The 60088-nt window shown below is 42.8% G+C and overlaps 2 protein-coding genes and 3 non-coding genes across 6 annotated transcripts; 4 read left to right on the top strand and 1 right to left on the bottom strand.

The window, feature by feature from the left end:
• Positions 1-3190: 3190 nt before the first annotated feature.
• On the bottom strand, positions 3191-32522 carry Slc18b1 (solute carrier family 18 member B1). Of its 2 annotated transcripts, none has more exons than XM_057761761.1 (14): positions 32340-32522; positions 31094-31233; positions 23499-23594; positions 23016-23089; positions 21182-21329; positions 17347-17503; positions 12320-12456; positions 10761-10862; positions 8923-9014; positions 7467-7562; positions 5930-6004; positions 4934-5027; positions 4778-4830; positions 3191-4315 (listed from the first exon to the last, which is right to left on the bottom strand). In XM_057761761.1, the coding sequence occupies exons 1-14, from the start codon at positions 32377-32379 to the stop codon at positions 4249-4251; spliced, it is 1371 nt and encodes a 456-aa protein (XP_057617744.1). In that variant the 5' UTR covers positions 32380-32522; the 3' UTR covers positions 3191-4248. The 2 variants fall into 2 exon arrangements, with proteins under 2 accessions (XP_057617744.1, XP_057617745.1); XM_057761762.1 differs by having other exon boundaries at positions 32274-32354.
• Positions 32523-45951: 13429 nt separating this feature from the next.
• Positions 45952-48179, top strand: Rps12 (ribosomal protein S12). The gene is made up of 6 exons (XM_057762810.1): positions 45952-46036; positions 46154-46204; positions 46322-46438; positions 47282-47384; positions 47652-47753; positions 48073-48179. The coding sequence occupies exons 2-6, from the start codon at positions 46191-46193 to the stop codon at positions 48133-48135; spliced, it is 399 nt and encodes a 132-aa protein (XP_057618793.1). The 5' UTR covers positions 45952-46036; positions 46154-46190; the 3' UTR covers positions 48136-48179.
• On the top strand, positions 46632-46705 carry LOC130870587 (small nucleolar RNA SNORD101). Its single transcript, XR_009056731.1, has one exon. It is a non-coding gene; the product is annotated as a small nucleolar RNA SNORD101 (small nucleolar RNA).
• On the top strand, positions 47510-47582 carry LOC130870612 (small nucleolar RNA SNORD100). The gene has a single exon (XR_009056756.1). It is a non-coding gene; the product is annotated as a small nucleolar RNA SNORD100 (small nucleolar RNA).
• On the top strand, positions 47853-47983 carry LOC130870600 (small nucleolar RNA SNORA33). Its single transcript, XR_009056744.1, has one exon. It is a non-coding gene; the product is annotated as a small nucleolar RNA SNORA33 (small nucleolar RNA).
• Positions 48180-60088: the final 11909 nt, after the last annotated feature.

Below are 60088 nucleotides of genomic sequence, written 5' to 3'. Positions count from 1 at the left end.
TATTAGAGAGGGTTAAAGCTAGAAGTTCAAACTCTGGTCAGTGGAATAGCCATTTCTTCAAGATAAATCCATCAGTTGTCATGAAGATGATAAGGAAGGAATGAAATAGAATAAAGCTAAAAAGACCAACTCTTAGATACTGATTTATTGAGTCACTTATTGGCTTACTTAAAGCACTGCTTGCACTACCTATATTCGCCAAGCATGGCTTCACTTGCCACCTGAAATAGAAGGACCTGGAGACATAGTTGGTCTTTACAACCTGCTGCCTCCATCTTAATTTCTGTAAAAACTCTCTGCCTTGCTCTTCCTTCCTTGTGGCTTTTTAGGGATGAAATGAGAGTGCAGAGTGGATCTGAGACTAAGGCCTTTCAGGAGATGCCCCAGCTCTAGTCCATCAGTGACATCTCTCTTGTGTACTCATTGTAGCTGCAGTGCTCTCTTGCACACTTATTGGTGTTAGAGTGCTCTCTTGCACACTTATTGGTGTTAGAGTGCTCCCTTGCACACTCATTAGAATTGGGGTGCTCTCTGACACACTCATTGGTGTTGAGATGCCTATTCCAGCCTCGAGTGGTGTTTGTCTTCTAGGAAGACGGAGCAGCAAAGCCACACTTACTACAGATGACTTCTCGTGAGGGCGGTGTTTTTTTCATGTGGAAAAAAGCCCCAGGGTGTCACTGAGACACACATTTGGGGTATGCCTGTAAAGCTCTTTCCAGAGAGAATGTTCAAGGCCAGATGACCCACCTGAATGTGGGCAGCACCCTCCCATGGCCTAGGGTACTGTGCTGAATAGAAAAGAAGGAAATAAATGAGGGGATGATAGCAATCTCTACCCACCGCTTCTTTATCCATAGAGATGTTGAGAGTTCCGGCTGCATAACCCCACCTGGAAGAACTCTGTGTTCTTGTCAGCTTGACACAAGCGAGAGTCATCTGAGGAGGGAACTTAATTGAGAGAACACATCTGTAAGATCAGGCTGTAGGAAAACCTGTAGGGCTTTTCTTAATTAGTGGTTGATGGGGGAGAGAGTCTAGCCCATTGTGGGTGACGGCTGGGCTGGTGGTCCCGCATTCTATAAGAAAGTAGGGTGAGCAAGCCACAGAGAGCAAGCCAGTAAGCTGCACTCCTCCAAGGCCTCCACACCAGCTCCTGACTCCAGGTTCCCGTATTGTTGGAGTTCCTACCCTTATTGCCATTGATGGTGAACTGTGATATAGAATAGTAAGCAGAATAAGCCCTTTCTCCGCAAGTTGTTTTTGGTCATGGTGCTTCATCGTAGCAGCAAAATCCCTGACTAAGACACTCTGCTATGCTTCCCCTCCAGTGACAGACTGGCGTGTTAAACAGTAGGCCAGAAAGACTCCTTCCCTCTGAACGTACAAAGAGAAAGGTGACCAGAGCCTGGACTGCTTTATAATGTGAGCCCTGGTCCACCAGAGGGCGACCTTGCTCACCCACCAGCCAGTGGCTGAGCTCTTTCGCAGACAAGCAGATGAGGAGGCAGAAGCCAACAAGTGATAATGGTGGCAGAACAGAAACAACAGAGATGAGCACAGCGTAGTCCGAAAGTTTAGGAAGAAGAAAAGACATTGTGTTCGTGCTTTTACTTTTCTTAAAATAAGATAAAAGACCTACCCATATTTTTTCATCAAAATATGTAACGGGGTTAGCTGGCTTGGGATTCCATTTTGCCACAATTTGTCCGAATCTGGTGTTTGTCGGCTATTGCTAGAAACTGTGATTGCAGGGGAGGAGAAGCTAATGGTTGCTGGGGGAGGAGGAGTCTTATTCTTCACTGCTGTAGCCTCTGTTGATTTGCCTTTGTCAATAACTCCACCCCATCATCATGCAAGCAACGAATAAAATATACGGGACACAGTACCACAAAAGGACATGGAAGCTGGAATGGAGGACTTGTGGGGAAAGAAGCACAGGAGGAAGGAGAAGTGACAAAGGGAACTACGGGCAGCTAAGGAATGCTGCGAGCAGGAGAAAGTCTCCTCCAGGGATGCCTTGATTATCCAGTACAAAATGGTCAGCCCCAAAGTCATATACATACAAGTGACACTAAATAGACTCTCCAGAATGTATTTATATATTTAGGCATTTAATACACACACATACACACACAACTAAGAGAGAGAGAGAGACATAAGTAAAAATAAATGTTTTTTTGAAGTTGCAAGTGGTTTCTAGCAAGCTCATCTCAAGCGCCCAAAAGCTGGGACTTCAGCGTTCTTGGTTAATATGCAGACATTTTATTTTCTCTTAAAATATACTGTTTTTGAGCTATGATTTTATTTCATAAATTGGGACACATGGTAGCACTCTCAGTTAAGATGATTTTTATGGGAGTCCTCTTTGGATTATTCCCTTTGTATGCAAATGAAGGTACCTCCCTCTTCTTAGATGATTGTATTTAGGAAACCTTGATTGATTGGACCCCTTAAGATGCTTAGCTCCATTCCTTCCCCATCTCACTAAGAGATGAAGTCATACATCACACTAAAACACCAACCCTAGGAGTCATCTTTGAATCTGCTCCCCTCCCTCACAGCAGCAATCCTGCCAACTCTACTTCTCAATATCTTCTTTCCTCTTGATCGCCAAGGCAACCTCTGTGGCCCAAACCATTATTTCCTTTCAAAGTTTTCCTTTCATCTCCACCCTTGTTTGCCAGCATCCTTACCCACTGTACCCACAATCTCAAAGAACCTGACTACGGGGCAACCATCCTAGTGGCCCTCACCGCCAAGCTGGCTATCTCATCCAGCCCAGCGCCCTGCATACCAGACTCCAGTGAACCCATGTCCTCATCTCTGATGCTGCCAGTGGACTGTTGCCATGAGTGTCTCATTCTCACTTCAGATCTCCACTCAGAGGTAGCAATCACTTCCGTGGAGAAGGCAAGTTAATTGCCATGCATAACCAATACCAGGCAGTTGTTCTGCTATACCATGATTTGCTTTTTATTGAGCATTACTACAAGATATTAATCCTGGTACTCAAGTATTGTTTTCCCTATCCACTTGATGCTTGTTGCTTAAAGGCATAGATTATGTCCCGGTACCTGTCTATGCAGGGTTGATCCTGGGAAAAAAATTCACAAAGTACTTCAAGAATACAGTTCAGCACATTCAGGGCCCTGGGTTCAATATTCAGTACCCTATGTGATGATGGATGCATATTAATCCTAGTACTCAGGTTGTTAGACGCAGGCAGATTAAGAGGTCAAAGTTGCCCTCAGCTACACAGTGACTCCTGATACAAGAATCAACCTGGGATACTTGAGAGCTTGTTTAAAAAGAGTGTTTTGAATGAATACAGTGAATAGACAAACAAAAAAACATTTATTCTCTTAGAAAAGAACTGTAACTGCTACAATAAGAAAATGAATCAGGAGGTACAATGTTAACATTCTCACTTCAAGTAGCAGCTAGGATTGTGTGTGAGGTCAAAGGGAGTATTCCTCCAGCTGCAGCACACACTCATCGTTGGGTGGGGGCAGCTGCCCCGCCTTGTGATGGGACACACCTTCCAAGAATATGAAAAGTAATAACAACAAACAAACATAAACAGTGGGACTAAAGCAACGAGATACTGAGATTGGAAATGAATAATGTTATGCCAAGTAATGTTTATAAATACAGATCATAACCGAAATGCCACAAAATGGAAACTACATGTATCATCGCTTTTTTTCTTTTTTGTACCTTCCACAGATACATTTTTAGAAAACTCAAAAGTCAAGAACACTTTAGAGTTTTTACGTGGAAGGCAGGAATTTTTGCCTTTTTAGTAGGTATAAAAATCTCAGTGCAGAGAAAGCACATCTTTCAATAGTGACTTCATAAAAATTATTCACATAATTTTTATTCACATAAAAATTATATGTATTAAGTAGCTTCATTTCTTCACGTGATAATTTTAAGAGGCGCACGGACATAGAATGAAAAGTGAACACAAAAATAAGAAAGCCGAAGAGAGCCAGTAACTGCACCTTCAGGGGCAAGGTAGGTCATTTAGAAACATCAAGTTTGTCCGTTTTCTCTTTCTCGTAGATGTTCCAAACTACACGAAGCGCAGCCGGCGCAGCGTCATGTAAAAGCAGTTTGACACTTCCAGGGTGTGAGTGCAGGAAGCATGGACCTCTGCACAACACAGAAAACTCCTCCACCCGCCGCTGCCGCTGCCACTACTCGAGGCACCTGTCTCCCATTCTGTATCCAGAGTTTGCAAGGCTAGGTTTCATTGGGCAAGAGAGCAGCTTGTTCCTCCTCTGTGCCAATGCGATTCTGAGCTTTAGACCTATAGTGAGGAGAAACAAACAAACAAACAAATAAACAAACAAATAAAACAAACAAACAAACAAATAAATAAACAAAATAAACAAACAAACAAATAAAATAAAACAAAAACAAAAAAAATAGTACTGATCGTCTTAAGAAAACTATACAAAGCCAGGCCCAGCACTGAGGGGGTGGGGCAAATGGATCTCTGAGTTCGCCCAGCCTGGTCCACAGAGCAAGTTCTAGGACAGCCAGGGCTACACAAAGTAAACTTTCTCAAACCCCATCCCCCTGCCCCAAGAAGACGAAACACTGAATATCTACATCTCCACCCAAGCACCTCCTTGGCCCCACCTGTCAAGCAATGAGTCTTGGGATCCCCAGAAATCTAGCAGCAAGAAGGACTGGAAGATAAAATTTCATTTCTGCTCTCATGAGCTAGCTTCTTCCAAGAGGCAAAAAAACTGGAAGTTGACCATACCTTCTTCTTGTCTTTGAGTGCTCCCAGAGATAAAATAAGCCCATCGCAATTCCCTTTAACACAAGGAAATACACTGTTAAAGTAGATCCTCCAAGGCAAGCATCTCCAAAGTGTGAGAAAATGGAAGAAAACTCCCACAAACCCATGGCTACTCACACTTATCAGAGCCCAAAGACCTTGTACAGCTGCTGCCCACTCGAAACCAATCTTCTCATACAGAAATCCGCCCAGCATTGGTCCCATGAAAGCACTAATGGTGGAAAGAAGAATGGATGAATATCTCACCGTGCAAAAACAACTTTATAAAGATGTATGGCACCCTCAAACTAAAACAGTAAAGGCTAAACAGAGAGGGAGATTCCTGGGCATAAGTAAGAGTTCTAGGCGTGGGTGTGGCTCGGTAGTAGAGCACTTGCTCCCAAGTGTGTAAGGTCAGCCTTGATCCCCAGATTTAGTGCAGAGATGGGGGAGAGAAGAAGAGAAAGAAAGAACAGTGATTATTAGACAATGTTAAAGCGGAATTGCTGTTGGGAAGTTGGTGAGCTACATAACAATAAAAACATGTTTAAAAGACTGTTTCTACTTTGTGGGTAGAGATACATGCAACAGTACTGGCAGAAAGTCAGGGAATAACCCTACAGAATAGGTTCTCTTTTTTTTTCCATCATTACGTGGCTCCCCTGGATTGAACCCAGGTCTCTGGGTTTTGTGGCAAGTGCTTACCTGCTCAGCCGTCTCACTGGCCCACTACTCTTTCTGTTCCCAGTATTTAAGTCAGTGGAGTGCATAGCTATTGACTCTGTATGTGTGCTATTGCCTCGACTAGCAGAAAGTAAATACATAAGCAAACAGGCAAGCAATTGAATCAATAAAGGAATGCATTTTAAAAGAGTGAGATCTGCTTCTGTTAAATGATTTTTTTAAAACTTATTGCTCAAAGCAAGGTTCATAAAGGTATCTTAGTTTGGTATGAAGTCTGCTGACACACTAGATTTTGATTTTGGAGCCACGGGTTGTAAACTGGAATTCTTGCTCTGCCCTAAATGAGCATTTGCCTTGCATAACCTCACGCACCTTCTTGGTGTTTCAGTTTTCCGTCTGTAACGTGGAGAGAGCACTTTCCATGTCTCGGATGCAAATGAATTCACTTACCCAACTGACCACATGGCGCCAACAAGACCAGATACGAGTCCCAGAGTACTTATTCCCTCTTCAAACCCGTTCTCACTGCAGAGAGATGAGGACATATCATCATGAGAAGCAAAACTTGCACGGAAAAAGTGTTTGACACATGAAGATAAACCGCATATAATCTGAAGAGAGTAAAAACATGAGCACTTCGTTCCTAACACAAAAACTAACATGGGAACTAGAGAAGAAGCTCATTGATAGAGTATGAGCCTAGCATGCCCAAGGCCTTGGGATCAGTCGCCAGCACAAATTAAACGTCAACCCTACACAAAGATTATAGGTAACTGAAGAAAGCTGGGTGCAGGAGCAGTGACCTTCTCTATGGAAGAGCACACCAACTGTTTGTCCAGTGTCAAATGGTCAACCCCGGAAACATATATGCTAATAATATTATACTGACTGAGCTGGTTATATTTAAGAATATATATATTTATGCAAATGCATATATGCATGCAGCAATAATGAAAAAGAGGGAATGAATTTAGAGAGTGTAGAGGGGGATATGGGAGGGTATGGAGAGAGTAAAGAGAAGGGCAAAATGTAATTATATCATAATCTCAAAAATTAAAAAAACAAAATATGTACATCAAATTTGAAGGCATTTTCATAAAGTAACCTAATTTTACTACATCTGTATAATAGCAAGATTCATAATTCATTTGTGCTAATGCTCATGAAATACATAATGAACTAGGAAATTCTTAAAATAGGATGAAGAGAACAAAGGTTGCTCTAAGAAAAAGCTGCTCTTTTTCCTCTAAGCATTGTTGAAAAGCCCCAGCATAGCTATAGAAACATGAAGATAAACCACACATGATCTGGAGAAACTAGGACTAACATGGGACCTGGAGAAGTTCATGAACATGCCCACATGCAAAGGAACAATGGCCAAGTGACGATGAATAGTCACCCTGTGCTCTTGTATGATTCTCCTCCCTGCCACAGGAATGAAACTTCTCCATTTGGTTCTGGACTTTTAAAACCATTCACATGGGGGCTGGAGAGATGGCTCAGAGGGTAAGAGCACTGGTTGCTCTTCCAGAGGTCCCGAGTTCAATTCCCAGCAACCACATGGTGGCTCACAACCATCTGTAATGAGATCTGGTGCCTTCCTTGCCAGCAGTACATTGTATGCTTAATAAATAAATCTTTAAAAAAAATAAATTAAAAAAACCATTCACATGCACGCACGCACACACACACACACACACACACAACCCTCACCTGAGATATACAAGAAGCCAAGCATTTCTTTAACCTATTCTTCCTTTTAGCATATTAATGTCACTATGTTATTTTCAGTATGATTTCATTACTACTTATATGATTCATGTCACAATGTTTATATGCTATGAAATCACGAAGATTTACTGCTGGGCAAATATCTACCATTCCATAGGACTGAACAAGTGAGGTGAGACTGATTGCTACCTACCCCACCCCACTGCAGCCACCATGCCCATCACGATGGAGCTTGTCAAACAGCCCGGAAACTTACTATGCACAACTGAGCATCTCCGGGAAAGTCGGGATGATACTCATTCCAGCAGAGAAGCCGTTTACAACCAACACCAGCACCAGAAGCCAGAGCTGACTGCAGAGGCATTGTGGAGGGAATGAAAATGTTAGTATTTTAAGAGACACAAACTAAAAACCAAGGAGAGCAGGATCGCAGAGAAGTTAGCTTGGCAGAAGGTAGACTTGATTGGCTCGTGTTCCCATCTTGTCCCATTCCATTCAGTGAGAGCTCATGTTAGCACCTTCCACCTCGGCAGCAAAAGCAACTGCTGCATCATTTGAAGTCACTTTTGGTCCCACGTTTCCTGTACACGTGTTTAATCACACATATTACACATCTGTAACCAGCCAGCCCTCCCGCCATAACAAAATCCTTCCAACATCAATGCTGTTGTTCATCTGATCATTCCACCTTGCAATTCCAGTAAACAATGACAAAGAAGGGAGAGAACTAAGGAAGAAACTAGAAACTGACAGTGGCTCTGTGTTTGACTCCAGCTAAGGGCCTGACAGACATGTAATGCATGTAATTCTTGTCATGCATGTATTCACTTTAGTTCCTTTTAAAAAATACATTTATTTTGAAGGGGAGGTATGCCACAGTGTGTGTGTGGACATGAGTGGACAACACACATAAATCAGTTCTCTCCTGGAGTTAAAGCCTGGAGCTTTTGCTCAGGTTTCCAGGCTCGACAGCAAGTATCTTAGTGTGTTGACCACGTTGTTGGTCCTGGTTCCTTTTTATAGACAAGAAAGCTTGGGCTCTTGGAAGATAAGTAATTTGTCCAAGTTCCACTACCAATGTCATTACCAGTGACAAAGCCAAAATTCAAACCCAGATGCAAAAGACTCCTCAATCACTCTCTTCCAGTAGTGCCATGCTTTATCCCAGAAGCATGTGCAAATGCCGAGAGGCTCGCTTTGTTTCAATAAATAAATTATAGCAAATAGGCTTTAATGAGCAGTACTACATGCTGAGGATGACGCAAGAAGAATAAAAGACCTGGTTGCCCTCTCAATGAATGAGAAGGAAGAATCACAAAAACAAAACTATTCTTTTCAAGTATCAGGCGAAGGCCGTTAGCAATGAATGCCTTGTAAAAATGATTCCAAACAACTGTGCAGTTCAAACACAGGAGAAGAACCAGCAATGTGGTGCAAGCCTATCTCTTAGCACCAGAGAGGCGGAGTCAGGAGGAACATGAGTTCAAAGCTAGCCTAGTAGAACAAAACAAACTAGTTATAAAGATTTCATGTGTTAAGATTTGTTAAGCCACAGCCGCCTTCTAGTAAATAAAGCGTTATCAGTCAGACAGTTCAATACTATCCTAAGTCAAAGTCATTGTTTCAATAGCAATGCTTGCAGTTCTAAGCCACTTTAAAAATTAAGAATTACTAGAAGTACTTCTCCAAAAACATGGAATAAGAAAAGTTACCTTTTAATGTGCAAAATGGGGACAGGTCCTAAGAGCATGTAGCACACAGCTGTGATTAAGTTTCCAAAAACCAGAAACCATTTCCTTAGATTCTAATAAAGAGAAAGAGTTCAAGGTTTAATCCAAAGGACCCTCTGTAATGAAACAATATTTTTAAAAAAATCATTAGAGAGGTGACATCCAAAAATCCAAATACATTGAGGCAAATGAAACTTTACATTTAAGATAAAATAGGCAGATGATAAACTTAAGGCAAGGAGAATATTTTGCAAGATGATGGGATGAGCAAAGATGTTTCCCAGGAAGGGGGTATATTACAAAACCTTTGCACATGACAATCTAGTCCAAACATGCAAGAAATCAAAAAGCAGTCACCTCTAGGAACTTGTTAATGTGTTTCAATACCGAGGCAAAAGACATTATTTTAAAGTATTTACTATAGAGTCAATGAGCATATATCCTCACCCCCACCCCACCCCGAGATTCACACACTAGTCTACTGCCTGATCTGATGGTACGTGGAGGTCAGCTTTGGAGAGGAGATCTGGCAGGGAAGGAAGAACCCTCATGACTGGAGATCACCCTTACAAAAGAAGCCTCTGAGAGCATTTCCCACTCCTCCAAGTGGGGTTGCTGTGAATCGGAAGTGGCCCTAAACACCAAACAGGAGCCTGGATCTTGCAGAAGTGTGGGATGATTTCTTAACACTCAGCTCCAAATGTTGTTTAAGACGTTAGCTTTCAGGGGGCTAGAGAGATAGCTCAGTGGTTAAGAGTTCTCTCAATATAGTATCAAGACAAGATTACTATTTAAATATTAACACTTACAAATACTAAAGCCACACTAACCCTCTTGAGTCCAAAGACCCAAGTTAGGTTCCCAACACCTGCATCAGGTGGCTCACAACTGCTACAAGTCCAGGTCCAGGAAATCAATGCCCTCTTCTGGTCTCTGAGGTCACCCATATACATGTGGCATACATGCACACAGATGCATAAGCATACACGCAAACAAAAAATGAAGATGAATCTTTCAAAAAGAGAAAACATTAACTTTCTGTGACTTGTGTAACTGACTCCCCATAGTATGTAGGTCTTATGTAAGCAAAGCTAATAAGAAAAAAATGTAAAATCTAAGCACTAAAGCTGCAGAAGCGCCATGGAAGTGGGAGGTCTGGGAATGGCGCTAGTTCTGATATCAGTCATGCAGACTGACTGGGTTAGGCCAAACTGAAAGGAAGCAGAAAGGATTCACTTCAGGACGGGTGTGGAACGGCTGATGGATGCTCGCAAGGGTCATTCTTTCGCGCCCAGTTCCTAAGACAGTTTCCCACTATCAGTGCTACCACCTGATCAAGTCCAATAACTCTTAGGAGCCTAAGACTCTGTCCTTGTTATTAGGACTTTTGTTTTATTTTGTTTTGTCTGGGTCATTAAGGAAGCTTCTAGAATATATAATTCAAGCCAGGTTTGTCATATCAAGAACAAACAGCAATCCTGGCTCTGGGAAGACTGAAGCAAGGGAAATGAGTTCCAGACCAGTCTGGGCTGTATATGAGGCTCTGTCTCAATCATCATCATATCATCATCATATCATCATCATCATCATCATCATCCCATGATCCAATAGTTTCCAGCAGTTTTAGCACCAGACTTTTCTTCATATGAAATTCTATATTTGAGTATGCTCAGAGAAAGGACTGAGGCTGGGAGACACCAGAGTCTCTCTACCAGGCCAACTGAAGGTGTCAGCTTTAAGCAAGGGACCTTTAGAATTCTGGGAGTAGTGACTACAGATCTAAACGTGTGAGAGCAACTCAAATATATCAGTATACTTACAGGCATCCTGTCACTGAAGAGACCAAACAGTGGGGACGAAATGGTGTAGGATAGAGCTAGACCCAGGAAGACCAGCCCCACATATCCAGCTGGCAGATTGAACTGGAAAGGAAACACCACGTTAAGGCAGTGTGTTAAGTCTCTCTTTAAAATAGACACACCCTTTCACCCCCTCCTCTTCCTCAGCTCTATTAACAAAAGTCCATGAGTAACACCCAGTATCTGTGCTGTTTCGCTGTCCATAGCTGTCACTAGGACACCTGAGAGAACAATGTAAAGGGGAGGCGGGGGATTATTTACTTTGACTCATGGTTTCAGAGCATTGCAGTGGGGAGGGTGTGGGAGAGCAGGGAGCTTACACAAAAACGGCCAGGAAGCAGAGAGGGGATGCCTGTGTTAACTGGCTTTTTCTGTTCATCCATTTTTTCATCCCTGCTCCAGTCTCTGGGATGGTACTGCCCATAGTCAGGGCATTAGCTGCTTGGGCAGTGCTGTCTGGAAATACCCAGAGACCCGCTTTACTAATTTCCTAGGCGCTTTTCCATCCTATCAAGTTAACAATCGAGATTAGCTTTCGCCAGGCAGTGTGACGCATGCCTTTAATCCCAGCACTCAGGAGGCAGAAGCAAATGGATCTCTGTTAGTACAAGGCCAGCCTGGTCTACAAAGGGAGTTCTAGGACAGCCAGGGCTACACAGAGAAAATCTAGCTTGAAAAACAAAACAAAACAAAAAGATCAGCTTTTATCTCATTCCTCTTGACTTTTTCTTACTTTGTACCAGAAATGGGTATATACTTTTTTCCAAGAGGGAAAAAAATTCCAATCACTTATTAGACATCCTAGAAGTTTGATTTAATAGCATTTGATATTAAACATACAATTTGATTTCTACAATTTGCATTTTCATATATAGTGTTTCACAGATTTTATGTATGCAAAGATTCATATACAAAGCTTCTTAAATGATGTTCTTGAATTCTAACCTAGTCTAGGTTTGATTTCTCGGAGGGAGGGGGTCAGGAGGGGATGGGTCACAGTGAAAAGCAAATTAACTAGTATGAATTCAACACTCATGTTTCAGCAATGGAGACTTCTGGTTCCTTTCTCCTATTCTGTAGTATAGAACATGGCCACCTGCTTATAACAAATAGCTAAAAAGTAAGTGGACCCAGCGGGCATTTGGTGGGAAGGATATATCACATCGAAAGACCTAACGAGCACTCCTAATGCCTCATTACAACTCACACAAGAAGAGAAAATGTGTGGTAGCAAACACGAGGGATGCCCTCGCAGAGCTGGAGTGGTGTGAGCAAGGTCTTCGATAGGAGGAGACAACGCACTGGACCCTCTAGGATGATTCTTCCTTTCTTCCTAGTGGATCAGACCCCAGACCACAGAGTCACACCCCTACCTCAAAGGAACAGGGAAGACACAGTCCCTGAGCGCACAGCTCCCTGTCTACCCCCTTCTCACAGCTAAAAGTCTTTCCCTAAAGAAAGGGCCCAAGGGCACGCAGTCAGGGCCACTGTGCGAAGCAGAGATCCAGCCGGCTGCTCACCTTCTCCAAGACGAAGAGAGAGAGGATCGGATCGAGGAAACCGAAGCAAGAGCTGAGGGCGATGATGACACAGGCTATGAGACCGACCTTGGGTAAGGTCACAAGCTTCCAGAAGGAGTGTTCCCCTCTATCAGACTCTTGGGGTTAAAAACAAAATCAGAAATACATCATAGCAATCAACGTCTCTTAGCTTCATCTTTTAACTTATTTTGAGAGGCAAAGCTGATAAGACTATCTGGAAGTAAAAGTAGCAGCACCTCTGAATTACCTGAAATTAAATATTATCATCGACATTGGCTTCTAAGCTCTTTGGAAGCCACAGTGAATTTTCTGTAAAAGACTGACTTTTCTCCTCGCAGGGTGGCAGTTCACCGATCCTCACAGCACTTGGGAGGTAGTAGGAGGAGGATCAGGAAGTCAAGGTCACCCTTAGCCACACAGTGAGTGTGAGGCCAGCCTGGGTTACCTACAACTAGTCAGCAAATTCCCAAATTAAAACAGCAATCCTTAAGTTTTCAAATGCAAAGAGAATCAGCTGGAATCAGGGAGTATTATGGGGAGGATTTGAAGGTGCAATCTGGAAGGAAGGCCACCTGGATGGGACGGTGCAGTTTGCAGCTACAGAAAAAGTATCATTGGAGCTTCCCCGAGGATGAATGTGCCCTTAAGGGGGGACTCACTGGGAGGTAGTGGGGCAAGCCTTTAATTCTAGCACTTGGGAGGCTGAGGCAGGAGGACATCTGTGAGTTTGAGAGCAGCCTGGTCTACAGAGCTAGGGATGCCCCAAAACAAAGACAGACAGACAGACATACAGACAGACGGAAAGAAAGAAAGAAAGAAAGAAAGAAAGAAAGAAAGAAAGAAAGAAAGAAAGAAAGAGGGATTCAACTTTATTTTGTAAGACAAAACCCAGTTAATTTTCTGAGGGCAAAATAAACACTACATTGGGAGACAGAGAGGAGGTATTACTTGTGTGAACTACTTTTGTCCTTTAAGACCAGTTCTCTAATCCTCCTAACAGTCAGCCCTATGTTCATGCCCTTCTGAAGAGCAGGCGTGGCTACCTGCAAGCCTCCGGTCCCAGTGACTGCTTTATTCTCTCTAGGAAATTTTCAACACTAATCCCCGGTCCTGGGAAGACCAGCAAGCGCTCGAAACCATGCAGCCATCTCTCTGCCCTCGGCGCGCTCCCCAAGGCAGATTATTTAAGAAAAGATCGCTCTGAAAACTGATGCGGCTTCTGTGTGACCCTTAAAACACTCGAGAAATCACTACGGAGTTCACAAAAAGTACATCTCAGACCCTTGGCGCAGAGTCCTGTCGCCCGCCTTTCGGGTGCGTGGTTAGATTGGTTACTGCGATGCGAGACAGAAACAACAACACAGGATGTGAACTGGAACTTCCCGAAGGTCGGATCAGCCCTCCCTGACCCCCGCTGAGCCCACAGCTTTCATCATCATTCACAACGGCCATGCGTACGCAAAGTCCAAAAATTCAAAAGAGTGTACGAACTTCTGGTATTTTCAGTAATATTCTCAGGAGGATTTTCAGAATACAGAGATTAAGTCAAGACTATCAGTCTGTTTTTCAAAAGCGCAGACCTAAATTCAATCCCCAAACTGCCTTGCGTACCTGTTTCAATTCAGAGAGGGAACAACTGCCACCTTGTGGTACGATGAGATATTGCCAGCAGGGAGTCAACCAGGTGTGGACTTTGAATTGTATTGAATTTGAATTGAAAATTACAAAAGATGGGCTGGAGAGATGGCTCAACCATTGAGAGCACGTCTCTGCAAGAGAACCAGAGTTCAGTTTCCAGTACCCACATATAGTAGCTCACAATTACCCGTAGCTCCAGCTCCTAGAGATCCAATGCCTCTGGCCTCTGTGGGCATCCACACTTAAACACTCATACTAACACCCAGACACATAATTTAAAATGATAGTAATAACAGGGCAGTGGTGGTGCATGCCTTTAATCCCAGCACGATCAAGGTAGAGGCAGTCAGATCTCTGAATTCGAGGCAAGCTTGGTGTACAGAGAGTTCCAGGATAGCCAGGAATACTCAGGAAAGATGACAGACGGCACAGGCTGAGTGGGCAGAGGGAGGGAAGAGTTCAGAGTCCACACCACGTGACAGCTCTCCTTCCACCCGGCAATTGCTCAAAAGGCTTTCAGGAGACAGCACTTGTTTCCTGGATATAATGATTAGATTTTGAGTTTGCCCGCAATCCCATCATGCTGCAGGCCGAGACGGGAGGGCCACCCTGGCCTACAAAGTGACTTCCAGGGGCTCCGTAGCAAGACCCTGTCTCAGAAAAAAAAATTTTTTAATTTAAAAGTTATGTCACTCAGCGGTGAATGACACTGATGTTTGTACACATGTGTGAATGGGTGTGTAACAGAACGAGTAATTCCAAGTATTTATCAAATGCATTATGCTTTACCCCACATGCTTGTCATTTTTTGTCGTGAGAACCTTTATAATCTACTCCCTTAGCAATGTTCAAATGCAATGGTTTTGCTTTCTGAGGCTGTATTTCCATACTGTCAACAGTGCTATATAAAATAATAAACAGAGCTGGGAGGTGGTGGCACACACCTTTAATGCCAGCAGAGGCAGATGAATCACTGAGTTCAAGGCCAGCCTGTTCTAGGATGACCAGGCTATGTAGAGAAACCCTGTCTCAAAAAACCAAAATAATGATAATAATTAAGTAAATAAGTACATAACAAGTAGAAAATTCCAGAAACAAAGAGTTCCTAAGTTTTAAATAACTTTAATTATAGTAGTTCTACTTGTTTTATACCTTTATTATTATTGCTGATCTCTTTTTACATATTACCTATTTATTTTATATGTATGTGGTTCTTTGCCTGTGTGTATATCTGTGTCATGTGGCTGCCATGTGTTGTTGGTGGTGTGGAAGATAGAAGAAGATGCTCTATCTTGGGACTGGAGCTACAGGTGATTGTGAGCCACCATTTGGGTTTTGGGACTTGAACCCTGGTCCTCTGCAAAAGCAGCCAGGGCTCTTAACCACTGAGCCATCTCCAGGATTCTTTTTGACTACTTCTTAATTCTCAGTCCAATATCCATCAAACCAGGACACAGACTGGATGCTAAATCAAGGAAAAGAAATGGTTCCTTACAAGTGCAGAGAAGATAACTGCCCCTTGTGGTGCACTGTGGTATTGCCTCTCTCCTGCTCTGTTGTGCCTGGTTTCCCAGCTCTCTGCTAACTCTCCAGCTCTGTTAAATACTAACCTGGTAAGTGTACGCTATTGATCAACCCTATTAAAAACAATGCTTACAGTGAATATAACCCTGGTCGGTAAATCTCATCTGGACAAAGAGAACTACAAATGAGCCACAAGTATTACCTAATGGAGCAAGGTGTTCTGTGTTCCCTGTACTGGTTAACTCTTACCAGCATGCTGCTCCCTCATGACAATACATGGAAGGTTGATTTATATGGGGATAAAAGCTTTGAAGCCAGATTGACTCCCATCACTGCTGCCAGAGACCTGTATCCTTGTCACTGCTAAACGGACAGGTGAAGGCCCACTGGGAAGGAAGAATTGGCTGTGCCCTCCTATGTTGAATGTTTTATGATGGAATGACATATTGTCCCATGCTATGCCCCAGATGGCCTGGAATTCCCTGTGTACACAAAGTTGGCCGAGAATTAGAAGTGGTAGAGGCAGAGGATCTCTGCGAGCTCAAGGCCAGCCTGTTCTAGCTAGTGAGTTCCAGGATACCCAGGGCTGTTGAGGAGTATTCCTGCGTGCTGAATACTAGTATTGCTGAACAATCAATAGCTAGGCAGGGTTTCCAGGCCCAGAGGATGCTGGGAAAAAGAAGGGCGGAGACACAGAGGAAACAGTACGGGCAATACTGAGATGATGTAATAAAGCCATAAGCCAAAAAGTAAATTAATAGAAATGGGTTAATTTAAGTTATAAGAGTTAGTGAGAAACAAGCCTAAGCTATTGGTTGAGCTTTCATAATTAATAATAAGTCTCCGCATCGTTATTTGTGTGCTGGAGGCACAAAGGAAAGTCTGCCTACGCAGGGCTATGGAGAGAGACCTCACTAAAAATAAAGAAATAAAGAAAGAGAGGGGCGGTGGCGGCGCACGCCTTTAATCCCAGCACTCGGGAGGCAGAGGCAGGTGGATCTCTGTGAGTTCAAGGCCAGACTGGTCTAAAGTTCCAGGACAGGCTCCAAAGCTACAGAGAAACCCTGTCTCAAAAAGCCAAAAATGAAAAGAGAAAAGAAAAAAAAAAAGAAAGGAAAGAAACAAAGCTGACCTAGGACTTGTGGGAATCTTCCCTCGTCTTTACAGCCTTGTAGACAAACTGTGTTGCCCACAGAAATTTCCGGTGAAAGTTTAGTTCAGTCCAATGATAATGGCTTGTGAGCAGAAATTAATTGTTTCTCCTAGAATCTGAAAATTTTTGTGATAAGCCTTTTTGTTTTGTTTATTTAAGAGAGGGCCTCATGCAGCCCAGGCTGGCCTCAAACTCACGATGTAGCTAAGGATGCTTTGAAGGCCTGCACCACTGTGTTCTGCCTATGTGGAGGTAGGAATCAAACCTAGGGCTTCATGAATGCTAGAAAAGTGCTCCACTAAGCTGGACTGTGGTGGCGCAGGCCTTTAATCTCAGCACTTGGAAGGCAGAGACAGGCGGATCTCTGTGAGTTCGAGACCAGCCTGGTCTACAAGAGCTAGTTCCAGGACAGGCTCCAAAGCCACAGAGAAACCCTGTCTCGAAAAACCAAAAAAAAGAAAGAAAGAAAAGAAAAAGAAAAAGAAAGAAAGTGCTCTACTAACTGAGCAGCATTCCTAGGCCTTTATAAGCAAAAATTATCATAAACTAATTATCCATATTTTAGGAAACAGAACCAGTTCTTGAGGATCCTACAAAGAGGTGTTACACAAAATATATGGTAAAGGTATTGTTTACAAAGATGCAAAAGTAAAGTTAAATTTCTAAAATGAGTATTAAAATTTGAACTTACCGTAACTAGGCAAAATACACAGGTTGAGTGGTATCATGAGCAGAACTAGGCACCCCAGAAGAATAAAAGGCATCTCGTAGCCAAAGGATTGATACAAAAAGCCACCTAAAGGGGGACCTACGATCAACCCCAGTCCAGAAAAAACCTCAAGGCTCCCCTAAAAGTGAAAGAACAAAAGAAAATTTAATAGTATTATAGCTGAAGAATTATGACTGACAGGTATGATGGCACACGTCTTCAATTTCAGCACTTGGGAAGCAGAGGCAGATGGATCTCTGTGAGTTCCAGGCCAGCCAGGGTGACATAGTAAGAGCCTGTCTCAAAGTGCCTGGTACTGTAAACCTAGCCTACCTGTAGCTGGTGAGGTCATGGACTCTAGAGGAAACCCTACTAACTGCCATTTTCCCAAACAAGTGGACTTTGTAACCACATTCAAAATATTTATCCTCACATTCCTAGGTAAGAGTTGTTTCTACCCTTTACCAAAGAAGCTTCTTTTTGGAGCTGATAGAAACCACTACAGGGACCTACAAGTGGTCAGAATGCAAAGCCAACTGACCACAGGATGCTCAGCTGAGACACCTGCATCACAACACCTACCACCAAGTCTCAGGGAACATCAAGGAATAAGAGGCAAAAAGATTGTAGGAACCAGAGGCCCAGGACAGCTGCTGCAAGCAGTGTGTAGACACGACAGGAAAGCTGCATCTGTAAAGTCTCAACAATACTGTTACCTAAACAAGGTAAGCAATGACTACCCAGTCTGACATGTCATATGGATGGGGATAGTTAGCAAAGCTTTATGCCCCAATGAAGAGCTACAGGTAATCAATCACTCTTAGAAAGTGAGACTCAGTTTCCCTCAGGGGAGAGCCCCCTGATAGGTAGGTTATCCAACCCAGCAACAGTAAATGGGCTCAGTTGGTTGAGACTGTATTTACAAAGACACACACACACATATACACATAAACACACATACACAGAGCTACATACACATACACACATGCACACACACACACAAACAGAAATTAAAGAGGAGAGCAGGGTGGAACTTATGTATGAAATTTTAAAAAATTTAATAAAGAAACTATGAGAGTACTACTTGAAAAAAGGGTTTTAACACACACACATATATACACACACGCGCGCACACGTTTGTTTATACATTGATGTGGTCACACTGTTTGCAACGTCAAGCTAGGTGTGGTGACAGGCACCTGGCGCAATCCTCGCACCTAGGAGAAAGAGAGGCAGGCAGCAAGACCAGGAGTTCAGGGTCAACTTTTGAGTGTTCTAGTCAGCTTGAGTTGTGTGAGACACTGTTCTAAACAAACAAACAAAAAGATGCAAATGATTTAAATACTCACTAACAATTTAAAAAAAGATTATATCAGTAGAGTGGAATTGTACACAGCCAGGAAAAAAAGAATAAGGATGGTTTTTATACATAGACACCGGACACCTTGCCTGTGAACTTGTCAGTTGAATCAGAAGTTGTTAACTGGTGTGAGTAGCCATGACATTTGTAATGAAAAGAAGTGGGGGAATCATGCTGCACTCCATATGCATATATACGTGCGTGTACGCACAGATACGCAATCTTGGGAACCAGCCTGCGATACTGAGCTGCTTGGAGCAGTTCAGGCACTGGGTGCCTGGATAGCAGATGTATACATGAAGTCAGAACAGCAAAGATATGTCAAACATTTACTATATCATATATTCCATTTTATAGCTTTTTACTTTTACTCTACATAAGATTAACTAAAGGTAAATAAGACAGTCCTATGGAAAAGATATTACTGTTAAGAACATTGTACCGTTTTAAACCTTTAAATACATTCAATCTTAAGATCCACAAGATACACAGAGCCCTCGAGATTAGCTAACGTGTGGAATGCGTTGGCTTTGGCTGCAAGACCAGAAGGGCAAGTCTACTTTCTCCTGCCAATCTCAAACGTCAGTAAATGATGGCCACCACTGTAGGGATTTCCTGGACAGCAATGTCCAGGGTGTTTTACAGAACATCAGCTCTTTGAAAGGTCCACAAGTTTTATGTGGAAAAAGCTGGCCCACAATCAAGCTGACACATGCAGAAGCCAGTGAAGTCAAATTAGACGGCATGCCTCAGAGGAGGCGTAAGTGCTCTGACCATTTTCAAGATGACCTCTGAGACCTCTTGCATGCATGTGGGGACAGTAGAGGGAAGATGCTCACGAGAGGAGCCCCTGTCGTGAGGGAAAACTTCCAGATGAGAGGAAAGCTGTAGGCAGGACCTACTCACGGGATCACAGGGAGGCAGCAAAATGCTACTCAGAAGAACAAAAAGTGATTCTTTAAAAAAAATTTATTTATTTGTTTGTTTATTTATTTATTTGTTTGTTTGTTTATTATGTATACAGTGTTAGTTTCCATGTCTGCCTACAGGCCAAAAGAGGGCACCAGATCTCATTATAGATGGCTGTGAGCCACCATGTGGTTGCTGGGAATTGAACTCAGGACCTCTGGAAGAACAGTCAGTGTTCTTAACCTCTGAGCCATCTCTCCAGCCCCAAAAAGTGATTCTTTAAAAAAAAAATTTGAGGGTGGGGATGGTGCTAGAGAGATGGCCCAGGAGTTAAGAGCCCTTGCCGAGGACCTGAGCTCTGTTTCCAGCACCCACAGTGTGGCTTACAGCCATCGTAACTCCAGTTCCTGGGGGCTTGATTCCCTCTTCTGATTTCTGCAGCCCTGGAACACCTGTGGTATGTATACATACATGCAGGCAAAACGTTCAAACACTTAAAAAAGAAAACAAATCTTTAAAAATTATTTTAAGGGTGATTTTAAAAACTGGTTAGGACCAATATTTCCTCATCAAGGTGTCTATACAAAGACCAGGAAGAGCACCTAAGACACTCAAGATCACTGCCTTTTTAAATCTCTCTTTGGATACGGGGTCTCACTGTATAGCCCTGGCTGGCCTGGCACTTGCTTTGAGGACCAATCTGACCTCTGTCACAGAGATCCACCTGGCCTTGGCCTGGGATTCACGACATGAGCCAGCATTCAAGGCTTCACCATCTTTTTAAACCCTCTCCTCCGATGCTAGAGTTGTCACAGATGATTGCCGTATGATATTTTGATTGCATTTTGACAATAAAGTTTGCTTTGAATCAGAGGGTGGAGCTAGCTACTAGGAGACCAAAATTAACCATAGAGGTGTTGGAGGACTGAGGACAGATAGACAGGAAGTAGTAGGGTGGGAATTATAGGGGGGGTCTCAGCCCTTTTGGAAGGAGGAACGAAAGAAATAGGTCACCTGTCCCTCCTCAACCGATCTCTGATCATTCAGGTTCTTACCCTGATATCTGACTTTATTGATAAAGAATAACTAGGCCGGGCAGTGGTGGCACACACCTTTAATCCCAGCACTCGGGAGGCAGAGGTAGGAGGATCTCTGTGAGTTTGAGGCCAGCCTGGTCTACAAGAGCTAGTTCCAGGACAGGCTCCAAAGCTACAGGGAAACCCTGTCTGGAAAAAACAAAAACCAAACAAACAAAAAAAGAATTAGGTAATCATTTCAGAGGGTCGTCATTTATTTGTTTTTGTTTTCCAGAAAGTGACTCACTGTGTCGCCCACACTGGCTTCAAACTTTTGATGCTCCAGCCTTCACCTCCCAAGTAGTGGGTTACAGGTATATGTCACCACACCCAGATATGCTGTGCTTTTTATTTTCGTACTTTACTTTAGGAAATAGAAATCATGATAAAAGGAGGAAAATACACAAGAGAGTGGGGAAAAGCATGTAGAAACAGATGAAAAGGAAAGTAAGAAAAAGTTCAAATTACATACCAAGACAGTAGCCACATTATTTGGGAAAGCCTTTGCCAGGATAGAAGACGACGCTGTTATCGCTGCACCAAAGCCTATGGCATCTACGATTCTCACCAGAAAACACATGACAATAAATATGGGTCCTTCTGGAAGTTGGTCCAAGACACTGAAAAAGAACACAATTGTCAAGTGTCAAACTGGTTCTAATTTTTTAATGCACTCTGCTTCTTGAAGATGGCCGTACTACTGTCCACATTAATCTGTTTTCTGTTTTCTTCTTAAAAAATAAACCACATTTATTATTTACTAAAAAAAAAAGATGGCCATACTAGCCAAAGTTATTAGATAAAGTCTCTTTGGATATCTTCCAAAGAGTTGGTTTGTCACACTTTCTACAGGGAATTGCTGTTTTTTTATGTTTGCTATAATTTGAGTCATAATGACAGCTTAGCTGTCCCCCTTCTGATGATAATACTAAGTAGACCTCTTTGGAAATCAGAAGTCCCCTGGACTTACAGAAGACTATGATAGCAAGATCCACCCTAGGTATCACAATCAGAAGATTCTCAAGTCCCTGACATAAAAAAAAATACTGCTTGCTATAGCCAATGTTCATTTCACCAAATGCATTTCTACTTTTAAATATTTGCTGATGTATTATGGTGCTGTGTTGAACCCAAGGCTTCACCCAAGGTAGTAGTCAAGTACACTGTTCAGAGACAATGTTTATAGCCCTTAAGTTACTTCCTGGACACTTTTGAAACCTGGTACAATTTAAATGTTATGCAAACAGTGAGTGCACTTTTTATCAGGGAATATGAAAGAGCAAGGCCACACCTTTAATCTCAGCATTCCCAAGCCTAGGCAGGTAGATTTCTATGAGTTCAAGGCCATCTGGGTCTACGAAACAAGTTCCCAGTCCCTCATGGCTACACAGTGATACACCTTCTCAAAAACAACAAGAGAAAAGGAGGGGGTCTAGGGAGCTTGTCTAGGAACATTGCACCAGAAGAAGAGAAAAGCAGGAAGCTAAGAAAGATTTCTGAAGATGCTGTTTCAGCAGCCAGGTGTCTCTGGGCTGATCCTGTAAGAAATAGAGTCTTCGTGACTCAGAAGACTACTGAGTTCCCATCATGAGCACCCACAGGAGACCTGGTGGAAGAGTTCGGGAGCCACCATTCTGTTCTCTCTCTTGCTGTTTTAAGACAGGGTATTCCTGCATAGTCTAGGCTGGCCTCGAACTCGAGGTTCTCCTCCATTGCCTCCCAAATGCTAGGATTCCAAGTGTGCTAGTTCAGCAGGCAGCTTAGCAGGTCACCTTGGAGAGCTCTCTTCTTAAGGTCAACGACATTTCTGTTTGCTGTCCACCCACCTGCACCACTCACGGGTCACTCATCTGAGAACAGAGTAGTGATTGGGACAGATGGGTCTAAAGAGCCATTGACTGCTGGGCGGTGGTGGAGCACACCATTAATCCCTGTGCTCAGGAGACAGAGACAGGTGAATCTCTGTGAGTTCTAGTCCAGCCTGGTCTACAGACAGCCAAGGCTACCCAGAGAAACCCTGTCTCTGAAAACAAAACAAAAAAGAGAGCCATTAGTGGGTGAGTGACTGGTTCAGTGGGTAAGGTGCTCACACCACACACTTGGCAACCTGAGTTCAATACCTGGGATCCACGTAAAGTTGGACTGGGAGGAACAACGCCACAGCACTGTCCTCTGTCCCCCACATGTCAGCACCCCCATCAGACACAAATAACAATAAAAGTTTAAGAAAAATTTCAAAGCCATGAACATTTTCGCCAATAGACTTTGAAATCCGCCAGTGTTTCCTAACAGATTAGATTACTTACCCAAAGAGAATTGTAACTCCTCCTGAGATAAACATCCCTGCTATAAACATAAATTTGGCTCCAATCTGTACAAGCTATAATAAAAGTCAAAAAAGAGCAATAAATGGATTGCTTCAACAAGTCTACATTTACATAAACAAATCCACTATATCAGAACATAGAAAATTGCAGGAAAGCATGTGTAGTTAATGTATTAAATTAACTATTTAAAAACTGTAATACATAGTTCCAGGACAAGCTCCAAAGCCACAGAGAAACCCTGTCTCGAAAAACCAAAAAAAAAAAAAAAAAAAACTGTAATACAAGCTATATATAAACATGAAAGAGACTAACTAATCAACCACCATAATAGAACTGTGGCATAATTCATATAAATGTAACACTATCATTTCTATATACATAGACATTCTAGATTGGTAAATTACAGTAACACGCCACATGATTTTTGAAAGCTAAAATATGTATATGAACGCCAATACTTACGTATTTTCCGAACACTAAAGATGCCAGCAACTCAAATAAAGCATAGCATCCGAAGATCGCCCCAATCATGGTGTTGCTGGCCCCCTTCTTTTCTGCCTTAGAATAAGCAGAAATGGGAATAAAATTGGAAAAGCAAAACAGCACTGGTGGGAAGACAATAGAATTGGGTCAGAACGGCACCCTGTGACTTTCATGTGTGTATAGTAATTTCCAAGATTTGGGGAGGCACTACAATGTCCGTAGAATGGACGTTCCTTTTGTAGATATTAACTTACCAAGTAGCAGGTTCCTTGTAACATTTTCATACATAATTAATTTTGGTGGCTCCTGCCCCTACTCTATCTCTCTGCTCAAACCTTCCAATTTCTGTTATTTAAAAGGTTTATATAAGTAGGGTAAGGAAAAACAGGAAAGTAGATGATAAAATCTAGACACTGATATGAAATAATTCCCTTAGGATGCCTATAAAGAATTCCCTCTATCTGGATAAAAGTCAGTATTACAGAATGTTAAACACACATACACACACGCGTGCGCGCACGCAATACTTCAGATGAGGAAACCTGGACTCTTCTTTCAGTCATGGGACTCAGGAAACACTTGATGTGACCGACTTCCTTTTTAGTGCCATTTTAGTTACAGAATTGCATCTCCACCAAAAACAGAAGCAAAAATAATCACATGCCAGCTCTCAGTTCTCGAAGAAAATAAACAAAACCAAAAATCCTCAAGAAGAGGAAATCCCATGAATGGCAAATGGAGTCATGCGCATCATGTGAGGGCCCAACCAGTCTGCTCCATGACTTCTGCCGTGCTTAACCTGGGAAGAGTTTGCCTTCCTGTGAGCAATGCAGACAGAGGATGCTCCCCACCGTCCACACTCTCCTGACACCCCGGGGTATTTACTCTCCATATGCAGGAATTATTAACATTATAGCCTGTTCCACCAGGGACCTCTGAACTTTGTGACAGATGATGTAGCCCTTATTCTGAATCTATTTCTATGTGTGTGCTTGAGTGTAGGTATGTGTGCCACGAGTGTGCAAGAGGCTATGGAGCACGGGTCCCCTGGGAATGAAGTTACAAGCAGTTGTGAGCCACTGTGTTGGTGCCGGGAACTGGTCTCATGTCCCTTGCATGAGCAGCAAGTTGTCCTTAACCACTGAGCCATCTCTTCAGCTCCTAACTGTGCAAGTATGGCTGCCCTGTGAGCCCCAGTGAGGCGGTTGCCCTGTGAGCCCTAGTATGGTGGTGGCCATAGACAGAGCTCTCTGCTGCCACCTCTAGGAACCTCAGAAGTTCTTTTCAGAGACCTCTACTCAGCTAAAGCTGAGCTTCTTTTTATTTTGTTATCTTTTTATGGCTTTTTGAAACAGGGTTCAATGTAGTCCAGGCTGGCCTAAGACTTGCTACATAGCTGAGGCTGACTTTGAAGTCCTCCCGATTCTTCTGCTGAGCTCGGTCTCCTGAGTACTGAGATTATAGGCCTGTACCATCACCTTTATGTGATGTTCATATGATGCTTGGGTCCAAAGACAGGGCTTTATGTGTGCTAGACAAACATGCTACCAACTGAGCTGTGTCCCCATCCTGAAGCCCGTATTCTTTACTTCACTGTAGAGAAAGAATTTCAAGACAAGTCAAGGGGCTAGAGAGATGCCTCAGAGGTTAAGGGCACTGGCTGCTCTTACAGAGGTTCTGAGTTCAATTCCCAGGAACCATATGGTGGCTCACAACCATCCGTAATTTGGTCTGGTTCCCTTTTCTGGCATTCACACTGAACACTGTATAAATAATAAGTAAATATTTTTTTTAAAAAAAAAAGACAAGTCAATATGAAGCAAAGTGGGGCTTAGTATGAGGTACAGATGGAGTTTATTATATTTTAAATAGATTGAAGAATAAACAGTGGTGAGAGAAAGGGGGTAGAGCTTAGAGATGGAGAGAGGCACTTATGAAGGGTTAGCACACACCCAAACGTGGGTGTGTGCTTCTCAGAAGAGGAGCACTCTACCCGTCTTTACAATAGCCATGCAAATGTCCCCTTAATTTTCCCTGTCTTGCCTCAGATCGCCACAGTGGGCTATTGCTATATCCATTTAAGGGTTAAAATATGCTTTTAGTTGAGCATGTGATACACACCTTTAATTCCACCACTCAGGAGGGTGAGGCATGGGGATCTCTGTGAGTTTGAGGCCAGCTAGGTCTCATAGCAAATACTAGGCCATCTAGAGCTACATAGTGAAACCCTGTATCAAAAAAAAAAAAAGGAACAATTTTTAAGGATGAACTATGCAATTTGGTCTCAGCGTGTGAAGCCTGACCCTCATGTGGCTGTCCTCTGGGTCAGCAGTGACTTCTACATATCTTTTCTGTGTCAGGCTGTGTTAGCTATGAGTACTTACGGGCAGGCGAGTGGTTTTAATTCATCCTTTTGCCACAGCATCAAACAACTCTACACAGTGCACATACCTGAAAACCTTCCAGAATACATCCTTGGGCCTGGGCAGACGGATAGGCAGTTAAGAGCAGCTGATGCTCTTGCATGGCTCACACCATCCATAACTTCAGTTCCAGGGAAAATAAGCTCACATATTTTGTTTGTGTTTTAGCCAATAAAGCTTGCCTGATGATTAGAGTGCAGAGTTAAGTCACTAAAAGGTAGGAAGTAGTGGCACACACCTTGCATCCCAGAACTTGGGAGACAGAGGCAGAGGATTTGCTGTGTGTTCAAGGCCACCCTGGGCTACACTAGATTGAATCACAAAGGTGATCCCAGCACTTGGGATCCCACACCTTTAAACCCAGCATTAGGGAGGTGGAGACAGGGGTGATATGGCTGGGCAGAGAGAGGAATATAAGGCGGGAGGAAACAGGAGCTCAGTGCAGTCTGAGGTTTGGTGGAGACAGATGCAGTCCGGAGGTGCAGTCTGAGGACAGGACCGCATTTTCAGATGAGGATTTAGGAGAAGTAAAGGTCTCTCTAGTGTCTGGCTTCACTGTTTCTCTGATCCGTCAGCTTTCACACCCTAATATCTGACTCTGGGTTTTGTTTATGAAGACCAATTAGAATTTGTGTTGCAGAATCTACCCTCTTCTGACCTCTGAGGGACTGCATGTATGAGGTACAGACACATACATGCAAAAACCAAATAAATCTTTAAAAATTAATGTGTGTGTACATATTGAGACAGGGTTTCTCTGTAGCTTTGGATCCTGTCCTAGAACTCACTCTGTAGACCAAGTTGGCCTCGAAATCACAGAGATTGGCCTGGTTCTGCCTCCCGAGTACTGGGATTAAAGGCGTGCGCCACCACGGCCCAGCATATATTCATATTTTAAAACTGTGTTCTCTACAGTAGCCACAGTTGCATTTCTTTTCCTTTTCTCCTCTAACCACAGTCTGTGTGTACGTGTGTGTGTGTGAGTACACAAGCATGCGACTACCTAGGTGCATTCAGATAGGAGCCTACAGAAGAGGCCAGAGCCGGACATCGGTGTCTTCTGCTACTGCCCTCCTCGTGGCCTTCAGACAGGGTCTCTCGCCGAAGCAGCTTGGCATTCGGCTAAATGCGGCTGGCTAGCGAGCCATTGAGATCTCCCTGTCTTCGGCTAAAGAGATGGCTCAGAGGTTAAGAGCACTTCCAGAGGTCGTAAGTTCAATTCCCAGCACCCACATGGTGGCTCACAGCCATCTATGATGAGATCCAATGCCCTCTTCTGGTGTGCAGGCAAAATGTAGACTGAATACAGTATGTACAATAAATAAATCTTAAAAAAAAAAAAGATCTCCTTGTTCATCTCTGCCTGCTGGGTTCTGTCTCATAGCCTGAGGGGAGGAATATTATAAAGGGAACAAAAAGAACCTGACTGTCGTGCGTGACTGACATTCTACACCCAGTCTGTAAACTATCATGTGCACAAGGCCCTGAAAACACAGGGCTCAGAGTTTCTACACAGCTGAAAGTGTGGATGCTCCTAATGTGCAACACGTCACCCAATGCATTACCTCATGTATAATAAATCCGTACCCTTAAGTGTTTCCCTGGGTTCTGTGGCCAATTAAACAAACCAATTGAATCCAAGGAGGGTATGTATGCACCCTAACTTATAGTCAGTCACAAGATCCTGGTTAGACAACATGGCATCTGCTGCTGGCATTTGAAGGCAGGGGTCAGTCTTGGGACTGCAATATCTCCAGGTGACAGTCACGGCTGTCCTGGATTAGGGGACACTGCTGTGGCTGGTACGGAAGAACTGCTTGCTGGAGAAGAGGGAGACATCTATGCTTTTTGAGGCCACAGGAGAAACTGAATTTCTGCTGGTTTTCCCCTTCTGTGATGGCTAGTTTTATGCCAAATTGACACAAGCCAGAGTCACTGGAAAGGAAGGAGCCACGATTGAAAAAAATGCCTCAGCAGGTGGATCTCTGTGAGTTCGAGACCAGCCTGGTCTATGAGAGCTAGTTCCAGGATAGGCTCCAAAGGTACAGAGAAACCCTGTCTTGAAAAACAAAACAAAACAAAACAAAAAATGCCTCGGGGGCTAGGGAGATGACTCAACACTTAAGAGCCCTAGCTGCTCTTCCAGAAGCCCTGAGTTCAATTCCCAGCAACCACATAGTAGCTCACAGCTACTAGATTGTAATGGGATCTGGTACCCTCTGCTGGTCTGTAGGTGTACATGATGACAGAGCACTCAGAAAAAAATGCCTCAATAAAATCAGGATATAAACCTGGTGGTAGTGGCGCACGCCTTTAATCCCAGCACTCAGGAGGCAGAGGCAGGCAGATCTCTGTGAGTTTGAGGCCAGCCTGGTCTACAAGAGCTAGTGCCAGGACAGCCAGGACTGAAACCCTGTTTCAAAATAAAAATAAATAAATTAAATTAAAAAAAAATCAGGCTATAGGCAGGCCTGTAGGGCATTTTCTTAATTAGTGATTGATGGGGCATGGTTGATGAAGCCACCCTTGAGCAGGCTCTATAAGAAAACAGGCCAAGCAAGCCATTAGAAGCAAGGTAGTAAGCAGCACGCCTCCATGGCCTCTACATCAGCTCCTGCCTCTGGGTTTCTGCACTGGGTTCCTGACATGACTTCCTTCAGTGATGAACAGATGTGGAAGTGTAAACCAAATCAACCCCTTCTTCCCCAACTTGCTTCCTGGTCCTGGTCTTTCATCTTAGCAATAGAAACCCTAAGACACACTCTAGAACCTTAGAGCAGTAGTTCTCAACCTGTGGGTCATGACCCCTTTAACAGGGGAGGCATATCAGATATCCTGCACATCAGATATTCGCATTACAATTCATACTACGGTTATGAAGTAGCAACGAGAATAATTTTATGGTTGGGGAGTTCCCCACAACATGAGGAACTGTATTAAAGGGTGATAGCCTTAGGGAGGTTAAGAACGCTGCCTTAGAGGTCACAGCCTTAGGGAGGTTGAGAACCACTGCCTTAGTAGCTCCCAACACTTATTTTTTCACAGAACCCAAATCTCTGATGCTCTCCCATCGAGTCCTGAGCATACCTTCCAGGGAGGCAGAGGAAGGTGGATCTTTGTGAGTTCAAGGCCAGCCTGGTCACAAAGTAATTTCCAGGACAGCTATGGCTGTTACACAGAGAAACCCTGTCTCTAAAAACCAAAAAAGAATAAATAAATAAATAAATATTCCATTCACTCTGCTCTTCCCCTGACCACATCTGCAATGACGCCCTCCTCCCTGCTATTTACCATAGAAGCTTCCCTTTCTCACGCCACACCTCATTTCACCTGAAAAAGTCTCAGTACCACACCTTTCTTCTTGGCTTGATTCTCCCCAAGGATAGTGAAGCAAGCATCCCTCCCTCCTCAGCATCATCACTTCTGGCCATCTTTACCTTAAAGGATACCCCAAATCTGAATCGATTCTCCTCCTTCTTTCCTCCCATCCTTTTCTCATATTTTTGGTTTGTAATGAACAAAGAAGACAGGGGCACTTGCTGGCTTTTCTTTGCCTGGGCATATCTACAACTCAATGAACCCAGGGTAGGAACTTAACCCTCCAGGGAAACTGGACTAACTGGGAAATCCCTTCACTTCTGAGACTGCTATTTTAAAGGAACACAATGAGATCCTCGCTATTCTCTCTCCTTATAGGATGGCTGTGGGCACCAAAATGGGTGGCAACATGTGTTGGAAACCATGAGTGTTGTATCAGTATGGAGCCACGTTGTTCCTTTAGCAGAAAAGCCTCTCTGGTAGCTCACCGAGTGAAGGATGCCATGCTATTAAGGCAGTTTGAGAACTGAGAAGTTATCAGTGTGCTGTGGACCAAAACGCTGGCAAGATACACAAAATAAACGTGTGGACATATTGTCTGAACTTGTCCAAACTAGTTCCCTTCAATCCGTCTTACATGCATGGACTCCATACTGCTGATGGACCTCTGTGCCACCAGCTACGGTTCCTAATATCACGTAAAGGGCAAAGATTAGAGGGAGCCTGGCAACGCGAATCAGATTCCTTCCTTTGTGTAAACATTACTTCTGCAGTGCATAATAAATTCAGAATGAATCTCCTGGCCTACCCCGCCCTCAGAGACATGACTGCTTGGAACTCATTTATAGACAAAACTGGCCTCAAAATTCCTAGAATCTGCCACTTGCCTGTGCCTTCTGAGTCCTCAAATTAAAGGTGTGAGCCACCACACTTGGCTACAAACAATCTAATTCTAATTATATTTGGGAATATATATATTCCCCAAACCAGCATACAGAGGTATAGTCTTTTGGCAACATCGGCATCTGGTCATTTGGTGAATCTTTTTTTCAGCTATAGGAGCCAAGTAAAGATTAATCAAACTTCATGGTAAAATAAATAATATTTAGAGAGTCAAGTCTATTTTGGGAATTGCCCAGCAAGAGGATGTTCTTTTTTTCTGATATTAAACATTAAGAAATATTTTTTTGGCAGGGGAAGAGAGCGAGGGAGATGACGCTAGGTAATGTGCTTATTGTGTTACCCAGAAGATCCACATAAAACGCTGAGCTTGTTGGCACACATCTGTAATAGGAGCCTGGAAGGGGTCGGGGAAATGGCAGCACACATCTCTAAAAGGAGCCCTGCGGGGTGGAGGCAGAAGCTTGCTTGCTAACTGGTCGAGCTGAACTGGTGAGCTCCAAGTTCAGTAACAGACCCCGTCTTAATGAAGATGCCTGACATTGACCTCTGACCTCTGTGCATAAGTGGGCTAATATCCATCCCCAACACACACATACATACAGCATACACATCATCATATAACACACACATAGTACCTATACTGTAGGCACATTTTTATATTTGATTTTGAAGAATTTTAATTATGTATATGCATAAGTGTCAAGATGGAGATATTTACATGTGAGCACAAGATTCCTCTGGACCTAGAGTTAAGGATGGTTATGAGCTTCTTGATGCGGCTGCTGGGTGAGTTCAGGTCATCTAGAAGAGCAGGACACTCTTGACTGCTGAGCCACACCCCCTCCCCATAATCTTACATTCATATCCTTAAAATTAGATAACTAAAGAGCTTTCTAAAATTTAGTTTATACGGATACAAAAATGTCTTACCTCCTTGGGGAAAAACGGTCCAAGGATGGAATAGGCCATCATGCAACCCAAGTTCATGGAAGCTGCTGATACCAGTACGTAAATCTGTTCTCTTGAAAGTCTCCTGGATGTTTCTCTTGTACTTCCTCCAAAGCCATCCCCTTGAAGGCAAGCAGACTGCTATTATAGGGGTGTAGTTGGGATTCTGGGTAAAACACACAAGTGACATTTTACTGTGGCGTTAGTAGACTCTGAACACACTTGCTGAGCTAAAAGGCTATTCTACATATAGCCGCTATGACCCAACTAAACAATCCTGGAACATCACTACAAATCTGGAACAGTGCTTTCATGCATAGACTCTTCTGTTTGAATTTCAGGTGCAGAAAATAAGCCATCTGATCTACCTTGACCTTTAGTGAGACTGTAAGTTTATTCCAGAAATTTCCTACAATGATAAGCACCAGGGTACTTTGTCAATAGAGGCATAGGGAGGGCTCTAAAGAAAGACGCCTCATTTTCTCAAGGTATTGGTTTCACGGGCTACATAGACTCAGTCAGGATTTAAATGTTTAAACGGCAGTGTTAGCTCTTTGCCAGTCATAGCATTGGTGAACTTTAACATTCTAGAAAGGCAAGACTCACGAGTATGTAAAGAAGGTCAGAACCAAGTTGTTTCCAACACTAACTACTAGATTTTTGAATCAACTCCTTAAGCATTTGTTCCCATATTAAAACTGACAAAGAACCAATCAGTCACTCAGTTTCAAATGTCCAAGCAGATTCCCTAGCCGTTTTTAAATTGAATGATTCTGAGGGGGGACAAAAAGAAGAAAATGCATTTGATCTGCTGTTTTTCCAGAGGTAGCCACTGTAGGCCCGGTGGAAAACTCCTGTGCAAGATGAGAAAGTCTCTAGAATTCTTTATAAATGCCCGAGTTGAAGAAGGGAAACGAGAGAACGTTAAACGTAAGGAGAAGGCAAGGGAGCAGCCGGAGACCAAGAAAACAGTTTAGGCCAGACGATGTGGTGTTGATTTGAAGGCATTCTGAAACACCCTACTTAAAAAGCATAGCTTATATGCATATGCAGTTCCCAAACCGGAGAAAAGAAATGCTGGCCTGGACTCCGTAGACAGGTCAGGCACCACCCTGGTTGAAGGTCTCAGAATAGGGGGAAATAAAAGCAAAGCTAAGCATACTGGATCCTAGTTAAAGAGAAAGGCCCGAAGCCAGTGGCAGCGCGCGACTGCGCCGATCACGGTCACCTCCTGTCCCCGCGGGAGCAGGGGACCCCGCTGTGTCCATGAGCGGCTGTTTCGGTTCGCCGGCGACACCGGCTTCAACCGCCGCGGACTGGATGCGCAGGCAGCGGTCGCTCTACCGGGCCTGGACTCCGCATTCCCGGTCCAGTGGCGGAGATCCGCGCCGGCTGCAGGAACCCTTCCAGATCCCTGGAGCAGGGCACTGAGGAGCGCGAGGGCGGGTGGGGGCGGAGCTGGGGTCCCCGCCCCTGCGGGTCGCAGGCGCAACCTCTGGGTTCCGAATAAAGTGGAGAAAGACAAATATTGTGTTCTTTAAAGAAAACTAGGGCCGGGCGGTGGTGGCGCACTCCTTTAATCCCAGCACTTGGGAGGCAGAGGCAGGTGAATCTCTGTGAGTTCGAGACCAGCCTGGTCTACAAGAGCTAGTTCCAGGACAGGCTCCAAAGACACAGAGAAACCCTGTCTCGAAAAACCAAAAAAAAAAAAAAAAAAAAAAAGAAAACTAGGCTCCTGCCTAATGGGTGGGAGTGACGGTGTGTGTGATCGCTGAAGGACAGACACCACAGAAACGGAAGTGAAGGAAACTTTGTGTGACACCTGCAGAAAAAACGTTTGCAGGAAAGATAAGGAGCGCCAGGAAGCCTGGCTGTGGGGACGTTCTGTGGATGCAGGCATCGGCGTTAGAAAATGTTTGCTCACTTTCTGTGTCTTTCAATGACAAGGTCTGGTTTTTATTTATTTTATTTTTTGTTTACTTTTATCTCCACAACTGGGATCATAAGGCTTGTATGAGCTAGCAGCCTGGTTATGCGCCTTAGTGATAAGAGATGCAAGGATGTGTACCCCTTCTCCACTCAAAGTGTCCCCGAACAAATCTAGCTTTCACTTCGTCTTTTCCTTTTTTTATTTTTGGGGAAGGGCTTAAGTTTGGAATTCGGCCAAGGGGAAGAATCACACTCCTGCAGGCGATGTGATGTTAATATGAATGTACCTCTTGTACAGCATGCCGACCTACTAGCAGATATGATAGGCATGATTCATATTTTACTACAGTTCTACGAGTTATAACAATAGAGTCGTTGGGACAGAAGTGTACTTAGGCAACGTGAGCCTTGCATGGTTCCTGGAGGAAGGGTTATTGTGTGGGTCTGTGTTTATGTTCCAAAGGAGGCTTATTGCCTCCCCCTGGAGATGGAGTTAAAGATGGTCCTCACATTCCTCACATGGGTGCTAGGAATTGAACTTGGGTCCTCGGGAAGGACAATAAATGCTCTTAACCGCTGAGCCATCTCTCCAGTCCCACCAATGCCATTTAACTGAGCTCTCATTCGGAGCTAACCTCTGCCCATGGAAAATTTTCTTTCAGTTATTTATTTTACAATCTTTCTTCTTTCTTTTTTTTAAACTCAGTTCCTGCAGATGTTGGGTCACCCAAACTGGTCCTGTCTTTACTTACTTTTGTTTTCTCTCCTCCCTTCCCCCTGTTGATTTTTTTTTGAGACAGCACCAGCCGTCCTGGAACTAAATCTTAGACCAGGCTGACCTTGAACTCACAGAGATCCACCTGTCTCTTGACACCCAAGTGCTGGGATTAAAGTTGTGAGCCACCACCACAAGGCCTCTCTCTCTCTCTCTCTCTCTCTCTCTCTCTCTCTCTCTCCCTCCCTCTCTCTCATGCATGCGCACTCTTTTGGACTTTTGTCTTAGAACTGTTCATAACTTTATTTTGGCAACCTTTTAACTAATTGTCTCATTTCTGTGGGCACTCATTCTCTCTCTCTCTCTCTCTCTCTCTCTCTCTCTCTCTCTCTCTCTCTCTCTCCATTTCTATTTCTCTCTTACATCAGCAGCCATTCTTACATACTGTGGTGTGTGTATATTTAAAAATTATACCCTTGGGCCTGCAAGACGGCCGAGACAGTAAGGGTACTTGCTGTCTAGCACTATGTACCAAGTTCCATTCCTGGCACCCACATGGCAGGAGAGGACCAAATGCCCCACACTGTCCTCTGACCTCACATGAGTCCTATAGCACTTACATCCCCCTCAAGTGAATAAATACATGTAATAAAAATTGTCAAAGTTGGATTCCTGTTTTGTATCTACCTATTACTGTTTCTTGGGATCTGGACTAGGTATTCCAAATTCTTGCTGTTTGATTTAAGAATTAAATAAAAGCATACATAGCTTAGCGATCTGAGTTGGCTTGGGTTTTGCAGACACCTCTCTTTGAATAATGTACCTGGCATTATTTGGGGAACCTGGGACCTCCCCATGCATTAAGCTGCACACATACTCCTCTCTCAGCAGTGGGATAGGTTTCTTCTTGTCTTCCCATCCATCAAATTTAGACACAGTCTATTCTATTGCATTCAACTTATATAGAAGGCTGATCACAGATGAACTAGTTTGGCATACATGCATAAGGCAAACGTGTTCTCCAGAGAACCTTTAGGGGGAAATTGCCTACTTACCATTTTGCACGGTTGGGTGTACCTGACTAAAATACATGCGCTGGTCTGGAGAGATGGCAGTTAAGAAATCTGGCTGTTCTAGAGGACCACGGCTCCACTCCCAGCACCTACCCAGTGGCTCACAGTCAGTTGTAACTCCAGTTCCAGGGGCTCTGACCCCCTCTTCGAGTCTCTGCAGGCATTGCAAGCACGTGGTACACAGACATATCTACTGGCAAACACTTATACACACAAAATAAAAATAAATGCATAAAATTAGATGCATTATGGGGAGGGATATATGAAGCAGAAAATTTATTTTATGGCTAAATCTATCAGCCAACATAGACTCCACCTTCACTGGGATATGTACTAGCCAAAATCCTCGTCTTTAATTCGATAAGAAGAAGCCCCAGTTGATAATCGCGGCCCTTGGGTGTCTTCACTCATCTGCCTGCTTCTCTTGTCCTATCGCTTTGCTTTAAATTAAATGTCCTCACTGCTTTGCAATCTGCGTGGGCTTTTGATCCTTTCTTGAATAAGAAATCCAGAATCTGGAACAATCCAGCCTAGACCCGGAACACCAACAAGAAGCGTGCTAAACAGCACAGCTCACCAACACTGCACACTGTAGTGGCCACTGTTTCCCCTGTGGTTGTTACCCGGAACTGCAGCTCTGTGCTGTTGCCTAGAAGCTCGAGAGAGCACATTGCTAGCCCAGAAAAGATCCAAATGCTAAGTTCAATTTCTGTTGAGTGAATACTGCTCTCATGCCATCTTTGAGAGAGAAAACATTTACTGTGAGGTCATGCGTGCATATACCGTGTTGTGCACAGGGGAGTCAGAGGACGACTTTCAGGAACCGGTGATTCTCCTTCCACTATGTGGGTCCCTCCCTCTATGATGTATGTCATCAGCTTTGGCATGCAAGTGCCTTTACCTCTGAAACCATCTTGTCTGTCCTTCACACCATCTTTTATAAGCTAAGTCATCGTGAGTCATGGGCCATCTCCATCTTATTGTGTTAGTTTTCCATGGTGGCTATAACCGACTGCTACAAACATTTTGATAAAAACAAAACAAAACAGAAAACAAACAAATCAGCCTCATTCCCTCTAGAGCAGAGGTCTAACCTGAGTCTCAGTGAGCCAGAATTTGTGTGTTAACACGCTCCCTTCTAGTCTCAGTGTGTTGAAAATCTTAAGGAGAATTGGTATTGAATTTTATCAGGTGGTGTTTCTGCATTTTTGAAAGTTCTTTTATTGCCGGGCGGTGGTGGCGCATGCCTTTAATCCCAGCACTTGGGAGGCAGAGGCAGGCGGATCTCTGTGAGTTCGAGACCAGCCTGGTCTACAAGAGCTAGTTCCAGGACAGGCTCCAAAACCCCTGTCTCGAAAAACAAAAACAAAACAAACAAACAAACAAACAAAAACAAAACAACAACAACAAAAAAAGAAAGTTCTTTTATTAGCATGATAAGTGACAATGGTCAATTTTCTAATGTTAATATGACGTTGCATGTTTGGGATAAATCCCGTTTGGTCAGGATGCATTCTCCTCTGTATATATATTTATACTATAAATTATAGTATTTAATTATATCAAAATTTCAAGCTCTGGTGTACACACACAAGATTCTTCCGATTTTCCCACACAATTATTTTTGCCTGTGCACCATATCATCAGTAATATTCCTGAGTTACATTTATCTAATAATAGCTGTCATGGCAGTTTCGTTGTTGATTATATGGCAGGCCTTCTATAGCCTGTCGCCTTTAATGTGTACAGGGGCTGGTGAGATGGCACCATGGACAGAGGTACTCCTGATTGACAGGAGCCCCATCCCCAGGAACCACACAGTAGGAGGAGAAAACTGACTCCCTCATGCTATCCTCTGACCTCTACTCAAACACCAAAGAGCCCGTGCCCACATATATAAACACACACAATAAATAAATGCAATGAAACATCTTAAAGAAAATGAATCATCTTAAAGACAGAATAGTACTGACTTAGAAAAATTCATCCAGATTATCTTGACTTTTAATGCGATATTTAAGCTAGTACTGACGTGACAGAACTTAAGCACACAGTTTTAATCTTGCTTGTGTGTTGTCTCTGCCTCCCAGCACTGGGATCACGAGTCTGCTCCGTCACAGGTGGCTTCTTCCATGTACAACTGAACTCAGGTCTTCGTTCTTGTGTGATGGGCATTTTACTAAGAGATCTCCGTAGCCCATTAGCTTTTTTTTGGTAGAGGCAGGGTTTGCCTGGGCATCACAATGCCCAGTTTTAACTTTTGTGGTCTACTTAGTGGTAACATTGCATCACTTCCTAAACAACCCTGTGATTTTACACATTGCCTTCATTATGAACCTTTCAACATTATGAGTCATTTACCCACGATCCACCTCCTCTTCCTTTAACTTTCCAGCTTCAGTTGGCCTATGTATTACACCTACCTAGACAGAGAGTTCATTATGTATCTATCTCAAGAGACCACATTTTCTTTTTCAAACAAAATTATTAATTTTTCTATGTGCATTGGTGTTTTACCTGCACGTCTATCTGTGTGAGGATGTTGAATCCCCTGGAAGTGAAGTTACAAACCGTGGTGAGCTCCCACGTGGATGCTGAGAATTGAACCCAGGTCCTCCGTAAGAGCAGTCAGTGCTTTTAATTAGTCAGCCAGTTCTCAAGCCCCGCCCCCCATCTTCTTAACTAAGAGGAAAAAGAAGTTTTTACATGTACTCTCGTATTTACCATTTCCGGTGCTTGTTGCTCTGGAACATCTGAAATTTCCATCCCATGTCAATTCTCTTCAATATCAATTTTTCCCGTAGCATTTCAAGTGTGAGTCATCTGGTGGTGAATTCTTTTTTGTTTGGTTTCTTTCTGTGTTACTTTATTTTTGTATGGACTTTATTGAGTATAGAAATTTACATAGAAAACTGTCTCTTCGTCTTTGCAAAATGTGGATATATTGTCATTTGGTCCCTTTCATTTTTTTATTTATTTTTTATTTTTTATTTTTTTGGATTTTCGAGACAGGGTTTCTCCATAGCTTTCTTCCTGTCCTGGAACTAGCTCTTCTAGACCAGGCTGACCTCGAACTCAGAGAGATCCACCTGCCTCTGCCTCCTGAGTACTGGGAGTACTGGGATTAAAGGTGTGCGCCACCACCACCCGGCCCCTTTCATTTTTTTTTTTTAAAGATTTATTTATTTATTACGTATACAGTATTCTTGGTATTCTGTCTGCAGGCCAGAAGAGGGCACCAGATCTCATTACAGATGGTTGTGAGCCACCATGTGGTTGCTGGGAATTGAACTCAGGACCTCTGGAAGAGCAGGCAGTGCTCTTAACCACTTAGCCATCTCTCCAGCCCCCCTTTCATTTTTTTAAAGAAATTAATGGAATTTTGTATTTGTATTATTGATCGCTTGTATGTAATGCACCCCTCCTACCTTGGTTTAGCTGCTCTTAAAATGTTCTCTTTATTCGGGTTGTAATAGCTTACTTATGTGCCTAGGGGGTATAAATACAAGGTGTGTGTTTTTATGTGCCATAAGACCAGGGTGTGTGCTTTTATCATTCTGAAGGAATTTATACTTCTTTAATCTGTAAACTTAGGTTCTCATCAAAGTTGGTATGCTTTTATGCAATATTTGTTAAATACTGTTATCTCATTTTTTTGGCTCCTGGACTTTCAACTACATATACAATACATTAAACTTACACTTTTCTGCATAAAGATTAAAGTAGCAAGAACCAACCCTCCCTCCCAGTTTGCATTCTCATTCATATTTTATTTATTTATCTTTTATTTGGTTTTTTTTTTTTTTTTTTTTTTTTTTTTTTTTTTTTTTTTTTTATTTGACAGCGTTTCTCAGTAGCTATGGAGCCAGTCCTGGAACTTACTCTGTAAACCAGGCTGGCCTCAAACTCACAGAGATCCACCTGCCTTTGTCTCCCAAGGGCTGGGACTAAAGATATGCACCACCGCCTCCTAACTTTGCTTTATTTATTTATTTATTCATCCATTTGTGTATTTATTTTGCTTGCATCCTCATTATTTCCCCAAATTCTAACAGCTTCTGGTCGTGCTCCTCAGTATAATCAGGCAATTGTCTTGTTTCGTTTGAACAATGCTCAGGGTTATATTTGTCATCTGCAGGGCAGGGAGGTCCACAGAACATTCTATTAAGAACAATTTACTGTGTTTTTCTTTTGTATGTGTAGAATATTTATTTATTTATTTTAATTTTTTCATTAAATTTATTTATTTATTGATTGATTGATCGATTTCTTAAAGATTTCTGCCTCTTCCCTGCCACCGCCTCCCTAATAATCGAAACATCTATGATGGATGGGGTGACAAGTTCCCATCTAGATAATTCTTTTGAAACTTTTGAAGACTTCCCAAGATTCCCAAGATGATCCAATGCTACTGTCCCTCAGACCTGACTGGTCAGCAAACCTTTTCTGGGCCAGCCAATGGCTTTCTAATATGCTATTTATCTATATGTCTATTTAGCTATTTTTTACTTACTTTTTCTCCTGTTGGTCATAGAATAACCTCATATGTAAAAAGAGTTATAGTCAATATAGTATTTTCACATTTCCTTCCTTCCTTCTCTTTTCTTTTTTTGAGACAGGGTCTCTCTCTATAGTTCTGGCTGTCCCAGAACTCACTATGCAGACCAGGCTGGCCTAGAATTCATAGAGATCTTCCTGCCTCTGCCTCCTCAGTAGTGGAATTAATTACAAATGCCACCACACCCAGCATGTTTAACATTTACTACAATGACCAGGACTTCTTTGCCTAGCATTGAAAGGATGAAGCCTGACATTTACAAACACAGAGATCTGCAATCTCACAAGAACAAGGCTAGCACCAGCAACAGCTAAGAGAAATCAGAACCCTGACAGCAAACAGCATAGGTGTGTAGCACTTACTAAGTTAAAACTGAACAAACCAAAAGCAAACCAAAAGCATTCCTAAGGCCTTGTCATTCAATGCCTTACTTTACTCTGTTGAGATTACAAAAGCCCAGGATTTTGAGATAGGGTCTTATGTAGCCTGGGTTGGTTTCAAACTTGCTACATAGCCAAGAGTTGGCCTTGCATCACTGGTCTTCTTGCCTCTACTTCCCAAGTCCTGAGGTGCAGGTGTCTATCAACACGCCAGTCCCAGACTAAAGCTGGCGGTGGCACTGTCTACTTTCCATTGATTCAATAATAAGTGAAATTGTCAAACAGTTTAGACCACTAAAATCCTTTTGTTGTTTTTGACATATGGTCTCATGTAGTTCAAGCTGGCCTCACACTGCTCTGTAGCTGAGGATGACCTTGAACTTCTGAAGTCCCTGCCTCCCCATTCTGAACACTGACATTGCTAGAGTGGGCCACCATCTGGTGCCATGCAATAGAAAGCAGGAAGGACCTCATACATGCTATCAATGCAGGCATTCTATCACCTGAACTACTTCCTTTCTGTGCATTTTCATAGAAAGTTCTGTACAAGGTAACTAAGCGCATGAAGCCACCATCACATTTAACTATCTCTCACAATATTTTAGCATTAGTGGCATTTTTGCTGGAATATGAATAACCCGCCAGAGGCTAGCTACAAAGTGAACTAGAATTTTAACTCATCTGAGTCAGCCCCAAGATATAACACAGCTTGGGCACCTTAGCTCTGTTTCTTTGTTTGTTTGTTTGTTTGTTTGTTTCTTTCTTTCTTTCTTTCTTTCTTTCTTTCTTTCCTCCCTCCCTCCCTCCCTCCCTCCCTCCCTCCCTCCCTCCCTCCCTCCCTCCCTCCTTTCTTTCTTTCTTTCTTTCTTTCTTTCTTTCTTTCTTTCTTTCTTTCTTTCTTTCTTTCTTTCTTTCTCTGTAGCTTTGTTGACTTGTAGACCCAGCTGGCTTTGAACTCATGGAGATCCACCTGCCTCTGCCTCCTGAGTGCTGGGATTAAAGGCGTGCACCATCACTACCTGGCTAAAGTTTTTATAATCTTTACAGTTTTTGTTGTTGTTGTTGTTGTTTTTTAGAGAGAATCTCTCTATGGGGCACTGGCTGTTCTGGAACTCAGAGATCCACTTTTCGCTGCTTCTCAAGTATTGGGATTAAAGGTGCACACCACTGTGCCTTGCTTCTTTCTTTTTAACTTGTATTTTACTTCAAAAGTTATTAAGTTATCTATGTGTGTGCACATTGATCCATGCATGCGCTATGGTACGGATGTGCAAGTCACGGGACAACCTCAGCTGTTGGTCCTCGTCTTCCATCTTGCTTGAGACAGTGTCATTTTCCTGTTCTTCCACTGCATATGCCAGGCTAGGTGGTCCTTGAGCTTTTGGGGGTTTTCCAATTCTATCACTCATTCCCTACCTCTCCATAAGAGGTTGGGATTACATACATCTGTGCTGTGTGTCTGGCTTTTACAAGAGTCCTGAGGATTCGAACTCAGTTCCTCACACTTGCACAGCAAACACTTTCACTCATAAGACCATCTTCCAAGTCCTGTTTGTTTCCGTCAGTCCAAACCAAAGATCCTTCCTTCTGCTTAACCTATTTTATAACCCTTCCTTCTTTGAATGGGTAAACACTGAACTGTGTTCCCTCTGATTCACATGGGAAGTCCCAGCCCTCTACATCTCAGCTAAACTTTTATTTGGAATAGGGTTTTTATAATTAGTTAAGATGAGGTCACCAGGAGGAAGGTGGATCCCCTACTCTGACTGGTGTTCTTGCAAAGAGAAAACTTTTAGATACAAAGATAGACATACCCACAGAGGAAGAATGTCACTGAGGAGGATTGGGTCTATGCTAAGATGGCTAAGCAAGCAGAGGAACGATGTCCAGGAGTTAGGAAGGGGACATTCAGCTGACTCTCAGCGCTTTAGCAGCGAGCTAGGGTATGAGGTAATGCATTTGTGTGTTTCAAATATTAATTATATAGGTTTGCTTTTTTTTTTTTCTGTTAAGCCTGTCCTAGCAAACCACATCTATATTTAGATGATTCTGAAATCAAGATTTCTGGTGCTCTTTTCCTGTCTAATTGTAATATTTTTCCATCTATGTAAATCTTTAGCGCAGTGAGCAGGAACAGTTGTATTGCTGTCAAACTGTGATTGGAAGAGCGCTCCTTGAATCCCCCTCACATTCAAAAGGCTAAGGCCTTCAGAGCAATGGCCCTGAAGTCCTCTGTTGTGAAAGGCCCGCTTCCTGTCTGTCTGCCCCTGACAGAGAAACTTTCTCTATCTTGGTTTCATTTAAAAAAAAAAAAATCACCGTATCATTATTTTTCATTTTTGAGACAGGGTCTCATTAGGGAGCACAGACTGGACTCAAATTTTGTGTGGCTCAGAGAACCTAGACAACAATGAGGACCCTAAGAGAGCCATGTATATATCTAATCTACATGGGAAGTAGAAAAAGACAAGATCTCCTGAGTAAATTGAGAGCATGGGGACCTTGAGAGAGGGTTGAAGGGGAGGGGAAAGGCAGGGAGGGGAGAAGAGAAAAATGTAGAGTTCAATAAAAATCGATTTAAAAAATTTGTGTGGCTAACACTCACGACTCTCCTGCCTGCTGCAACCCTTGCTGTACCAGTTTTTGGCTTGTGCCACGCTGCTCTCACCTCACTTACTAAAGAGAAGTAATATGACACCATGATGTAGAGCCCGAGTTTCATTCCTGTTGCTGTGATACCTGCCCTGGGCAAAAGCAACTCAGGGGAGAGAGGGCCTTATCTGGCTTGCAGTTCCAGGATCCAGAGCATTGCTGAAGGGGGCTGAGGCAGGAAGTCAGCACAATAGTATAGCTCACCGGAGAGAGCAGGAGTAAACAAACTGCGCCATGCAAGTTACTCGCCTCACCTTTCTCCTGTCCTGTGCAGTTCAGGAACCCTGCCCAGGGAACTGTGCTATGCACCATGGCTGCCCACATTTAACAATCAAGACAGTCTCCCAGGTGTCAGCCGAACAGAGGCAATTTCTCCACGGAGGCTTTCTTCTCATGTGATTTTAAGTTGTGGTACCGCGACATTCAAAACTAAACAGCACAGGTCTGTCTGACAAGGGATAAAGGTGGTATTCATGAAATGCAAGACAGAATTTCGTCTCATTACTCATTCTTGTTCCTATTACAGCACGAATCTGTGTGAGTCTGGCGCTAGGGCCGGAACCAGGCGAGGCACACACTCTGCTACTACGTTACATTACAGCTCCAGCCTCACTTACTTTTAAGGATTATTTTTTGATACAGCGTTTCTCCGTGTAACAGTCCTGGATGTCCTGAAACTCGATTTGTAGACCAGGCTGGCCTAGAACTCACAGAGATCCACCTGCCTCTGCTGCTTCCCCAAATACTATTTTGGTTTTTTTTTTTTTTTTTTTTTTTTGGTTTGTTTGTTTTTTAAATAAAACGTTTATTTTATTTTAGGGTTTTTGAAACAGGGTTTCTCCGTAGCTTTTGGTTCCTGCCCTGGAACTAGCTCTTGTAGATCAGGCTGGCCTCGAACTCATAGATATCCGCCTGCCTCTGCCTCCCAAGTGCTAGGATTAAAGGCATGCACCACCACCCATGCCTTTAATTCCAGTGCTCGAGAGGCAGAGGCTGGAACATCTCTGTGAGTTCCAGGACAGACTCCAAAGCTACACAGAAAAACCATGTCTGGAAAAGCCAAAAAAAGAAAGAAAAAAAAGTTTATTGATACTTAGGCAGAACTTCGTGTATTGTCACTGTATTGCAATCACCTTCCTTCATCAGTAGTAACGAGTCTATTCTCATGGCACTGTTGATATGCAGCCTCCTTTAATATGCTTAGAAAAGCTGCATTCAAGAAGGTGTGGTGCATACACCTTTAATCCCAGCACTCAGGGGGAGAAACAGAGGCAGATCTCTGAGTTTAAACCCAGCCTGGTCTACAAAGCAAGTTCAGGACAAGCAGGCCTGTTACACAGAGAAACATTGTCTTGGAAAAACAAAAACAAAGCAAAAGCAAAAAAAAAAAAAAAAGAAAAAAGAAGAAAAGAAAAAAAAGCTCTATTTACGCATCCTCCTCTTCATTTACAGTGTCTGTCCTCTCAATATTAGTGGTAACTGGTTTTGTTCTGTGCTTTGAAGTTGATTTGGCTGGCTATGTGAAACATATCCCTGAATATGCCCCCATAATTTGTTCCTGGTCACCATGTTGGGGATGGCAGGTCATTGCTAGAAGTTCACGTGCAGCTCTCTGCACGTAAAGGGCTACAGCCCACTGTTCTTTGGTACACTCTCTCTAGTCTATGTTTGTATGTATTCATGTACATGCTACAGTGTGCTGGGCAAGAGCCTCTGCATAAAGTTCCTGTCGATATCCAAAATGGAGACTCTAAAGAGTGTGAAGTAAGATATTCTATATTTAATCTATATTTAAAACAAAACAAAAATTTCATCACAAGGTGCCCACTAATTACTTCCTTTGGGGTGTTAGAAAGACCATATAAACAGGATTTAAAGGGGGAGTTCCCATTGTTAAAGGGTTACTGCTGAGTGAAAGGCATTTATTGGGGTGGACATCAAAGGTTTGGGGGGAAATCAAGTCTGACCTGTTTGCACTGTGCTGGGAACAGCACTAAAATTTAGGCACTGGGCTAAAAGCTCTTCACTCTTTTTTCTAGTATAAACACACTCCCCGTGGACTATTTTCTCCATTCTCATTTTTCATCTTTACCAATTTAGTCTCTTCTGTGAAACTTTGTCTGGGAAAAGACACCTAATATGCTGAACACATTCACTTTTTCTCATTATTTAGTCCTGGCTGGCCTGGAACTCACAGGTACTCACCTGCCTCTGCCCTCAAGGGCTGAGATTAAAGGCTTGCACCATATGCCTTGTTTGACACATTAACTTTTAATAACCTTATCATTAAGGAAACGACTTAAAGATTCCTTTCCACGTCCTTTTCCGACTTTGTAATGTTTCAAAATCACTTCCCAAAGACTCAAAGGGCACGCGCGAGCCTTCCCCTTGGCCCTCTCTCCCTGCACTTACCTGCCCGCATCGCTTCAGTTCAAGCCCCTTTCAAATAAACGCAGCCATAAACCAAAAGTCCTCCACGTTTCCACACCATCTCCACCCCAGACACCACGGCGTTTTGGTATTTTAAGATTTGGCTGAAATACTAACTTTATCTTTAAAAATGCAGGCATTTTTAAGTATCGGCGGGCGGACTATCATTTTAAAGAAAAGGCACAATAAATACTGACAGAAAATATGCGCCAAGAAACTAATCACCTGCTTTGAAATATATTTTTTTTTAATTACAGAGGTAAGGAAGCAAGCGTAAGGCTTTAAAGGCGAAAACTCCAACGTTTATTAGAAAGGCTAAGAAGGCTGACAGTGATCACTGTATCCACGTGGTTGGCCACTGGAAGCTCTGACTGGCTTGGGAATATCGTCAGGGACAGAAGCTCTCTGCTCTATTTACTTTGGGAAGTAGTAGAATTGGCGATTCCTTCAAAATAAAGTGTCATCTGTCGACGAGGGCGAGAACCGGCTTTACGGTTCCGGAATTCCATTCCTGATGGCCAAGTCCTGGGTGGAAGGTGGGAGTTTTCAAATGCCGGGATTTCCCCTTCTACAATACGGGCTTCTGCCATGACAGACACAGAGTTTAACTTGTACCGCAGGGATCCTAGTTTCCGTGAAACTGCGACCCGGAACACCCTAGGGTCAACACCTAAATGTTTGACTCGAACCGGCTGGAAGGGATCCTTCATCAAACACGTTGCAAGAGAAGTGGGATTTGTGAAGCAGCCCACAGAATGTCACATTCACAGCCACTCGGAGCGGCTTAGAAACAAAGGGACAGAAAGGGATCCTCGGGTGAGGCGCTGCCAACAGGAAACTACAAGATAAAACAGGAAAACTAATTTCGCAACACCGAGAAGGAACCGGCAGTATCTTTGGGCCCGTCTGGCATTCCGTAGAAGGAGCTCGCGGGGCCTTCGCCGGCCACGCCCCCTGAGCGAAGGCTGTCTGCTGTGGTGCCGTTGCGCGGGCGCCGCCGGGGCCTTGCCGCGGACGCGCCCAAAGTCGGAAGTAGAAACACTAAGGACCGGCACTGCAGGAGCCACCTCGCGAGTGGGAGGAGATGCACATGCGCAAAGGCCTCCAGCCGCGCTTAAATACCGTCATGCGGCCACCAGCGGCCTTTTCCCCTGCCGCCGCCGAGTTGCGCGGAGGCGGAGCCACGGGGTGAGTCTAAGTTAAACGTGGAGGGGGAAGATTGTCTGCTTTGGGCGTGTTAGTTTTGAATGCGTGAGAAGTGCCCGGGTCTAACGAAAGCGTTTTACTGCTGGTTTTGTCTTTCAGTGCGTTCAAGATTCGGCCTCACCCGTAACCCACCGCCATGGCCGAGGAAGGGTGAGCTGGGCGTGGGCCTCCTGCGGGCTGCGCGGATCTGGGATTCTTTTCCCCGAAGTCTCTGGCTGATCTCCGTGCGCCCTACTGAGGATTCTAACACTGTCTTTTGTTTTTCAGCATTGCTGCTGGAGGTGTAATGGACGTCAACACTGCTCTTCAAGAGGTGCTGAAGACCGCCCTCATCCACGATGGCCTCGCACGTGGCATCCGCGAAGCTGCCAAAGCCTTAGACAAGTACGTGTCTCAGTCTCAATACTGTGGGTTGTTGCAGCCGGAACAAAGACTGCAGCCACAAAAGTTCTGAGTGGCATCCGTTCGACAGGAAACCTAGGAAAAGGTACCAGCTCAGATCTTTTCTAGCCCACTTAAGATGCGTGGGTTGCTGTGTGGACTGGGGGTGAGCAGCGGTTGGTGAAACAACTACAGTGTTTGAATGATGACTTGGGATTGTCGGATACCCCTTCACCCGCTTCATGGGTGAGACAAAACAGCCTGACAAACCTGTAGTTTATGGGGTTACTCGGTTTTGCTGAAGGACAGAACGGAGAGCTTCATTAGCTGATTTTCAAATTAACGTTAGACTAGTGCTGTTGCAGCATCTGAGAAGTTAATCAAGGATGCTTGAACGCGCGGGACTACTTCCGTAGTGGTTATTAATCTTAAGCATGCATGTTTATCTCGGCCTGAGGAAAAGCCGGGGAATTTTAGCTGTTTTATTCGTTGATGTTAACTGGAGCATGGATTCAGGTGGACGTCTCAGATAACTGCTTGCGAATCTTGTATAGCCCTTGATGTACGGTACTGTCTTTCATCAACTTTTTAATTAACAAAGCATGAAAGTGGTCATGGTTTCCATATGCCTTAAATACTTCCCCTGAGAGAGATTGGTGTCTGAGGGAATCGGGCCAGTGACTGTACAGGTAACTAGGGCGCAGGTGAGATTCGGTAGTTGCTGTAAGCAGTTAGGTATGCGATAGCGCCTGCTGCTTTTTAGGTCTTAGTGTAGAGTCGGTGAAGATGCCTTGACCTGGAACTTGGGCCTTAAGTGTGATTTCACCTTTGAATTTTGTATTTTAGGCGCCAAGCCCATCTCTGTGTGCTTGCATCCAACTGTGATGAGCCTATGTATGTCAAGTTGGTGGAGGCCCTTTGTGCTGAGCACCAAATCAACCTAATTAAGGTGAGTCCTTTTCAGAAAGGTGCCATGGTGAGAGGCACGGGTTGCTTTAAATGGTAACTTGTGCACCTAGAGCTGTGTAGCTTTGATTTCACTGGAACAAAAGATTGTTTATTGATACTTGGTGAGCTGTGCATGATGACAACTGGCTCCCTCTACCGAGCAGCTATGAGGACATTACCATGTCTCTTCTGACACAGCCACCTTTGGGATTTAATTTTTAATTGTCGGTAGCCCTAACCCCGGCTAATAGGTTTTGTTTTTGTGCAGGTTGATGACAACAAGAAACTCGGGGAGTGGGTAGGCCTCTGTAAGATTGATCGCGAGGGAAAGCCACGGAAAGTAGTTGGCTGCAGTTGTGTAGTGGTTAAGGTAAGTCTGGCTTTCATTTTTGGAAATGTTAACAGCCCATTATTGGGAGAAAAACTCAGCAGAATTACAAATTTTGTACTTGAAGATAAGCCATAATTTGAGCCAGCCAATTAATCTGCTTATCTTAATGTGCTTCTGCAGATCTCTAGAAAAGGCGGGCAATAGTGACGCCATGTTACGAGCCTTAAGGACAGCTGAAGTCCTTAAGGTCCCTGAAAATGGCTACAGTATTATAGTGCTGGGAAGCACTTAAGACTGAAATAGTTGTAGTCAAAAGAACTTAATATTCCATAAATAATTTTCATCTAATTTTTTTAAGGACTATGGCAAAGAATCTCAGGCCAAGGATGTCATCGAAGAGTACTTCAAGTGCAAGAAATGAATAAATAAAAATTTTGGCTCATTTTTTTCTCCTTGTTTTTTTATTGCTATAAAATGGGGTCTCTCTTTGCAGATGGTTGTTAGCAAATTAGAAGCATTCTTTAAAAAGTAAACTATTTGATCTTAGTTTGATTAAATGACTGACTATAACTAGGATTGGGATGTAGGGCAACAAAACAGAAACCTTATTGGGTCTGCCGTGATATTTCTTATGGACAAAGTGTTCAGGGCATTGGGGTTTATCAGTGGGGGAGCACAGGCTTAGCACACCCTGAGAAGCCAGGACTACAGTAGGGACCTGGCTTCGTGAAGGTCCTGACTTTTGTTTTAAGAGTTGAATTCTGGTGAGAGCAGACATGGGTGGAATTTACTGGCTTCTAAGTATGAAGCTGGTTCATCTAGTGCTGAATGGCTTGAAAGGGTCAAATTGTGATGGCATGGGAAAACATTAAAGGAGGAAATGAAGGGATATTTGAGTTAAAAATACTTGAGCTTAGAAGATTTGGGACTTAAGGTCCCCTGGGGCAAAAACTCTAAAATGGTCGTAGTTTACAAGTTTTCAAGATAGTGTTCTCAAAGTTGGACTGTAACTGCTTAGAAAGGTCTAGAAACCAGCCACAGTCCTAGAGTTCTTTGCATTATTTGTATGAGACTTGACAATTTTAAGCTAAGGTTTTAGGATTTTGTAGGAAGGAAAGTGGTTCCTTGTGACCTTGTGTATTTTTAGGCCAACTCCCAGTGAAGACCACAATATCTGTAATGACCGCTCACCAGCTATTAGTACTGCTGGCTGATGGAGGCTGAACAATAAGCGACCTTCCTGAGATTGAGCTAACAATTAGACTGGAGACATTTGGTTTGTATTTGAGTCCCTGGCTTGTTAGAAATTCATGCTGTCCTGCCACCCTAGACAGGTATAGTGTTTTGAAGATCAATGCTTCTCAGAAGAGGGAAACCTTTTGACTAAATAGTGGCTGTTTTGATTTTACTGCTTCTGTTTTAATCAAAAATTTTGTAGTAACATCAGATGAGGGGTCACCCAAACTTTGACTTGATGCATCCCTCGCCTCGATCTTCAAAGTGCTTGACATTGCAAGTGTGTTAACAGAACTGGCTGAAGATGTGGTTTGCGTATGGCCATCTCGTGGGGTTCACAAGTCAAACTTAGGTCAGACTTGGCAGAAGGCCCCTTAACCTGAACCGTTTTGTCCCACTTCCCAATTTGAGGGAAATTGTATTTGAGGTGTGCACTTGGCACTTGTTCAAGTATTAGGTTGAAGTTGTGGCCTGCAGAGGGCAGCATAAGGCTGAATCAGGTGTGAGACCTATCAGTGCAAAAGAGGATAGGCTAGGGTCAACAGTACTAATTCTCGTGGGAAAAGACTGCACCGGTGGACATTGATTCAGGAATTCCAGCTGTAGCATAAGAGGAAAGTTCTAAAAGTACCAGGTTATCTTAATTTCCATTAGTCTCGGTTTCAATTGTGATTCTTAGTTCAGCAGGATTTTATAGGTTAAATTTATTGACTGCTAGTTAGAATTAAGCTAATAGGTTTTCTTTGAAAATTTTGTAGTGTTTAATTGCACTGTCTTACACAAATAAATTGCAAATACTTGACTTTTTTTTTTTAACATTTCTTGAGAAGGTCATGCTGTATGTACTTGGTTTGAAACTCGTGTAGAAGAGGTTGATCTCAACCAGAGCTCTTGCATCTGCCTAGTGCTAGGATTAAAAGGCATGGGTCACCATGCTGGTTTTAATAAACAGATCCATTTTTGTCTTTTGAAACGGTTTCTCTGTATAGCCGGGTCTGTCCTAGAACAACTTCATGTGCCAGGCTGATCTCAATTTAGAGATCCACCTACCTCTGCCTTGTACACCACCACAACCCAGCCTAAACATCTGATTTTTAGTGCTTGGAATTTAAATTTAGAGGTGGAAGCAGTTTGATTTTCCCCCCACAAAAATGCAAGTAGGGTTGTAGCTCTCGTAAGATCCCTCTGGCCAGTTATTAAAATTCTTTGAAAGGTTTTCCTTTTAAAGATCAATATTCATACCTTGAGATATCAGCAAATTTTGGGTAAGTATGGTTTTATTTTTTCAGGTTGAATTTTCTTTGCTATTTAAAATCTACAAAGGGGCTGAAGAGTTGGCTCAAGGGTTAGGAGCACGTTATCGTGGGGGACTTGTTTTTGGTGTGAACAGCCACATGGTGGCTCACAACCATCCACGGCTCTGGTTCTAGGGTACCTGACACCCTCTTGACTTCCTAAGGCATATGATTTACACAGACATACATGAAGGTGAAGCAGTCATACAAGTAAACATGTCTAAAGAAAACTGTAGTAAGGTTTAAATGAAAAACTACTTAAAGTACTACCTTGATTTTATGTTTTTAATTATTTAGCCACATCACGGACATTTCTGTATCACATTCTCAGTCCAGCCGTCATATTCTCTCTAGTTTACCTTTGTGTATGTATGTGTGGTCTATGAAGATGGGTGTGTGCACGAGGAGGCCAGAGTAGATGCTCTGCATCCTAACCTGTTGCTTTCTGCTTACTCTTGTGACAGGGTCTTTTGCTGAACCTAGAATTAGGCTGGTGGCCTGTAGTCCCTGGTGATCCTCCTGTCTCTGACTCACCACAGCTGTGCAGGCAAGCACTCAGCTTTTTAAGTGGGTACTGAGGATTTGAACCCAAGTTCTCACGCTTGTGTATTGAGCACTCAGCCATTTCCCAGCCCCGTCTTTGTCCTGAAGAAGCAGGTGCATTTGAGGACTTGATCTGGGGCTTAGGATCAGATTAAATATTTTTGTCTTGGTTGTAGAATCCACACTCTGTTGCTCATAAAGTCTCGGGGCTGAGCATTTTTGTCTTGTGCTTTGGTAGACTGTCATCTGGGATTACTGTAATTGTGTATGGGGGAGGCACTGAAAAACAAGTCTAGGGCCTTGCGTGCTTGGCTGGTGTCATCCTTGCAGACTCTGGACTGGAGATGGGCCTCTGCTCATCCATGGGATACTATCTGGTTGCATTTATCGAGTTGGGAAGACCTGCCCACTGTAGGTGGTGTCATTCTCTGGGATTCTGTACTGTAGACGTAAAGGGAGCTGAGTGAAATACGTGTTTGTTGCTGTCCACTTTTCAACCGTAAATGAGATGTTAGCAACTGCTTCGAAGTCCTGCTGCCACTTGACTCTACTGCTGCGATGGCAGTGGAATGAACTGTGAGCCAGAAGCTGTGTCCCTCTGAAGTTGCTTTTTTCAGAGCAAGAGGAAAAGAAGCTAAGACACTTAGCAGGGACTCTGCTACCCAACTGCACCCCAGTCCAACTACAACTGCAATGTATGCCTAGAGGAAAAAGGCTTCCAAGTGGAATATATGTTTTAGTTAGGGTTTTCCCCTTCACTGTTTTGTAAACTACATAAGTCACAAAAGGTTCCAGAGCAGTCAAGGGATGTGCTTGGAGATGATCATCTCTACATAGCTCCCTGCAACATCAGTTACTATTAGATAGTCTCTGGTGCCTAGAACAGTGCTTACAATGATAGGCACTGAGCTATTTTGTTGGTTAGATGAATAAGGTTGACTAGTTAATTTATTTATGGCCTTTATTTTAAGGCTGAATTGTTCAGTCCTTTTTGGACTTTTTATTTTCTCCTGTTCCTTTCTCTCTGACAACAAAAGTCAATCTTAGTTTGGGCCTCTTTCATGTTAGTATGGTGCCGAGCTGTCTCAATTTCTCTTCTTTTCAATTTCACTCTAGGGAGCAGGGCAGAGAAACATATCCTATCACAATATGGGGTACATGGCTCTAGGAGTCTGAAAAAATAATTTTAAAAGCTATTTTGAGACCTGGGAATAGTAAAAAGCATGTGAATTCAGGGAAACTATTTTTACATCGCAGTAATTTCTTTTTGAAGCCTATTTATTGGGGCATGCCAACAGCACAGTATTGGGCAAGTGGTGTGAATTAAACATTACTCAAATGTACTTTTTTATTTTTCATCTCTCAGCTCAACCGCCCCTCACTAAAATTTACAAATAGATGTAAAAACCCTGTTTATACCTGGTTGACTTGTTAGAGACATACTGAATAAAAGGCCTGTGATGTTTCACATTGCTGTCACCAGGTTAAAAGGAGCAAAATGTGCATAAAATAAATAACTGAGATCCCTAGGGGGAAAGTAAACTGTTAACATACAAAACAGCACAAGTTAGAAAACCCAGCTTCTCTCCCAGACTTGAAGCTGGGTAAACTGGGGAATTTCAGGGCGGATATTGTGCTAAATGGGTACATGAGGCTTGCTGGGGGGCACCACACATGGCCGTAAAGTGTCGGAGTTATGTCACTGATTCGCAAAGGAGCGCACAGAAGATTCTTAAGAAAAAATGATTCTAAGACCTCTTTCAAATGGCTGTAGTTTGAAATAAAGTCATCAGTCAAAATAGTCTAAATTTTTTCATGTAGAGACTTAACACTGAGTTGCATAGTGTGTGATTTTTTTATTTGCAAAATTAAAACTTTTAGGTTTATTTACTTCTGTGTGCATGGCTATTTTGCTTGCATGTATGTCTTGCACTGTGTGCATGCTTGGAGCCCACTGAGTCCAGAAGAAGGCACTGGATGCCCTGGGACTCGAGTAACAACATGGTGTGAGTTGCTATGTGAATACTAAAAAGTCTGAGTCCTTTGGAAGAGCAACATGAGTTCTTAACTACTGAGCAATCTCCCCATCTCTACAATTTTATAGTAAATTAAAAATTAATATTAAAAATATTTTAGTAATAGAAGAAAGGCAAGAAGGGAAAAAAGAAATGTTATTGTAAATAGCAAAGTTTTTCTTTTTTATTTTTAGAGTGTTATTTATTCCAGCATGCTGGGGTCTGCCAGCCAGACAAAATTGTGATCGATTTTCCTCCTTTTACTGATTATTTTCTTTTTTACTGGAAGACAAGTTGAAAATAAGTACAAGTACACCGAATATCATCAGACAGATTCACTTGTGTGGCGTCGAGCAGAACCAGAACCCAGTAGCTGCTTTCCCCGTCGTCTTACTGAGGTGAAGAGGCTCCTCATCAGCAGCAGCCCATGTAATGTGCAGTTACAGTGCCGAGGCTTTCTCTCCGGGCAGCGAAATCAAATTCACCTGTGTGACCGAACCCTCACGAGGCTGGAAGATGTGCACTAGGGGCTGAGATGGAAAGGAAATACATAGACTGATTTGGCTCACTGAACTTTACTTGACTCGTATATGAAAACCTCACTAAATCTCAAGCATCCATGAATAATATTTGTCTAATAAAAATAAGTTTCAAGGAAGGCAGTGGTCGCACATGTCTTTAATCCCAGCACTCAGGGCACACACACACACACACACACACACACATATTTGGTTTGAGACAAACTGTGGTTTCCCAATCTGGCCTTGAGTCAACAAGCATCTTTCCTCAGCTTCTTAAGTACAGACCTACAGACCTCAGGCATATGTTACCTCATCTGGTTATCAAGTGTTCCATTTTCATTTTTTATTATTAAAACTTTAAATTACGTTGATTTAGTGTGGGGAGTGTGTGTGGGAAACTGTACGCATTCCATGTCTTGTATAGTGGACAGAGGACAACCTAAGGGAGTCAGTTTCTGCTTCTACCATGTGATGCTGGGGTTGAATCCATCAGGGTCAGTTGCAAAGTGTGTTTGCCTGCTGAACCATTTGTCCTCCCTGTGTTCAGTTTTAAAAGAACTTACTGAACTGTTTTATTTCCTTTAATGTTCAGGCCAGGAACACGAGTAATCCAGTTTTTTTGCATCCTCACTGCCAGATGGTGTTGCCATTTTTTTTTTACTGTAGCCTCTCTTAGAGGTGTGCATGATAGCTCATGATGTCAATTTATTTGATTTGCACAAAAGGCATATACAAATTTTGGAGAACATTTTTGCAAAGATAAAGTGTATATACCAATCTGCAGGCCATTTGTTTGAAATACCGGGCAAAACTCTCCTGAACTGTACTCAATACATATCCCAGCAAATAATAGTGGGCACGAATGGTGAAGACTCAAAATATAGGACCATAGCAGAGAGCCCTGCTGGACCCTCAGGAGGGGATCCAGGATGTTCAGGAAAAAGAAGAGAGGGGAGTCTGTTTGTTCAGAAGAGTAATTTGAAGGAAACCTGTTGAGTTCTTGCCCTGTTTATGCAGGGCAATACTGAGGTGGAGGCAGAGGCATGGCATTGTTGGTGGGATTATCATAAATGTTAACACTGCACTACAAGAAATGCTAAAGGGCCAGGTAGTAGCTCAGTTGGTAAAGTGCTTGCTATGCTAGATGCTAGCTAATATCAGGAGCTTGAATTTGATCTCTGCAAATCCATATAAAAGAACAATATAGGATATTCCTATAATTTCAGCACTGGGGAGGCAAAGACAGGAGAATCTGTGTGGCTCCCTATGGCCAGCCTAGCCTAGTCAGTGAGTTCAGGCCAAATGAGAGACCCTGTCTCAAAAGCCAATGTGGCAGCACCAAGGGTGATCCCTAACGGTGACCTCTGGCCTCCATGTAGCATCCTACACACATTCACATACAGTCAGTCACAAACAATACACAAGAATAACTGAAAACCTCACTCAGCCACAACAGCCTAGGAGGTGGAATTTTAGAAGTTGCCAATACTTTACACAAGGGGCAAGGGTATTTATTGGGTGTTCTTCCATCTAATGGTGATGTCTCCATGTATGTCAAGTTGGTGAAGGCACAATATCAAATTAATTAGGGTTGATTTAAAAAAAAAAGGATGAGTAGGTGTCTCCAAAACTGATTGAGAATGGAAACCATAAAAAGTGGTTGGTTATAGCTGTATAGTAATTAAGGACCATGGCAAAGTTTTACTTTGCCTTGTCATTTAATTAAATCAGTTCCAATTTTCATGAGGCATTATACATAACCTTTAGTTAGTCTTTTGAGGCATGATTTCTCTGTGTATTCCTGGCGGTCCTGGAAATCATTCTGTAGACCAGGCTGGCCTTGAACTCAGAGATCAACCTGGTACTGCCTCCCAGGTGATGGGATTAAAGGCGTGCACCACTATACCCATCCCGTTATAAATAACTTTAAGTGTGGCATGTCCTAGGTGATTGATAGTGAACTCTGATATTTTAAAACATATTATTCACTTAGGTATCCGTTTGTTTTTGAAACATGGTCAATAGAATGTTCCTAATAATAAATGCATTTAGTCCAACTTCAAAAATTCTCATAAATATCCTCTAAACAGTCCACGTGTGCATACGTGTATGAGTTTGCTTGTGAGTGCAGATGCCTTCAGAGGCTAGAAGAGGGTATTGGATTGACCTGGAAGTGGAATTGCAGGCAGTTGTGGGTGCTGGGAACTGAACTTGAGTTCTCTGTAAGAATAGTATGTGCTCTTAAATGCTGAGGCATTTCTCCAGTCACAGTTTTCTTATCAAGCTCCTGCTAAAAAGTCTGGTCAGGCTGGGAATGTATATCTCAACTGGTAGAGTGCCTGCCTTTCTCTGGCTTCGTTCCACAGCAGCACATAAAAATGAGACATTATGACACTTAGAAAGGGGAGGCAGGAGGATCAGAAGTTTAAGGTTATTCTTATATAACAAGTTATATAGCAAGTTTGAGGCAGCATGGGATACAGGAGACTGGGTTTCAAAACAGGAAAATTCTGAAATCTATTCTTTTTAAGTTTCAAGACATTATTTTTTGAGACAGGTTTTCTTTGTGTAACAGCCTTGTCTGTCCTGGAACTCACTATGTAAACCAGACTGGCCTTGAACTCACAGAGATCTGCAGGCCTCTGCCTCCCTGCATGCTAGGATTAAAAGCATACACTGTCACGGCCCAGCTCAACACAATTTTTATCTTGTTTTGAGAAAGCGTCTCACTATGTTGCCTTGGCTAACCTGGAACTCGCTGTGTAGACAAGGCTGGCTTACAACTCTTAGAGATCTGCCTGCCCCTGCCTGCCAAGTGCTTGGGTTAAAAGTGAGTCACCACGCTCCACTCAAGGCAGTGTTTTTAACTGTTAGCCCCTGTAAAATCAAAGAGTTACATCAGCAGCACACAATACACAGAGTAAGCATTCCCATTACAAAAGTAAGCAACAGGAGGATGCCCAGGAGAGGACACGACTCCCACCCAGCAGGCCCACATCAAATTCTGTAGCTCTGTGTTGAACATCCAGGGTTTGTGGTGGCATCGTCAGAGCTTTCTGGAGTCTATACCTCCACACACACCTCCATTCCTCCTGAAAACACATCAAATCAATGTCCATCTTTCTCACATCAGTGACCCCACTGCTGCTACCCATTTTTTTGTATTAGTTTCCTTCACTGTGGTGACACGTGACAGAAGCAACTTAAGGGAAGAGGGGTTTATTTTGGCTTACAGTTTTAAAGGACCTGGTCATCATGGTTGTCCAGACTTGGCGGCACAGGTTCTTTCTGTGGTAACACTGCTGTTACAATCAGCATGTTAGGAAGCATAACTGTTTGGAATATGATCAGAAAAATATTCATGAAGAACAGTGCTGTTCTTTCAGGAGTTCAGATTGCAAAAATTATGGGGTCGGCATCAAGGTCCCAGGGGGCAGGGAACAAAACAATGAGACCATACAATATGTAACAGGGTCATATGTGTAGAGCTTCTGCATGGCTATGAATGATACTATGAAAGTGGAACCAAAGTGCGATGAAAACCTTAAAACTTTTGAAATGCCAGAAATGTAGTATGTCTTCAAGGAAAGCTGAAGAAACTGAATAAAACTGGCTCAAGCAAGAAGTCACATATGCAACAGGGAACAGGGACATTATGGGTGGGTTTATCAAAACCTGTTAGAACCTGAGATGGTACCACTGTGAGCCCTGAATGCTAGGCAATGACCTACAGAGTTTAATATCTACCCTGCTGGGTTTAGATAAAGATTCTAAACCATCTCTAGAATAACTGCAGTTTAAAAACATCAAATTTAAAGCAAAGTTATCATAGACACAAGATTACTATTCTTGTGCTTATAAATTTAAAACACATGAGAAAAAAGGTCAATTCAGAGAGGGGTCATTTGGACTATGGCTTTGTCATATTTAATAATTAAAAAAAATTTTAGGAATTCTTTTGAGGATAGCGTTATTCCATTCTACGGAGTGAACAGAAGATGGCAGCATTGCTTCAGCAGTTAAAAACATTTGGATCCTGAGAAGGGATGGGAGTGGACTGGCTGAGTCACAGCAGCAGGTGCTATTGTGTGCACAGAGCACAGCAACGCTCCTGTTTCCTGTGTGAGGTGTGTAGGAAGAAAACATGAAGTCAGTCTGTTCAATGCCTCTAAAACCTGCACACATTAGAGTACTTTTTCCAGGGTAAGAGGACCCTCCCTGTAGAAATGAAATGGGTCAGATGCTGAGGTTCTTAATGAGATTTAAAAAGCTCTGCAGGGGTAACAAAGAGCTTGGCTTTACAGTTGTGGGCGCTTAGTCTCTGTTTATATGGGCTGGTAATTTTCTAAGAATAATAGATGTTTGTCTTTATTCTCAAAACATTAAGGCGATGCTAGTGATGAGTAAGGACTTGGATCTCAGGTGAGTAGATATGCAAGTATTAACACACACTTGTTTCTATGGTTTGTGCCAGAGAACAGCGATAGGTTAGGGAATAACTGGCTTCAAGGTCCCTGATCATTAGCAGTCTGGCTCGTGGCTCTTTTTGTGGAGTCGACATGTATGCATACATCCAAACTCAACTTTTAAAGTGCGCGTGTAAATAAGTACATATGCATTATGTGTAGAGAATTTGTAACCTTTCTTAGTTTATGTCATTAAGTTTAATGAATTGTTAGAAGTTTCTGGAAAATAAAATTTACTGACTAAGAAAGAGAAAGAAATAAAGGCTCACACATATTTTGTTAATGCCTATGTTTAAATAGAGGCAAGTTTTGAGTGAAATTGGAAAGTCACCTTTATCTTCATATTTAAAACTCTATGTTTTTTGAATTGTGAGAGATTCTGTAGTGATGCTTGCTGCTATGTCTGAAGACCTGAGTTTTATTTCTGGGACCCACACAGTAGAAGAAGAAACTTACTTCTGCAAGTGCCTTTTCTCTCAAACAGACAAACAAATAAACAAACAAACAGAGAACTCTATGCCCTTAGAAGACTGCCTTCCATATGCTGAGCAAGGCCTTTCCTACCAAACTGTGTCCCCAGTCAGAAGTCTTGTTTCAATGCGGTGTCTCCAAATTTTACTCTTAAAAGATGGATTTATATTGCTCATTTTTGGACTTTAATTTCCTCATGTCTACTTATAACTTAATCTGGGCAATGATTGCTTTTTAAAATTCTACCTTGAGAAAGCAACCCCTTATAATAGCAAGCATTTGACTGTGTGCACTAAACAGAACATTTTATTAATATGTTACATCATTTTCCACTGAAAGCAGAAGCTATCACATACATAAATACAGCTTTTACGGCTTCATGCGAGTCTTTTTTTTTTTTTTTTTTTTTCTTTTAATCACTGCCTGGCCCATTAGTTCCAGCCTCTTATTGGCTTTCATGCGAGTCTTAAAGGTGAGCTGGCAACGTAGTCTGCTACTTGGGGCTTATATCACTGCCAGGGTTAATATATGGAAATAACGAGTTGAGTGTGAGCTTGAATAAATGAAAACCATGGTTGTTTACTAATGCAGTCAGGGGTTTACTCTGTGCTCCATAAATAGCGTGAGGGCATATATGATCTTAAAGCCCATTACTTCACTGCTCTTTTTACATACGCCAGGTCTCCCCAGCAACTAATTGTGACAAAGGTACTGGTAACATGTTTCATGTCTTTTGAGGGAATGAGAACTTTAAATTAGACTGTTGTGTAAGAGATTCTTAGTGTATCTGTAGGGCTGCTCACTGGGCTTCAGGTTGATTAGTGGAAACTTCTTAGGTTGTCCACACCAACCTCTTTGAAAAGTGGTAACTTGGAGAGGGGAATAAAAGTACGTTAAAATATTTATGTGTTGTACGTTTGTCTTTCCCTATAGCTGTCTGTCTGTCTAGCTGCTTTTCGGCACACATTGATTTTACGGTCAAAGGGGGCTCAGATATGAACCCTAGTTTTATAATTTTATAATTGAGAGACAACAGAGAAGTGTTTAATTCTAAGGAATCCCAATGGTTTTATCTAAGATGGGAATGATAATAGTTGTTTTACAATATTCTGTGAGAGTTAGCTGGGTTGATGATATGAAATGTTTGGGGGAACATCTCGAGCATAATTGGTGGTGGTTATCATGATGATACAGAAATATTGTAGCAGATACGTATGTATATATGATATTTTAAAATAATATATCATTGTGTTACATTTTATTTGACAAAGCATAACCTATATAAAGATAGTTTTCAGATCTGTTAAAAGTCAGATATCCCTAAAGGAATAAGTTACAACTTTGATTTAAACAGCGCCTGAGACAATATATTTGTGTAACCTTCTCAGAAAGGGTTTATAAATAGCTTTCATAGGCATGGATTTTATTAGGGTCCCAGTCCTGAGGGCTCCATAGAAGCTAGTCTAAAGATTATTTAGAAAGATTATGGAAAACTGCTCTGCCTCATGAGAGTTTGTGCCTGTTCAGATTCCTGCTCTTGGCTTCGGCTCTCGACTATGGCTTGGTGCCTCTGGAGCTAGCATGCTTGTTAAGAGCACCGTCTGTGACCACTGAGGGCTCTGCTACTCTGCACAGCGTTGTACTGAACACCACATACACACTAGTGTAACACACTGCTTTACTTTTGATTTCTGTAGGGCTTTTTTTGTTTTTGTTTTTTGAGCTCGGTTTCTCTGTGTTACTTTCTTGCTTGCCCTGGAACTAGTTCTTTTTTTTTTTTTTAATGTCAATCATACTTTATTATTTTTTTTATTTTTATTTTTTATT

Source organism: Chionomys nivalis, chromosome 2, assembly GCF_950005125.1.
Source record: "Chionomys nivalis chromosome 2, mChiNiv1.1, whole genome shotgun sequence".
NCBI classification, from domain to species: domain Eukaryota; kingdom Metazoa; phylum Chordata; class Mammalia; order Rodentia; family Cricetidae; genus Chionomys; species Chionomys nivalis.
Note: the sequence above shows the minus strand (reverse complement) of the source record. Positions and strands in the feature narration are given on the sequence as shown.

What these genes read in the sequence shown, in the direction of transcription:
- Rps12 (XM_057762810.1), top strand. An exon ending in GCTGCCAAAGCCTTAGACAA is followed by an intron (nt 46,439 to 47,281) that starts GTACGTGTCTCA and finishes TTTGTATTTTAG; the next exon opens with GCGCCAAGCCCATCTCTGTG. An exon ending in GCAGTTGTGTAGTGGTTAAG is followed by an intron (nt 47,754 to 48,072) that starts GTAAGTCTGGCT and finishes AATTTTTTTAAG; the next exon opens with GACTATGGCAAAGAATCTCA.
- Slc18b1 (XM_057761761.1), bottom strand. Translation starts at nt 32,379, where the DNA reads ATGGACACAGCGGGGTCCCCTGCTCCCGCGGGGACAGGAG. An exon ending in ATAATGTGGCTACTGTCTTG is followed by an intron (nt 17,504 to 21,181) that starts GTATGTAATTTG and finishes TTTCACTTTTAG; the next exon opens with GGGAGCCTTGAGGTTTTTTC. An exon ending in GTCTTTGGGCTCTGATAAGT is followed by an intron (nt 4,831 to 4,933) that starts GTGAGTAGCCAT and finishes CTTGTGTTAAAG; the next exon opens with GGAATTGCGATGGGCTTATT.